We start from the raw sequence: 60,948 nt of genomic DNA on the forward strand, positions 1-60,948 counted from the left end.
AGGGAGATGTTTATCCCGCACACGTATATGATGTGCCTCTCGTTATAGTGTGAGAGCACTTTAATCTGGGCTCACAGCCCAGTGTTTATGATGGCTAAGTGTGTGGTTCATGTACCATGAAAGGCATTCCACCACACACAGCCCACTGCTCATGGACTGATGGCATCCAAATTTTGCTTCTTGTTTGTTTGTTGCCAGAAATTGAATCTAGGACCTCACACATGCTAAGCACATGCTCTACCACCTTGTTATACCCTTAGGCCCCTAAATTTGTTTTATTTCAAATGTTAGGTATGGGCTGCCAGTATCTTTTTCCCTTCTTTTCCCCATGTGTTTGCATGTGTGTGTGTTACTGGGGAGCTTGAACTCAGGGCCTCTTATGCTCTTGCTTAGCTTTTTCTGCTCAAGACCAGCATTCTTACCACTTGAGCCATACCTCCACTTCTGGCTTTTTGCTAGCTAACTAGAGATAAGAATTGCTTAGATTTGCCCACCCAGGTTGGTTTTAAACTGAAATCCTCAGATCTCAGACTCTTGAGTAGCTGGATTGCAGATGTGAACCACAATCACCCAACTCCAGTATCTTTTTCAAAAAGGCCAATGAAAATATTTCGTCTGTAAGTCTAAATCAGTTATATATATATTATATATCTAATATATATTAGATATTAGATATATCTAATAGGGGCTGAGGATGTAGCTTAGCAATAAAGTGTGTGCTTAGCATACACAAGGCCTTGAGTTCCATATAGTACCAAAATGAAAAACAAAGTGTATGGATAGATAAGGATATTTACACATATATATTTTTGTATTTTTTGTATTCATGTGCAATGAATGTAAAACGTTGCTCAGTTTGAAGTAAAAATAACGTTGGTGCTAGTGGGTGACTCACTATAATCCTAACTACTCAAGAGACTGAGGTCTGGAGGATCATAGCTCCCAACCAGCCCAGGAAGAAAAGTCTTCAAGACTCCAAACCCACAAAAAGCCAGGATGGAGGCCTACCTCAAATGTAGAGTACCAGCTTGAGCAAGAAAGTTAAGCAGAGCCGGGTGCTGGTGACTCACGCCTGTAATCATAACTATTCAGGAGGCTGAGATCTGAGGCTCATGGTTCAAAGCCAACCTAGGCAGGAAAGTCCGTGAGACTCTTATCTCCATTAAACCACTAGAAAACCGGAAGTGGTACGGTGGCTCAAGCAGGACAGTGCCCAGGCCCAGAGTTCAACCCCACGACCAAAAAAAGAAAAGAAAAGAAAGTTAAGCAGGTATAAAGCCCGGAGCTCAAACCAGAGAAAAAGATGATTTTCCCCCCTACATCCTTTACCTTGTTGCTAGATTGTGCAGAGACCTATACTGTGCCCTCAGCAAGCTCATTTTCACTGTAAAGAAGGTGGGAAGGTAGAATTGGCTTACTACCTAGTTTGCTAGCATGTCCCAGAATGCCAAGCACTAATGTTAAATATTCTCTTAGAATGTGTGGTTATACCACTAGAAAACTGGAAGTGGCGCTGTGGCTCAAGCGATAGAGCACTCACTTTGAGCTGAAGAGCACAGGGACAGCGCGCAAGCCCAGAGTTCAAGCCCCACTACCAACCAAAAAAAAAAAAAAAGAATGTGTGGTTATAGAATAAATACTTCCCAGATGTCTTTTCCTGGCTTGTGCCATCATTCTTCACACAGCTACAAGCTCATGGGCCTCTTTGCCTAGAGAACCATTCAAGGAAGGCAGACTCCACTAACTCTAGAATGTCCTCTCCAACTGCTTGCCTAAAGGAGTCTTTGGGCATGCCCTTCCTCTTGTGGTGGACTTTGTGACACACACACACACATACACACACACACACACACACACTTTTGTTTCATTCTTTCCTCCATATCATCCAGTTTTGTTCAATCCCAGATCCACAATAAGCCACAGGTACCCAATGCTTTCCTCAGGCTCTGCTTGCAGTGACCACTTGAACCATGGCTTCTAATGATAAAACCCCACAGTTGTTGGTTACCTGATTACAATTCTAGAACTGTACATCTTAAAAAGTGAATTTTACTGCTTTTCAATCATACTTCAAAAAAGTCGCCTTAAAAAAAAATAGCCAGGAACTGGTAGCTCACACCTGTAATCCTATCTATTCAGCACCCAGCAAGATGAGCTTTTATGGGAAAGTAGTCATTGCTATTACTAGGAGAAAAGGTCTCTGTTTATGACATGTAAATCAAGGAACAACTACGGAAAAAAAAAAAAGGGAAATGCCTTTACAGTGTGTGCACACACATGGTTCTTGAGGTTGATCCTGGGGCCTTATGAGTGCTAATCACATATTCTGCCATTGAGTTAAACTCCCCAGCCCAGGACATGCATTTAGTATATCCTCACAGCATCTTGTCTGACAGCATTCTCATAAGTGAGGAGACAGAGTTATGAGACAGAGTTTAGGAATGTGTCATTCTCAAGATATACCAAGTGCTGACTGAAGGGCAAGTCTGTATGTGAGCAAAAAGGAAAAACCAGAGACAAGGGAAAGCAGGTAGGAGAAGGCTGGGGATGTGGGGTGTGATCATTGCCTTGCCTTTCGAAAGCAAGTTAATCAGAGCTCTGTTACTCATCTGCCTGACTGTCCTGTGTTCATGGGGCCAATGTGTGATTATTTAGAATCTGGCTTAGGTTATCTCTTGTTTTATTTTCACTTAACCAGCTTCGTGTTAATAGAAAGTCCTCCTCCCTGCAGGATTTGCCTGGGATTTCTGTAATAAAATAGAAGGATTTGCCTTCAAATGCTGAAAAAACCTTCTGCAAAAAATGTTTTTTTTCAAGTGATTACGAGGCCCAGAACATATTGTCATTCCAGGGCTGCAAGCCTGTCCTCCTCACTGAGTGATGCTGACAGATGTCTCCTGTTAATGTCCAGTGATTAAATGTCACTGCAGAAGCCCTTCCTGTCCACAGAACCTGTTCCTCTCTGCAGCTATGGTGTTGCTGTTGGTCCCAAACCCACATTCCCTGCAAATTGTGGGCCTTCTAGGGGTGATTCCTCAGCCAACAGCAGCCCTTCCTTGCCACACCACTGGTCCATCCTAGAGGACACTTAGGATGTCAAGTGAGGATAAAATTCACCATGAAGCCAGGTGCTGGTGGCTCATGGCTGTAATCCTAGCTACTCAGGAGGCTGAGATCTGAGGATCACAGTTCAAAGCCAGCCCAGGCAGGAAAGTCTGTGAGACTCTTATCTCCAATAAACCACCAGAAAACCCGAAGTGGTGGTGTGGCTCAAGTGGTAGAGTGCTTGCCTTGAGCTGAAGAGCTGAGGGACAGCGCCCAGCCCAGAGTTCAAGCCCCATGACCGACAGAAAAAAAAAATCACCATGACTACAGCCTAGGGAGAGGGCAGTGACAGGCAAGGTAGATCCGTCCCCTCCTAGAAATTGATCTCCTAAAAAAGGATTTAACAGAAATGAGAAGATATTTAAATGTAAGTTCATTGACGCATTTACTATAATAGAAAAAAAAACACCACCAAAACACCAGAATACCTTAGAAAAATCCTTCCAATGATGAATTCACTTGATTGGTTATGATGGTCTGTTAAAGCAAGAATTATGGAATAAATTGGTTAAATGTGGCCAACCGAGACAGTTTTTGTTCCCATTTCTCCCCAAATCTTGCCAAATGAAAGGGAATTAAAAATATATAAATAAACAAAGAAAGAAAATGAGAGAAGAGAAAACAAAATCAGTGGACAAAGGTCGACAGAATTTCTGAGAAAGTAATGGGGATTGGGCACTGTGGGAGAAAAGCAGGAAAGGCCAAAGGCCTGTGAAAGGAACATGGTGAACAGCTGGGTGTGCCATATAGACCAAGAAGAGCCAAGAACCTCATTTTCCTGGGAAGACAAGATGGGCTCTGGGCTAAAAGGGAAATGTATTTGAGGGGAGTAGGTGGATGTCAGAGAGCATCATTCTCCCTGGGGCCACTTGAGCCCAGCTTTCTGGAATCTGAGCAGCTTCTCCAAACAAACTTAAGCCAGCTGCTGGTAGCTCACACCTGAAATCCTAGCTGCTCAGGAGGCTAAGATCTGAGGATTGACGTTCGAAACCAGATAAAGAAGACAAACTTGTGTGAATTTTACCTCAAGTGAACCAGTAAATAGTTGGAAGTGGAGGTGTGGCTCAAGTGGTTGAGCCTTGGGAGAAAAAGCCAAGCATGAGCTTTCCTCTATGTAGAAGACTATTTATTAAATTAGAATTCTGAAAGCTAATATCATTGTGGTACATATACTTTGGTTTGCACCAGCACATTCCATTTTCTACATAATTTAAGAGAATGATACATCTAAAAGAATTGTTAATTTGGGAGTTTACAATGAAAGATATAATTTTGGAACAACAATTGAAAAGGGAGGGACCAGATCTGTAAAGTAGAAATCATATATGTGAAGTTAAGCTGCTATAAACTTAAGATAGATTGTTAAATTTTTATGGTGTTGTTAGGCACTGGTGGCTCATTCCTATAGTCCTAGCTACTTAGGAGGCTAAGATATGAGAATTACAATTAGAAGCCAGCTCAAGCAGAAAAGGCCATGAGATTTTTTTTTATTTTATTTTTTGCCAGTCCTGGGGCTTGAACTCAGGGCCTGGGCACTGTCCCTGAATTTCTTTTGCTCAAAGCTAGTGCTCTACCACTTGAGCCACAGCACCACTTCTGGCCTTTTCTGTGTATGTGGTACTGAGGAATTGAACACAGGACTTCATTCATGCTAGGCAAGCACTCTACCACTAAGCCACATTCCTAGCCCTCCATGAGACTTTTATCTTCAATTACCAAAAATGGAGCTGTAGTTCAAGTGTTAGAGAAACAGCTTTGAGCAAAAAAGCTAAGGCATGGTACTTAGGCTCTGAGTTCAAGCCCCAGAACCTGCAAAAAAATGAGCATTAGTATGATTTCAATGATAACCACAAATAACACAGCTATATGAAAATAAATCCACCTCAAAAACTACCTCATGACCCAATAGTCCCATTTCTAAGTGTGTACGTAGTTTTCTGTGTTATTACAATAGCCATCTAGAAACAACTAACGTGTCCATTGATAGGTGAATGGAAAAAGAATATGGCATGCATACACACATGGACACACACACACAAAGTTATGCACATCATAATATTTCAGCCTACAACAGACAGCATATATGATGATGGTCCCCATTAAACATGGTAACCATCTTTGTATAAGTACACTTTATGATCTTTGCACAATTATAATGTGAAAAATCTCGGGGCATGTTTCTATGGTTAAGTGATATTTGAAAGTTGAATATGTAATAGGATATAATTTATCCTTCAAAAAAAGAAAATCTGGATCATCATGGTTAACATTCCTAAAACCTGCTGTATTTTTTGTAAGAAGTATGGTAAACACCAATCTCACAAAGTAACAGTACAAGAAGAGCAAGGATTCTCTGTATGCCCAGGGAAAGTGTTGTTATGACAGGAAGCAGAGTGGGTATGGTGGTCAGACTAAGCCAATTTTCTGGAAAAAAGCTAAGACTACAAAGAAGATTGTGCTGAGACTTGAATGTGTTGAGCCCAACTGCAGATCTTAGAGAATGCTATTAAGAAATGCAAACATTTTGAACTGGGTGGAGATAAAACGAGAAAGGGGCAAGTGATCCAGTTCTAAGCTCCAAATTTTGTTATGAAGGCAATAACATCTTGATGTCTAAGTTCCAACTTTTGTTATGAAGACAATAAAATCATGAGGTCAAATTCAAAAAAAGAAAAAGAAAAGAAAATCTGTCATTCATAACATGGATGAACCCGGTGGACTATGGGGGACACGATGAGTGAAATAAGCCAGATGAAAAAAACCAGATGCTGTATGATCTTACTCAAACATGTAATTTAAAACAGAATTCATAGAATAGGAGCGCAGAGTAGCATGGTGATTGTCCGAGAGAGGGGAAAACAGGGAGATAATGGGGAAAGGGACAAAGTCTCAGTTAAGCAAGAGTTATATTAGTTCAACTGAACTTTCACTCCGTATTGCAAGCTAGGAACAAGCTCTAAAGATCTGTATATAGTGCCGGCCAGTGTCACAAATATTGTAAAATGAATGTGTGTGTAAATACATTTTAATATTTTCTACATAATATGTGTATATACATATAATTATATATAATATACAGAAAATATATCTACATATATGGTAGAAATTGCTCAAATTGATGTTTCATAAGCTATTTTTTGTGTATACTGGTACTGGGGCTTGAACTCAAGGTCTTTCACTCTTGCTTAGCTTTTTCACTCAAGGCTGGCATTCTATCACTTGAGCTACACACCCACTTCTGGCTCTTTGGTGGTTAATTGGAGTTAAGAGCCTCTTGGATTTGTCTGCCTAGGCTGACTTCAAACAGTGATCCTCAGATCTCAGCCTCCTAAGTAACTAAAATTGCAGGTGTAATATGTATACAAATATTGTATTTATGTATATGTGTGAATTATACCCCAATAAAACTAAGCAAGGCAGAACAAGAATAAATTCACCACTTGCCACACCAGACATGTCTAAAGGGGCTTTCTCTTTCTACATAGGAAGCTCCATATCTGTGGACTTCCCATTTTCTAAATTCAAATGTCGTCATCCTTCAGCATCCACTGATGCTCACATAGGTCCCTTACACAAAGCCCAGGGTATTTTCATATAACCTGTACTCTTCCCCTTATTTACTTTAAATTATCTATAAATGATTTGCAGTGCTTAATACTATGTCAGTGCTATATAGATACCTGAAGCTGATTTCCTATTAATTACTGATTTTTTCCCCTGAGGATATGTGTTAAAAAAAAAATAATACCATTGTTTTAGAACAAATACTGCCCAAATACTGACTTTAGTAGGATTGTAATCAGCTTCACCCACTTTCCATATAATCTGATTGAAGCAGATTTTCTACAAAATCTTTTTTATTCTGTTGCTATTAAAAGATCACCTATTTGGATCTGCCTCAAACTCTAAGTTCCTGGGATCAGTTTATAAGTTCACAGATGACTTACCCAGAAACTAGATTGCTCTACTTTTAATCAAAATAGAAAAAAAGGCAGAGATAAGAAAGATGGAGGGAGAGGAGAACAGAAGAGGGAGGAGAGAGAGGGAGAGAGAGAGAGAAAGCAGGAGGGAGAGGAGGGAAGGGATGGAAGGAAGGAGAAAAAGAAGAGGGAGAAAAGGAGGAAGGGACAAAAAAGAGAGAGGGGAGAGAGAAAGGATAGGGACACAAAGAGAGAGAAATGGATTTCCTCATATAGTGGAATTTGTGGAGGAAATGTTGTGTCCTGCATGATTAAATACATTTTAGCCTATTTTCCCCAGCTCTGTGTTATAAGTCTATTCATCATAATGCCTTTGGGCCCTCTGCACTTACTCCATCGTAATTATCCTTTAATACTCTTATGAATGAACTTTTAGCTTATCATCCATTAATTCTCCAGAACAAGCAAAACCATCTATAGAAAGTGTTTAACCCTTTCATGAGTAAGACTGAAAGTTCCTAGATGGGAATTTCATTGCACTCTGGTGACATGTGAACTTGAACCATAGCCATCTGCCTCTTCTGCAAATCCCAAGCAACAATCCACAACTTGCATGCTGAGTGAGGTGAGGAAGGGTTCTTGGCTTCAAGCAAGGGGAGGGCTCCAGAGGAGTGGGATGCTTCTCTTAGAGCAGAGCCATTGCAGGGCTGTGTGTATAAGACAAGGGGAAGGGAGGAAGGGAAGAAGGGAGGGAGGGAGGGAGGGAGAGAGGGAGGGAGGAAAATGAAGGAAGGAAGTCCCTAGAAAGAATTAGAGAAATCAGAATGGCTCAGAATGAATATCTTGGTCTGAAGTTCACAGTCCAAGAGAGAAGTCAGGGATTCATATGTATGAGGCTTGTCTAGGAGAGTTCAGGAAGATGAGGACTTTGTATCCCACCTCATCCATACCCCAGCCACCCCTACCTGTCAGGCAGAAGACACACCTGCCAGTAAGGTGGAGGCAGCCATTCTGGGCAAAGCAGTATCAGCACCTAAAGAGGTCTAGTTACAGTGGTAGGAGTAAGGCCTGACCCCTCCACAACAAAGGAGGCACATCTGTAATGGGAATAATGGATTCTAGGGAATTGGGCTATCTGCTTGAAGGTTTAGGTCTTGTCTAAGTCCATTCTTGCTGCTATAACAAAATTCCTTAGACTGAGTAATTTATAAATCATAAAACTATTGTTTATAATTCTGGAGACTGATAGTCTAGGATCAAGTTGCTTGCACAGTCAACACCTTACATAGGTCTGTTCCTTATGATACCAGATAGTGAGCAGGGAAACAAAATGAGACCCAACCACATATTATGAACAGAACATGCAAGGGTTCTTGGTATTTCGGTTTGAGCAGGTTGCCTTGAGCCAAAGAGAATTAGTGCTGACCAGGGCTGCTTGAACAAAGGAAGCGGTAGACTTTTGTCAATTTTCTGGACTATGATAAATTGATCAGTTGGTCAGGGGCATTACTTCCAAAAGGTATTACTTCTGGATTCCAAAAATCCAGAATAGCCATGACTACTGTGCCCATGAACAGCTTTCCTTGAAACACTAGCAGATGATCATGGGAGTGGAAGCTTCGCTGGAGGGTTGAAACTCAGAAGATCTTTAATGCCAAGGCCGGTCCTTTCTTCCAGCTTCTCCTCCCATTCCTTCTTGGCAAAGGAGCTATGTCTCCTCAGGGCCAGTTTCTTCAGTCTTCATATCCCAAAAGAGCAAACAGAATTGTCTATATAGGACTTAGACCAACAACAGAACTCTTAGCCAGAGCTAGTCACCCTCCTCTGTGTGGGCCACATCCCTGGAAGACTGTGGCAGGGAAATGGACAGGATGCCAATCACAGATCACCATCTGAGCCTACGTCTTAAGTTAGGCCTTCTTAGATGTTGTGACTAGGGTGAGAGAGGTAGTCAAGGGCCAGTTTGATGCCTCCTCTTCCTACTCTCCTCCCTGTTCTCAGCATGTATAAAGAAGACAACCCCCCCAACACACACACACACACACACACACACACACACACACACACACACACACACACACACACACACAGGCCAACTCTAGTCCTTCCCCGGCCACATTTTCCTTCCTTAACAGATACCTGCTCTGCTTTGCTCTCCTCCTCCTCAGTCTTCACTGCTGCTCTGAGCTTTGTGCTGTGGAAGTGGGACCTGATCATGTCACAGACAAGTTGTCCCATTTCTCTTCTCACTTGGGAGACCCTCATTCAAACATCCATTTCCAAAAGGGTTCTTCCCAAAGGTTCAGCTGCACTCAACGCACCTGTCAGCACCACCTAGATCCACACTGAGAAGCCAGATTGCAGTCCTCATTCCCAACTCAAAGCCAGATGCCTGCTTGGCATAAGCTCACCTACCCTCCATAGCTGCTGGACTCCATCTCCCTCTTTATATCAGGAATGCAGAGTAACAATCTGAGCTTGGGCTCTTCCCCACAACCCTGATCCTACTGGTCACATCCTACTCTGCTCTCAAGACAACAGCCTCTTCATCCCGGTGCTCTGTTTGCATCCCAGATGACCCACAGCCCCTCCAGGTCTTTCTGTCCTTACTCGTTACCTAGGGCAATCTCAAGACCAGTTAAGTTTGCTGTTCTTCCCCTCTAACCCTGCCAGTGGCTCCTCATCATCTATGGAGGAAACTCAAACTTCTCAGCTTCGCTACTGGGCCATTTCCTCACACTCTTACCCTGGTCAAACCCCAAAGCAGCCAGGCCTCCTCTTCTGTCTTGAGCACTGTGTCATTGGAAGCACCCTCCTCTTTCCTACCTGGCCAACACCTAGGCATGGCTCCAGCCTTGGCCCTCTTTTGGAGGAAGCTCTTGGTAGCCCTTGGAACCCCCTTACAACTTGAGACACCTCTGGTCAAATGCTTAGGGCATAGAATGAATAGTGTGTAAGAGGCCAATTGGTATAATAATTGTGACCATGACAACTGAAGACTAATTTCTAAGTAGCTGTGTGCCCCTGAACAAATTATTCAGCTTCTCTGAACTTCAATTTTCATTTCTGCAACAAGGAGATGACAAATATGTTACCTGCTGCCCTTTTCTTTTCTTTTTCCTTTTCTTTTGTTTTCTTTTCTTTTCTTTTTTGGTCATGGGGTTGCACTCAGTGCCTAGGCACTGTCCCTGAGCTCTTTTGCTCAAAGCTAGTGCTACCACTTTGAGCCACAGCATCGCTTCCAGTTTTCTGGTGGTTCATTGGAGATAAGAGTCTCACAGACTTTTTTGCTCAGGCTGGCTTTGAACTGTGATCCTCAGAGCTCAGCCTCCTGAGTAGCTAGGATTACAAGCATGAGCCACCAGTATCGGGCCCACCACCCCTTTCTAAGGTAATATCTCACTACGTGGTTCAGGCTGTCCCTGTACACTAAATCCTCATGCCTCTGCCTCCATGCTGGGATTATAGGCATGTGTCACCTTGTCCATTTGAGAAATGTGCTTTATAAATAATGCTGTCATTAAAATGTTCAGTGTCCAAGCATAACAAATGACTGATGAACATTATGGAATGGAAGAGTAAAAGTTCCATTTTGCAAAAGTTAAATATATAGACCAGAGAAGAAACGTGGGTGAAAAGTTTTTGCAGACATATTTAGTGACAGCTCAGATAGTTAATGATATCATGACTTTTGGTTCTTCCTTTTCTTTCCTGCCTCCTGTAATTATTTCCTGGCTTTCAAACCATTTGGATAGGAAGTGGTGCTGTGGCTCAAGCGGTAGAGCTCTCACCTTGAGTTGATGAGCACAGGGATTGCGCCTAGCCCCAGAGTTCAAGCCCCACAACCGACCAAAAGACAAAACAAAATGAAAAACAAAACAAAAAAAACACAACACTGTGATCAAACCATATGGATAATAGTTTCCCGAAGGGAGAAACTTAGAGGGTGAGATTAGAGAACCAAGTTGATTCCCAGAAGGACAACCAAGAGATGATCAGTAAAGATGCCAGCATCAGAATCGAGTAAATAATGGCGACTTGATGCTATCTGGAAAGAAAATTAAAATGTACAGAAATCATAGCCAGATGGAAATGGTCTGGGCTCCAAAACTGTCTCACTACACATAACAACCATGGGCTTAAAAACACAATTAGAAGGGCACTGGTGGTTCATGCCTATAATCCTAGCTATTTCTTTCTGGAGGCTGAGATCTGAGGATGATGGTTCGAAGCCAGTCCAGGCAGAAAAGTCTGTGAGTCTCCATTTAACCAGTAAAAGCCAGAAGTAGAACTGTGGCTCAAGTGATAGAGTGGTTAGACTTAGCAAAAAAATCTCAGGGCCAGAGCCCAGGCCCTGAGTTCAAACCCTAGAATCAGTACCAACATCTACTCCCCCCTGGAAAAAAAAAAAAACACTCACACAATTAGATTTAACCTCCACAGATTAAAAATTTGCCCACCTTTGAGGGCTTAGTGCTTTTCAGGCCAGTCTTTCTAATGGACCGCTGCATGTAGTACATCTATGGAGACTTAGCAGTGCCATTGGTGGTGGCATGTCTCGAGAGCCCTCCTCCAGCCCAGCCTCTGAGTTCTGCTTCCTTATCCTACCAACTTGGATTATCTTTATAGGAAACAGGATATAAGGAGATAGTCTATGTTCCCTAGAAAGTTCAGATCAGTCATGCCAGTAGACCAAACTACTCAAGAGTCTGAGGCAGGATAATTCTTGAATTTGAAGACCTATACCTGGTAGACAAATACTCTGTCGCTTGAGCCACACCTCCAGTTCTTTTTGGTTTTCGTTTGTTCTTTCAGATAGACTCTTCTGTGTGTGTATTTTTGCTTTGTTTTTGCTTGAGCTGACTTTGAGCTATGATCTTCCTCACTCTGCCTCCCGAGTAATTAGGATTGCAGGCATGTAACCACCATGCCTGGTCTGATTATAATTTAAAACCTAAATTTCAAACACTATAAGGAACAGTTCTGGTGGCTACAGGGCAGGAGTTTTAATACCAGGAGGCATTTGCTTAGGATGTCAAACTTTCCCTAAAGGAATTGGGACCAAGGAACCTCAACAAAACATCATCAGTAACATTGACTGATCCCCTATCAGTACTTTCCTCTTTGGAGTTATTTCCCCTCCATGTATCTTACAACCTTCTTTCCTGTAGTTTTAAAAGCAAAAGAAACTGCCCTACAAGTCCTGGGCAGGCTTCACCTGGCAAAAGCAGACCACTCAGTGTTTACTGAAACCCGAAGATATTGTTTAAAAGGAAAGGAGTCTTCATAAAAGTATTCTCTGATCACCTAAATAGAAAATATAAATAAAAGAATAATAATAGTCCTATCACCCTGAAGTTAACACTTACAACTTAGTAGGTATTCTTCTAGATTTTGAAATGCTTTAATGGATGTTTAGATGGCATGTAAGTGGAAAAGAATATTGTACCCACATATATCTATTCTAGTGATACTGAGTTGTAAAATTAAGTATGCACTGAAAAGTATTAAAATGCAATACATCAAATGTACTAACAGAGCTCATTTGTGGATCAAAGACTTATGGATGACTGGTATTTTCTTATTTTCTGTATTTTCCACACAGTCACAGAGACTTTCATAATCAGAAAGCAAGAAAACATGTCAGGAAATAGCTAGTTATTTCCAAAAGTGTTGTGTAATTGTAAGTATGCGTGAAATCAGATGAATAGCTTATTTTGTGTCTGATGATTATATAGCCATATTAAGTTGTTTGGATACTTCCCAGCCACCCCTGAAAGGGAAAAAAAATCAAATCAGATTGTGATTTTATTCTCTAACATGAGCACGTGGCATAACAGGAGTACAAATGTCACATGGTCAATTCATTGGCATGAGGATTATATTATCAGGAGAATAAATGCAAAGTTCTCAAGGTACTTTACTCTAGTAATCAGGACTTTATTTATCTCTAAGCTAGGAGAGGGGATTTAATTCCTTAATGATGATCAGAAAATGCTTTTAGGAAGATTTCTTTCCTATTAAACAATTTCTTAAAGTCACAGTGAACACTTTGTGGCCTGCCCTCACCAGTGAAGCCTGCCCAGGCCTTGGTGGGCAGTTTCCTTGGTCTTCAAAACCACAGGGAAAAAAAGAATCTTGATTAATTTAAGAACATCAACTGCTGGCATCCTTGGCTGTAGGTACCAGAATGACACAAAACAAGCAACCTCATTTCCAAACAGCTTGTTGTGTTTTTAAATTTTGTTTGTTTTATGCCAGCATCAGGATTTGAACTCAGGGCCTTTCACTTTCACTTGGCTTTTTTTTTTTTTTTTGTGCAAGGCTGGCACTTCACTCTACCACTTAAACCACAGTTCTACTTTGTGATTTTTCTGGTTAGAGATAAGAGTCTCAGGGACTTTTCTTTCCTGGGCTGGCTTTAATCTGGGATCTTCAGATCTCAGCCTCATGAGTAGTAAGGATTACAGGTGTGAGTCACCAGCATTCAGCCCAGCTTAGGTTTTCTTGTTTGTTTGTTTGGTTTTTGTTTTATGGGGGGGGGGGTCTCTGGGGTTGTTTTTGTTTTTTGTTGTTTTTTTGGTGCCAGTCCAGGGGCTTGAACTCAGAGCCTGGGCTCCGTCCCCGAGCTTCTTTTGCTCAAGGCAAGCACTCTACCACTAAGTCATATTCCCAGCCCCAGGTGAGTTGGGTTTTTTTATTGGGGGGGGGGGCGGGGGATCGACAGGTCAGCCATGGGGCTTGCATTCTGGGCCTGGGCACTGTCCCTGAGCTCTTTTGCTCAAGGTTAGTGCCTTACCACTTTGAGCCATAGTTTCACTTCTGGTTTTCTAGTGGCTCATTGGAGAGAAGAGTCTCATACACTTCTCTACCTGGCTGGCTTCAAAATGCAATCCTCAGATCTCAGCCTCCTAAGTAACTAGGATTACAGGCATGAGCCACGAGCACCCGGCCCCAGCTTAGTTTTTTAAAAATCTAATATTATGGTTTGAATCATAATATGCCCTAAAGGCTCATGTATTAAAGGTTAGGTCCTCAGCTGTTGGCACTGTGGGGAGATGGGCCTGATGGAGAGAAGCTGAGTCACTGGACAATGGAGGCCTTCAAGAGAACATTGTTAGCCCTGCCCTTCTCTTCTCTCTTTACTTTCTTTCTCCCCATGTGCTTCTCCTCCATCATGTGCTTCTTATTGTGATGTCTCTTGCCGTAAGCCCCAAAAAGCAACAGAGCCAAGCCAAAATAAATCTTTTTCTCTCTTTAAGTTGATTCTCCTCAGGTATCTTGTCACAGCAGTGGACATTTGACTGATGTAATTAATAAACATACTGTTTTAAGGTTCAAATTCATTTTTTTTTTTGGGTCCGGTCATGGGGCCTGAACTCTGGGCCTGGGCCACAGCGCCACTTCCAGCTTTTTTCTTTTTGCTTATGTGGTGCTGAGGAATCGAACCCAGGGCCTCAGGCATGCAAGGCAAGCGCTCTACCACTGAGCCACCTTCCCAGCCCCACAAATTCATTTTTTAAAAAAGTAGCGAAACAGGAAACGACTGAGTGACAACTAGAGACTAAGGAGACAGGATGATGAGACCCAACAGGGAATCCAAAATGAGATTCCAAAAACAGGAAAGGGACAGCAGTGGGAAGCCTCGTGAAATCCAAATAAAATCCACAGCTCAGCAAGCAGCATTGTGCCAGTGTGCACTCTTAGCTGTGATAAATGTTCAACAGTGCTAACATTGGAGAAGCTGAGTGCAGGGTACTTGGGAAGTCCATGCTATCTTTGTAACTCATTAGTATAGCTAAAATTATCTCAAAATATAAAGTTAAACTAGCATACATTTTGCAATTGCACAGGAAAAGCAACCTGTTATTGGCAGCTACCGTCTTTTATCAAGCAGTTTAACAGTTCCTAGAGCCATTGCAAGGCCTTTCTGGTGAATTTCATCTCCTGTGTTGACATTAGAGGCCTCCCTGGAGCTGCCCCACAAGCCATCCCCCTCAAGGAACAACTTCCAACAACTTCAGGATGTTGAGACTAGATAAATGGTGGCACTTATCTGTACTTCCTACTTTGGGAAGCTGAGCTCTTTGACTTTGTCTTGCTCTCTGCCTACTTCTGCGTGTACTGACACAATTGAAATATGTGGACATCTCATTTGTCCTTGCTCATTCCACCACCCAGTGTTGACTTTTTTTTTTTTCTTTTTTTGGTTGGTCGTGGGGCTTGAACTCTGGGCCTGGGCGCTGTCCCTCAGCTCTTCAGCTCAAGGCGAGCGCTCTACCACTTGAGCTACAGCGCCACTTCCGGTTTTCTGGTGGTTTATTGGAGATAGGAGTCTCACAGTCTCTCCTGCCCAGGCTGGCTTTGAACCGTGATCCTTAGATCTCAGCCTCCTGAGTAGCTAGGATTATAGGCATGAGCCACCAGCGCCTGGCCCCAGTGTTGACTTTAAGTCTCTTAGTACCTCCATTGTCCACAAAGCAATGTCTTACACTGTCCTATAGCATCCTGTATGCTCCAGTCCAGCCTTAGGATAAACAGCTCAGTCCAACTACCATTATGGCAGCTGGTCCCCACAAAGTAGAGTCTAACCCAGGCCAGAGAAATGCTGCTGTCTGGGGAGGAACCCCAGGGAGCAAGAGTAAGGCAGGAGAGGCAGGGTGGCCTGTGCCCAATTCAACATTGAGTTGGTCACTCTGTCTGAGGCTTTTGGTGGGACCTATGGGAATGTGTCTGAGAACAGTCCCCAGGAAGGGTGAAGAGTATTTACACACTGGTCCCTGTGCATCATTGCCCCAAACCAGGCACCACATATTGCATGGCCAGGGAGTGCCGGGCAGGAAGGCAGAAGCTATGCCAGATCAGATTGCCCTTGGACAAAGTCTCAGATTGCTGCAGAGTAAGAATCAAGAGAGTGGATGGTGATGGAGATAGGTCTGCTATACAGGTCTTGCTTAACACCTGAGAAGATGCCATCCCAAATGGTGTGCATCCTAAAGAGAACCGCAGTGAGTCTCTGCTGGAAGCTATTCTCTGCCTGAGGACAAATGGAGCCCCCATGAGGGCAAGCAGAAAGCCCAAGGGGCTAACACCCTGGGGAAGCATTCAAACAATTGTTGCTCATGGGTGATGATCTTGGCTTCCCCACTTATGAGGTGGGATGAGATAGTACATGTCCCCAGACATATCCATGCAGGCTTGTGTTTCCCCCACCACTACCACACACTTGTAATCTGACCATCCATGCAGCCTGCCTCCTCCCTGTCTGATTCTCAGCCCCCCCCCCCATTGGTGCTTCCCAGTGTCATAGTCCAAATACACTCCAGCCATTTCTTAGTTACATGAATAACAAAATTCCACAGATACCCAAGCCTCTTATGTAAAATGGTGTTGAGATTGCATATAAAATTGTGCGCCCTTCCAATGACTTAGCTTTCCATTACTGTAACAAATACCCAAGGTACCTCAACTCATAAAAAAGAAAGTTTTAGCGGGACTCACAGTTTTGGAGATTTCAGTCCATGATCATTGCTCTATTGCTCTATGAAAATTGCAAGACAATACATCTGGAAATAGCACATGGAAAAATAAATCTGACTCAGAAATGTCAAGACCTGAAATACGAAATAGGAGACATGGGGAAGAAGTCAATGGTAAGGATCAGGGTTAGGGCCAAAGACAAGAGGTGAGGACAGAGGTGACAGCAGGTCCTCAGGAAGCTCTGCTGGGCTAGAGATGGATCAACTCTCATGGTAGCAGGTCCCTCTACTACCTCAGTTTGGGCTCTCACAATGGTGCCATCACATCATCCCTAACTGTGTCATACTGGTTTTCCAGGGGAACTCTCCTCAGCTCCTATTGACTACAGCCAGTATGCCCTGGATATGCACTAGATATGCCCAGGTGTGCTAGCCCCATATTAGGTACTGTGAATTGCTAAGGCACTAAAGCAAAGTCCCAAGTCTTCAGCAACTCTGCTTACCCACAGGGTAAGCACTATCTCTGATGTCTAGGGAGATGCAAGGGCCATGTCTGGGACAGGAGAGCAGTAGTGAGAAGCCAAGGTCTTCAGAGAAAGGCTGGCAGAAGGGAAAGGAGGAAAGCATGCAGCATAGGCCTGGGGATGGGGCCAGGCTGGGCTTCAATCCTCATGTCAATAGTATTACTGAACTTTACAATTTAGGTGGGAATGGGGGGGAGGAGAAAGGGGGGAATGTAGTTGTGGAGGTGGGAGAGAAGGGAGGGTAGGGGAAAAACAAAGGAGGAGGTAACAATGCTTGATAGGAAATGTACTCATTACCTTGCCCATGTAACTGTAACCCCTCTGTACAGTATTTTTATAATTAAAAAACGTATTAAAAATAGTATTATTACCTAACCTTCCGCTCATTTTCTTCATTTCTGTAACATAGACAATGATAACAATCACTGTATCTGTGGTGAAAAGAGTATAACAAGGTAGATCTGGATAGACAGCTCAAGATAAATGTTCTCTACCCAATGTGATGGTCTTTGTCATCATTAGCAACCATTTCTCAAAGCTTTGAAGCCCCATAGATGGAAAACTAGCCATTCCTTATCACTAGAGACAGCAGAAGTAGATTTAAAAATCGGATGCTTCCTTTTCTCCCAGTTGTTTAATACAGGAGACTTGAGAATTCTTTAAAAGAAAATTCCCTACCAGACTTGGAAGGTTCCTGAAAGAGAAAAGATCTAGACCATTCCTCAAGTGCCCCCCACTGGAGCCCCAATACCTTGATTCCACAATTCTTAAAATGCCCTTCATTCAATTGTCTGGTTTCAACTCTGCTCCCTTTTGCCCTCTTTTAGTCCCCTTGTCCTCCCCAGCAGAGTCCCCATTCCCCACACATGTTCTAGGAAAGGGACAACCTATAAACTGTCCGTTTGCAGACTCTCCACCCCTCAGCAATATGCTGCACAGTCAGCCCACCCTCCTTTGTGCAAAGTCCAACTGGTAATGGGCAGTTGGAATGTCTTGTAGGCAGACAAAAGACCTGCTCAAGTGTGCAGCTATTTGGGAGTAGTGGCCACTCCCTCTGCGGGTGGTTAAAGCCTGTGCTGCCAGGACCAGCTGCTAAGTCCTAAGAGAAGAATAGAGCAGGCATGTGGGCCTGACAAAGGCCGAGGGGCCTGGGCTATGTGGACCAGCCAAGCTAGCCCGAGCATCTTCAGCATATGGGTCCCCAGGGTCTTCCCCTCAGTTAACAATCATGACTTCCCTCTTCAGGACACAACAAGGTTTGAAGACCTTAAATGGGCCATGAGACCAAATTAAATTCCCCAGGCAGTCAGAACCAAGATGCTAATTGGCTTGGCTCATGACTTTTTCCCTCCAGGAGACAGATTGGCTCATTTTTCAAACGACTAATTATTAATTTGAAGCCATGAATAGAAAAAGATGGGGGAGGACCTGTCGCCTCCTGCTTAGTAAATGTTAAAGCTTTGTTATTTCCAAGCACAGCAAGGAGCTGGAGAGAGCAAAGAGGCCAGTTGGGTGTCCAATGTGTACAGACTGCTCTATGTTATTGCTTTTATTCTGTAAAACAAGATAGGGAGCCCATTTATAATGGATATTACTGTCAGACCTTGTGGGATACAAAGGTTCTATCTGTCTATCTTTCTATCTGGCCTCAACAAATCTAGACTTTGGGGATTTCTCCAAAGTTTGTATAAAATTCCCTGTTGGTACAAAGTGTAGTGTGAGTTATCAGAATTTAAAAAATAAAAACTGCTTTATAGCATGTTAACAAGATCTCCTGACTAGATCACACCTTTGGGTTTGAACTCAGGGTCTAGGTACTGTCCCTTAGCTTTTTGCTCAACGTTGGCACTCTACCACTTGAACCACACCTCCATTTCAGGAAAATGTCCACTTTTAAGAGTCTCATGGGCTTTTCTGCCTGGGATAGCTTTGATTTGCAATCCACAGATCTCAGTTTCCTGAGTAGCTAGGATTACAAGTGTAAGCCACTGATACACAGTTCTTTTCTTTCTTTCCTCCTTCCCTCCTTCCTTCCTTCCTTCCTCTTTCTTTCTCTTTCCTTCCTTCTTTCTTTCTTTCTCCTTCTTTCTTTCTCTTCCTTCCTTCCTTCCTTCCTTCCTTCCTTCCTTCCTTCCTTCCTTCCTTCCTTCCTTTCTTTCTTTCTTTCTCTCTTTCTTGTGAGATGGAGTCTCACTATGTTGTCCTAGATTTCCTTGAAGTCCTGGATTCAAGCAACCTTCCTGTCTCAGCCTCCCTAATAGCTGGGACAAGAGGTGTTTGCCAACTATACTTGGCTATATTTCTGACCTTGATGGCTACAGAATGCTGTCTAGGAGTGCATTGAGTAGAGCTTAACAAGACTAATTGCAGCTATTAGGGTTGCCAGGAGTTACAGTCTGCGCACAGATTTATTATTATATATAGTTTTGTCACCTGATAGTTTGCTTCCTGAGGGTATTACAAGTTTATAAAACTAATAAGGCTTGTACACTGGCATTCAAATTTGTTTATGCAACAGACTTTGAATTGTATCTATATTTGTCAGTGACTGTGCCATATGTGGGAATGAAAGAGATTTGAGAGACAGGCCAAACCATTCTGGAAAATATCCATCTAGAGGAAGAAGTTGAGAGACACCTTACAGGTAACAGTAAGATTGGGTCCTGTATATAATCAGTAAGACTGGAACAACAAAGACTTCAAAGTAGATAAAGGAACATGTTCAGAAAAAAAAGACAAAGATGACAGGAAACAAGAACAAAAAGACTGTTTAAGATGAGTTCTTTAACGAATTTTCTAGGAGGTGAATGTGGGCTTGTCTGCAAAGGTGAGTGGACAAAATTCAGTATATGTTCAAGTGTATTTATTGTAGGATCATTTCTTTCTTCTTCTTCCTTTTTCTTCTTCCTTTTTCTTCTTCTTCTTCTTCTTCTTCTTCTTCTTCTTCTTCTTCTTCTTCTTCTTCTTCTTCTTCTTCTTCTTCTTCTTCTTCTTCTTCTTCTTCTTTTTGTCTGTCTTAGGGCTTGAACTTAGGGCTTGAGCACTGTCACTGTGTTTCTTTTGCTCAATACTCTACCACTTGAGCCACAGTGCCACTTCTGGCCTTTTCTGAATGGTTTATTGGAGATAAGAGCCTCACAGACTCCTGACCCATCTGGCTTCAAACCCTTATCCTCAGATCTCAGACTCCTGAGTAGGTAGGATTACATGCATGAACCACCAGCACCTGGCTGTAGGATCATTTCTAGCAGCACAAGATTGGAAATGTATGTCTATCATGTCCACACAACAAAGCACCATGCAGCCATCAGACAGAAGCAAGGCATGGTGCCACATTAGCATGTGCCTGTGATCCCAGCACTCAGAAAACAGAAGTACGTGAATGGCAAGTTCAAGGTCAGCCTGGGTTACAAAGCAACTTCCATGTCAGACCTCACAGCTTGATTTTATAATAGATGTTAAACTAGGTCAAGTTCCCATTACTTTATTAAAATAGACATAGGCATATGTTTTTGAGAGACCGGTTGTAAACTCCTTTTCCATGCACCCTTGCCTGCTTTCTGTGGTTGTATCCTGCCACCTTGTGTCTATTCAACAAATGACACCCAACACCATCTCAGAGATGAATTCAAATAAGGGAATAGAAGCTGAGCCATTTTATTGTGGTTCAAAAACACATTTGAAACTGTGTGCACATATACTAGGGTATATATGAAACATATCTAGAAAACAGAAATGATTGTTAATAGTCGTGGCCTCCAGGAAAAGAATGATGCCTGGGGAAATGATCATGGTTTGTTATTAGGTATCGTGTGTGTGTGTGTGTGTGTGTGTGTGTGTGTGTGTGTGTGTGTGTCCCAGTCCTAGGGCTTGAATTCAGGGCCTGGGTACTATCCCTATCTTTTTTCACTCAGGGCTAGTGTTCTACCACTTGATCCACATCTCCACTTGCAGGGGTTTTTCTGTGATTAATAAGAGTCTCGTAGATGTTCTTGCCCAGAATGGTTTTGAGCAATCTTCAGATCTCAGCCTCCTGAGTAGCTAAGATCACAGGCATTAGCCGCCAGCATCAGGCAATCTTTACAATGTTGAGGCATTTAATGAACTACTAATTAGAAAAGAATAATAAAAGTTTGAAAGAAATTGATCATTGAATTTTGTGGACAGGCTGAGGAAGGGGGAGCATCTTTTCTTTACTCATTCATGTACTTAACAAATACTTGTTGAGTCTTTTATAACGCCTGGAAGAGTACAGATGAAGAACACATACTTTCCTGCCCTAATAGAGCTTAGCTATAGTTTCGTTCTTCAGAAGAGCCCTGTAGGCTCTGAACTAGTTTCTCACTGTAGTATTTGGCTCAATAGAGTATCTTTAATTAATTTTTTTCTTTTTCCCTATATTATTCCTTCTAGCCCTCCCATTCTGAAAATAAATTATCTTCAAAGGGAAAAAAAGGTAAAAGGTTTCCCCTAAAGACAATCTGAGACAAGAGCTTAGATGCAGGTTTTTTATTTGGGAAGTGATTCCTAGAAGTTGGTATTGGGCTGTGGGCAACTGAGGAATTGCACCTCTGGGAACAGAAGTCTGAGACATTTATCAAACTTGGTTAAGGGTTGCTGTGAAGCTGGTTCACTGGTTATCTGAGTCTAGTGTCACGGAACACACTCATGTTCAACAAGCAGAGTTATTACTTACAGATAGGCATCAAGAGACAACAGAAACCTAGGATTCATTGCCTATCAATCCCTAAGGCTCTGGAAATCTGGTCCAGTAGAAGATGTCTCATCTTACCTGCTTATGCCACAGACAAAGGACCTAGGTCAGCAGCCCACCTGGGGTTTTCTATAGATTTGAAATGCTAACACACTGACTAAGCAACTGTTTTCCAAAGGGATAGCAGAACCTTGGCTGTCCTGGCCAGCTAGCTCCTTATTATCTCAAGTTGGCACTTTCCTCAAATTTCTAGTTACTGCTGAGTACTACAAGTAGGACGGGGGACTGGATTGCTCCAAGCAAACCTGGAGCATTTCACTGCAGTTACCCCTGAGGAAATGAACTTCCCGGCTGTGGCAGCTTAGAGCTCCCAGATGAAGTCCTAAGGTACGCTGTATGAAGGCAGCAGCGAGATGCTTTGAGGTGGCAGCACTTAGGAAATCTCCAAAGCAAGCTGAAGTCAAAGGTGGGTTGGGGGACAAGGGCCCCGTGACACCATTAAACAAGCCAACAAGTAATGATAGGTGCGGTGGGTGCTATGAAAGAACTACATAAAAGAATGACACCCAGGCGCCGGTGGCTCACACCAGTAACCCTAGCTACGCAGGGGGCTGAGATCTGAGTATAGTGGTTCTAAGCCAACCCCAGCAGGAAGTCCATGAGACTCTAATCCCCAATGAACCATCAGAAAGCCGGACGTGGCGCTGTGGCTCAAGTGGTAGAGCGCCCCCCTTAAGCTGAAGAGCTCAGGGACGGCGCCCAGGCCTGAGTTCGAGCCCCACGACTGACAAAGAATGACAGAACTGAGAGGACCTAGGGGAGACTAGTCTAGGTTAAGTGGTCTGAAGGGGGTGACGGTGGGGAAATCCTAGCCAGAGAGGGGACTCAGGTAACGTCCGTTGCCAACCAAGATCCTCACTCAGGGGAAAGAAGAACACGCCGAAAATCCTCCAGCAGCTCGGGAGCAACTGCACAGCGCAGGCCCAGCAGCACTGGGGCGGGGCGGGGCCAGCGTTGCCTCGCCCACGTACGCATGCGTACCCGAGCCCGACGCCCCGCCCATTCGGTGACGCACCGTGGACGTGGGCGGGGCTAACGTGGTGGGATCCTCGGGGTCGTGGCTGGCGGGGTTGAGGCCGCGGTGACGCGGGACGGGACGGGAGAGTTGGGAGCGCCCCGAGCTGGCGGCCCGCTGTGGAGGAGACATCACCTGTTTCCCCGGCTGAGGCGGCGGGAACTGCGCTGGGTAAGCGGGACCAGAGGGGTCTGCCGGCCCGCGAGTGCGGTGCGCAGTGAGGGCTGGAGCCCGAGAGGAGGACAGTCGGGGTCCCCCGGGGTCCAGGCCCTGGCGCCCAGCCGGCACCTCGTGGTCCCTGCGTGGGGTGGGGTGGGGTGGGGCCCCGGGTCACCCGCATCCGCGGCCCCCTCTTCTGCTGCCCTTGGGTCCTGGTCTGTAGTAGGCCTCCCTGGACTTCTGGGATGCGCGGACGAAGGTACGGGTTCTGCGTTGGGAGAACCGGGCAGGCCACAGGGCGGGGGCCTGCCGCTTCCATTCATTGCGCTGGCCTTTGCTGACCCGCCCCCCAGCTCCGAGTCCGGCCAGGCCAGGCTCCTCCCCTCCCCTCCTGCATCTCAAAATCCAGCTGGGAAGCTCAGCCAACCCACCAGATCCTACTGTCTACCATGGGGAAGGCCGTAAACTTGGATGGGATGGGAGTGACCCGGAAAAGAGCTTATCTAAAGCGTCCAGAAGGTTCCGCCTCAGCTGACCGATGGCCACCGTGCTTCACACGTAGGAAGGAGTGACCCTAAGATGGATTGAGCTGGAGAAATCGCTCAACAACCAGAGAGTGTGGAGGGACTAGGGGACACAGAAAGGAAAGTGATTTTTAAGGGCACACAGAGACCATAGGATGGTTAAAAGGAGTCGGAGGAAGACCTAGATTGCTGGGTAGGGCATGCTGGGCACAGCCCCTTATTCTGGGTGTGAATCCACAGGAACCAATCACCTGGAAGTGCATAGGCCATTCTAGGATTATTCGTACCCAGACACACATCCTGCATCATATAGCAAGATACAGGAGAAATAAATACCGGTGTTGTCAGGTAGCTGAGAAGGTGGTTCCAAGGTGGCTTGGACCAGTGCACAGAGCCAGGAATTGAAATAGGAAAGAATAGTATTGTCTGGAGGAGGTTTCTCTGTTGGTGTTAACATCGTATTAATGGTGTACTTGTCCTGGAAATATCTGAAAAGCATAGCTGTACAGGTCCAAAAATTGAAATGTATTATTGACCCTGTACATCTGCCCTGGTGGATGAAGTTCCTAGAAAGAAAAAGACTCCTCAAAACTCAACCCTTTGGATTATTGTCCCCAAACACGGAATAAGAATTAGGCATGGGCCCACCAGGTAGGAGAGAAACAGGTATTTATTCATCAAGCAAAGTAAAAATAGCATGCGCCTTATACAAGTCATGGGCTGGTTTAGCAGAGATTGAAATACTAGGGAAAATCTATGGGAGGTAGGGAGAGTGGAGAGGATGATTCCTGCTACACCTCAGCCCCACCTGCAGTACTAGTGTTCTCATGTTATCAATTAGGTCTGAAGTCTTAATTAAGTCTGAGATAATAAACAATTATGGGTCCTTGCAATGTGAACATCTATGTTTTGTGGCTTCTTAAAAAGAAGAGAGTGGAATGGACCAGGCTGTTTTCTTGAGAGTATGCATATTTAATCCCTGAAGAATCCATGCTTTAGTCCATGTCTGAAGCAAAGAAGTGAGGAGGAGATGTCAATCACTTTCGTTGCTCAGAGAGGGAATGTGAAGGAAATTATGTTTCTATATACTTTTCATCTGTGTATTCATTAATGATTATTTCTGGGTTCCTGGTTTCTGCTTCTCATATCCCACTTCCTAGTCTGGCTTGCCTCAGAGTCTGTTGGCTAAAGGTCATTTGCCTCTGGAGCCTCATGTGCACAACCACACAACCTAAGAGGTGGACAGGTGTTTGTGTAAGGAGGGCTGGAAGTGCCTCCCCTCCCACCAAATCCTGTGAAAAGGAAACAACAGATGGAAGCCATAAAACCATATAATTCAATGGCTGGGAAGGTGGCTCAGTGGTAGAGCGCTTGCCTTGCATGCTCGAGGCCCTGGGTTCGATTCCTCAGCACCACATAAGCAAAAAGAAAAAGGCCGGAAGTGGCGCTGTGGCTCAAGTGGTAGAGTGCTAGCCTTGAGCTGAAGAGCTGAGGGACAGCGCCCAGGCCCAGAGTTCAGGCCCACAACCGGACCCAAAAAACAAAACAAAAAAACAAAAAAAAACCATATAATTCATGTATGATTGGGATTGAGTTTGGAGGGGAGGGGGTGCTGTTGGTGGTGGTAGTAGTAGGGTTTTGTTGTTTTGTTGTGACCATCCCCACCCCCTCCCCACAAGAAGCCTTTATACACCTACCAGGAAAATGAGTGATGGTTTGCTAATAATGTACATATGTTCATTCTTTCTTTTCTTCTTTCTTGTCAGTACTAAGGTTTGACCTCACAGTCTTTTTTTTTTGGCCAGTTGTGGAAACTGTCCCTCAGCTCTTCAGCTCAAGGCTAGCACTCTACCACTTCAGCCACAGTGCCACTTCCAGCTTTTTCTGCTTATGTGGTGCTGAGGAATTGAACCCAGGACCTTATGCATGCAAGGCAAGAATTCTACCACTGAGCCACCTTCCCAGCCCCATGACCTCACAGTCTTATGCTTCACATGAGCCATACCTCTAGCACTTTTTGTTTTAGTTTATTCTTCAAATAAGGTCTTATGCCCAAAGCAATCCTGGACTCCAATCTTCCTACCTCTGACTCCCGCCTAGCTAGGATTACAGGTGTAAAGCACCACAGCCAACTTGCTATTTTGAGATAGAATCTCACTAATTTTCAGACTGCCTTGCCCCCATGCTAGTCCTCCCATCTCTTCTCCCATGTTTTCAACATATGTGATAGTCACTGGAAATCATAGTTCTTTCTCATACTTTCATGAAAACCTGGAAAAAACTGGGTAACAGATTAGGCAGCTGCCAGCTCAAATCACATGGAGCGTGTATTTCATAGAACCATCAGCTCCTACAAAGCTAATCAGGGGACAGGGCAGACTCCTGCTGCCACACACACATTCTCCTCTGACTCCTGCCCTCCTGACAGAAGGTAGCTCCTGGCAGGAGCTAGACCTCTGTTTTCCTCAATATACTCTGCTTCCTGTCCTACCTTTCATTTATTCTCCATCTGGCTCACCTTCCTTTCAGCCTTCTTTACTAAGTAAAGGCGTGGGAATGTGGCTTAGTGGTAGAGTGCTTGCCTAGCATGCATGAAGCCCTGGGTTAGATTCCTCAGTACCACATACACAGAAAAAGCCAGAAGTGGCACTGTGGCTCAAGTGGTAGGGTGCTAGCCTTGAGCAAATGAAACTTAGGGACAGTGCCCAGGCTCTGAGTTCAAGCCCCAGGACTGGCCAAAAAAAAAAAAAAAAAAAAAAACACCAAAAACCCCACTAAGATTATGCTGCTTTCCTTCCTTAGTGAGCTTCTCAGGAGATTCTAAGCAAAATATCCTAGTGGGTATGTGATTTGCCCCTTCTGTAGGTATCTTAGATTTGGACAAATTCCTTAACCCAGTGGGTGAATATGCTGTTAAGATTTGGAGCCATGAAAGTGGCCTGTGGGCCTGACCCATCCTGGTTCTGTGCTTTCTCTATTTAGACTCTGTTAATTATCATCCCAAATTTTTTGTTGAGTAGTAGCATTAATGATTGTAGGGACTGCAAATTCATGTGTTATTTGACTGTTAAAGTAGAGTCTTGTGTTTATAGGGGGAGTGAAGTAATAAAGCACTTCATTTTCGAGACAAGTCCAGGACGCCCATCTGTGATCCATCACCTATCAGCTGTACAATCTCAGGCAAGTCCATCTACAGACACTTGGAGCTTCTGTGTGGTGCTTAGGGAATGAGGGAAGTGTTGCAGACTGTGTGGATCCCTGGACACAGGAGATGATACATAAAGGTTGGTTTTTTTTTTTAAGTGGGAAGGTAAATTGAATAAAAAGCCACTATTGCCCCAAACTTGATAGACCATTTGTTAATCTGATCATGTAGAACATGGTTTTTAGAATGAAACAGGACTTTGTAAAATTTGATTCTGAAGGAAGTTTAATAAAAACACCTACACAATTACATGACATTAATGTTGCTTTTGTGTCCTTTCCTATTCAACAAGTGATCATATTTAGTGATCATAGACAAACACGATGGTTTGGATCATAGTAACTTAACAAAGGGGAGGCTATAGGAGAAGCAGTTATAGGATGAGAACTGACTGCTCTGGATGGGATTCCTTCTAGATCCCACCTAACTCCCCCAGGAAGATAATCCCCCTGGTACCTGCCTCACACCTGTCATCTCCCACAAGGAACAACCCCATTTCTGAATAACCTGCTGGTTAATGTGCTTCCTGACAAACAGCTCATTCCCAGTAGCCCGCCCCTGTCCCTTGATGCCTCTATCTTCCTCTGATTGCCTGTTCTGCCTCAATAAATAGCTGACTCATCAAATGACCTTCCTCAGCAACAAGTGTTGCTAAAATTTGCTAACCTCTGAACTCATGCTGGGTGTTGGACATTGTGGGATGAGTGGACTCGTCTTTGCTCCCAAAGAGAGAAACTGATCAAGGAAGAGATAGCCTTACATGAACAACTCAACATAAAACTTATCAATGAAGTGGAAGTGTGTGGAGTACCATGAAGCCCAAAGATGGGGCCTCTAGAGGCATTGCTTCAGTAAATATCCTGGAAGAATTGCAAGGGTGTGGAGAAAGGACAAAAACAGGATGCTATAAAACAAAATGATTAAAAAAAAGAAGAAGAAAAACATAACATTTGAGGCAAGAAGAATCACAGTAAGAAATGACCTGCTACCTTTTTTTTTTTTTTTTTATTGTAAAGATACTATACAGAGGGTTACAGTTACATGAGTGAGGTAATGAGTACACTTCTCTTGAACATTGTTACCTCCTCCATTGTTTTCCCCCTACCATCCCCTCCCTCCCTCCCTTCCCCGAGGTTCTTTTTTTTTTTTTTTTTTTGATTGTGATTAAGTGATTACATAATTTCAAAGTCACAAGTTCATTCTAACTTTCCTGGAGCAAATTGTCTATCACAGTCTGTAATTTATAACAGTGTTCACATGTTATATACCATATTTGTGATCAGCAGCATGGGGATATTTAGTAGTGGTTCAACCAGATGAGCGGGAGTTCTTTGTTTCTTTAGTCCTGTTAGTTTTGTCATATCACCTAACATTTTGGATTTAGCATCCACTTATCAGGGAGACCATGTACCGTTTGTCTCTTCGTTCTTGGCTTACCTCGCTCAACATGATTCCTTCTAGCTCCATCCATTTCCCTGCAAATGCCATTATTTTGTCATTTCTAATGGCTGCATAATATTCCATTGTGTATAGATACCACAATTTTTGGATCCATTCATCTGTGGTGGGGCATCTAGGTTGTTTCCATATCCTAGCTATTGCGAACAGTGCTGCAATAAACATGGAGGTGCACGTGTCCTTGTATATTGGTTCCTGTTGTTCAGGGTAGATGCCTAGAAGGACCTGCTACCTTTTTAAGAATGAGGCAGTATGAAAGCTGGATGTGTGTTACATTCTGAAAAGAGAGAAAGGTACAAGAGGAGAAAGAAGACTAAGCATGATGAGATGTTTGAGAGTAAATTTGCTGCAGTGGACAGGCCCCATCCTCAGCATCTTCCCCAACCTGAAGAAGGGGAGGGGAGAGAAGAGGAAAGGAGGGGAGATAGCATCAGCAGCAAGAGAAGGAGGAATGGAGGTGGGGGGAGAGCCAGAGACATAGATATGCCATTCAGAGGCATGCCCCCAGAGACCTACTTCCTCCAACTAGGCCCTACATTCTAATATTCCATTCAGCTATGAATTTACCAATGGCTTAATACATTGGTGGGCTTAGCACCCTTTGACATAACCACCTCTTAGTAGCACCACCACTCTGAGGGCACACCTTCCACACATGAGCCTTTAGGGACATTTTATATCCAAACTATTAACTGTACACTACATAAAATGTATCATCTTACCTATCTTTACCATTCTGTGAAAGGGAATACTTACACATTGTGTCCAAACATCACCACCATCATCCATCCATCTCCCCCAACTGAAATTCAGTATCCAATAGCTCCCCATGCTCTTTTCCCTACAGCTCTTAGCCCACCATTCTACTATATGTCTCTATGAATTTGTAGATTACTGTGGAGTCCAAGGAAGGGACCTTTATGAGTGGAATTGGTTTTTGTGACTGTCCTATTTCACTTAGCAGAATGTTCTACAATAAACATCAAATTTCCCTATCTATCTAGTCTATTTAATATTTTAGAGTTTAGGATTGAATTCAGAACTTATGCTTACTAAGCATGACTATACTGCTCAATTATAGTCCCAGCCTCCTTCCTTTTTAAGACTGAATCATATTCCTTTAAATAGATCTATGTATCTGTCATCTATCAGCTGACATTTGGCTTCCTTTAATCTTTTGCCTTTTGTGAATGGATGTACAGAGGTGTCTTTTGATCCTGATTTCATTTCTTTTGGATATATACTCACAAGTGCTATTGCTGGATTGCATAGCAATTCTATTTTTTATTTTTAGAGGAAACTTCGTACTGTTTTCCGTGGCAGCTATTACATTTTACATTTCCACCAGCAGTTTCTCCACATCTTCACCAATACTTGTTATTTAATGGGGTTTTGTTGTTGATAGTGTCTGTCATGATAGATGAAAGGTGCTGTCTCATCGTAACTTTGTGTTTCTCTAATTATCAGCTGTATTCAACTTTTTTCATGTTTGTTAGCCATCTGTCATCTTTGTGAAATATGTTCACTTTTTTTTAAAAAAGAAATCAGATTACTGTTTGTGGTTAAGTTTTAGGAGTTCTTTGGTATATTCTGATGATTTGTTATCAAGTCTGATATGGTTTGCAAATATTTTTCTCCCATTCCATAGGTTACTCTTTTATTTTATTGTTTTTCTTTGCTACAAGAGGCTTCTTAATTCCACTGGTTCATTTTTGTTTTTGTTGCCTATGCTTTCTGTGTCATTTCTAAAAACTGATTGCCAAATTCAATGTCATGAAACTTTTGTCCTATGTTTTCTTCTAGAAGCTTTAGAATTTTAGGTCTCAGATTTAGGTCTTCAGTCCATTTCTCAATTTCACTGTTTCTCCATGTGGATTTCCAGTTTCCTAATACCATTTGCTGAAGAGGCTCCTTATTGTGTCGTTCTGGCAATAGATCATTTGGCCATATATATAGGGACTTATCTTTGGGTTTTCTATTCTGTTGAATTGTTCGCTGCCTTAAAGCCTGTCCACATTGTTTTGATAATATTGTTTTTATAACATGGTTTGAAATCAGAAAGTATAAGGTCTCTAACATTTTTTTTGTAGTAATGGGGCTTGAACTCAGGGCTTTGACTCTGTCCCTGAGCTCTTTTGCTTAAAACTAGCATTCCAGAACTTTGAGCCATAGCTCCACTTCCAGTTTTCTAGTGGTTAATTGGAGATAGGAGTCTCACAGACTTTCCTGCCTGGGCTGGCTTTGAACTGAGGTCCTCAGATCTCAGCCTCCTGAGTTACTAGGATTATAGGAATGAGCCACCAGTGCCTGGCCTCTAACATTTGCTTTTTTAATTAAAATGTTTTCATAGTTGAATAAGAGTGGCAAAGTCAGGCATACTTCATTGCTCCTGATCTTAAAATAAAAATTGCCTAATCTTGCTGGGTGTCAGTAGCTAACACCTATAATCCTAGCTATTCAAGATACTGAAATCTGAGGACCACTGTGTAAAGCCAGACCAGGCAGACAAATCTGAGAAAGTGGTAAAGTACCAACCATAAGCAGGGGGAGGGAAAGCCAAGCAAGAGCACAAGTCCTTGAGTTCAAGCCACAGTACCAACTCTCTCACACACACATGCACATACACACACACACACACACACACACACACACACACACACACACACACACACACACACACACACACACACACACAAAGCCACCAGTCTTTTACCATTGGGTATATTTTTGTGACTTTCATAGATAGCCATTATTATGTTGAAGTAGTTTCCTTTCATTCCTAGACTGCTGCTTGTTTTTATTCTGAAAAGGTACACACTTGGTCAAATGCTTTTTCTACAACAGTTGAGATGATCATGTTTTCTTCATTTGTTAATATAGTAACCAACATTGATTGGTTTTCATATGTTGAACCATCCTTGCATTCTAAGAGTAAACTCCCACTTGGTAATGGTATACAGTCCTTTTACTATTCAGTTTGCTATTTATTTGTTGAGGATTTTTGCATTGATGTTCATAAGCTATACCAATTTGTATGCTTCTTGTAGTGTCTATCTGGCTTTAGTATGAGGACCTTATGGAACAAGTTAAGATTAAATAAAGATTTAAGAAAGATTTGTGTTAATTCTTTATATGCTTAGCAGAATATAAATTCTAATACTCACTCAAAATTGATTCTCTACCACTAGAGCCACAGTTCCACTTCTGGCTCTTTGGGTGGTTAATTGGAGATAAGTCTCAGTCTTTCATACCTGGGATGGTTTTGAACCCTGATTTACGTATCTCAGCTTCCTGAGTAGCTAGGATCACAGGCATGAGCTAACAGTGCCTGGCTCATGCTCTTAGTTTTTGTTTTGTTTTGAGACATAGTCTCTTTGTATAGCCCAAGCTGGGCTTAAATTCACAATCCTCCTACCTCAGCCTCTGATTTTATTTGTGATTTCTTCTTTGACTCACTGGTTGTTTAAGAGTGTTTAATATCTGGGCTGGGAAGTTGGCTCAGTGGTAGAGCGCTTGCCTTGCATGCCTGAGGCCCTGGGTTCGATTCCTTAGCACCACATAAGCAAAAAAGGAAAAACCCGGAAGTGGTGCTGTGACTCAAGTGGTAGAGCGCTAGCCCAGAGCTGAGGGACAGTGCCCAGGCCCAGAGTTCAGGTCCCATGACCGGACCCCCCCCCCCCAAAAAAAAAAAGAGTGTTTAATATCCGTGTAACCAGTTTCACTTCTACTGTTGAATTCTAGCTTCATGCTATTGTGATTATAAAAGATACTTTGTATTATTTTAATTGTTTTTTAATTTATTAAGACATTTTATAATCTCTAGCTGGAGAATGTCTGACAAGTCATCTGTCCTAGGGAGTGTTCTGAATAATGTCTTCCCTCCTATTTTAATATTGTTCAAATACTGTTTCCTTATTGCTCTGATATTTGATTTTCCATCCATTATTCACAGTGGAATATTAAGCCAGGCATAGTGGCATACCTTTGTAATCTTAGCACTTAAGAGGCTGAAGCAGGCGTATGGTATAGACTACATAGTGAGACACTGTCTTAAGAAAGAAAAAAAAAGTATGTCAGGCAGGCATCAGTAGTTCATGTGTATAATCCTATCTACTGAGGAGGCAGATGAAGGTGAGAGACTCTTATCTACAATTAATAAGCAAGAAGTAGAGACATTGCCCAAGTGGCAGAACACCAGCTGTGGATGAAGAAGCTGAGCAAAAAACTTAAGATCATAAGACTCTGAGTTCAAGCCCAATTAACTGAAAACAAAAAGAGATATTGAAATCTTTCATTGACAGTTGTCTGTTTTTTCAGTTCTGTCAATGTTTATTCAGATATTTAGAAGTTCTGAATGTTACATATGTTTATAATTTTTTTACCCTCCTGCCTAATATATATGTATATATATACATATACACCTATGGAGGGTATTTTTTTTCATTGACTTTTCTCAATTATTTTTCTTTTTTTGGGGGGGGGGGGGGAGTCTGGTCATGGGGCCTGAACTCTGGGCCTGGGCACTGTCCCTCAGCTCTTCAGCTCTAGGCTAGCGCTCTACCACTTGAGCCACAGCGCCACTTCCGGCTTTTTTCTTTTTGCTTATGTGGTGCTGAGGAATCAAACCCAAGGCCTCTGGCATGCAAGGCATTCGCTCTACCACTGAGCCACCTTCCCAGCCCCTCTCAATTATTTTTCTGTTCTCTCTCATTTACCCTCCTTCTGGACCTTTTATATGATACTGTGTCCTTTGGCTCATATGACAGTTTTTGACCTAAACTCTGTTTTGTCTATACTACTTTGCTCCCTTTTGGTTACTGTTTGTATGGAATATTTTCCATTTTACCCTTTTAGCCTGTATGTATTCTTATATCTAAACTGAATGTCTTATAGATTAGCATATAGCTGGGTCCTGTGTTTTTAAACCCATTCTGCCTACTGTTGTCTTCTGATTGGGGTGTTTGACACATTTTCATTTATGGTAATTGCTGACAAGAAAATATTTATTCTTGGGGGCTGGGAAGGTGGCTTAGTGGTAGAGCGCTTGCCTTGCATGCCTGAGGCCCTGGGTTCGATTCCTCAGCACCACATAAGCAAAAAAGAAAAAAGCCAGAAGTGGAGCTGTGGCTCAAGAGTGGTAGAGCGCTAGCCTTGAGCTGAAGAGCTGAGGGACAGTGCCCAGGCCCAGAGTTCAGGCCCTACAACTGGACCCAAAAAAAAAAAAAAAAGAAAAAATAGAAAAGAAAATATTTATTCTGCCATTTGTTGTTATTTTCTATGTGTCTTACAGCTTTTCTCTCATTTCCTCTATCATTGCCTTCCTGTGGATTTAGTTGACTTTCTAGAGACAATTTTGAATTCTTTCTCATTTGTATATATTTGATACAACTTTGTGGTTTCCATAGGGATTGCATATTTAACATCTTAAAGGTATAGCACTCTGTCTTAAGTTCCAATTTAACTTTAGTCACATACAGTATCCCCTCCTTTATAGTCCTACCTATTCCTACTTACGCTACTGATATCACACACATTGCATCTTTATGAATTGTGTACTCATTATCCTAGATTTATAACTTAAAGTTGTTTATATATTTTTCTTTTTAAAGCATGAAGAATATTAAAGGTGGAGTTATAGGCTACAAATAGAGCATAGCATGAACTAAGCTCAAGGTCCACAATAAAAAAAATTTAAGGTGGCAAAATTGTATTATACAATTACTAAAGTGGTAAATTTTTTATTATGTGTATTTCACCACTATATAAAATACATAGAGTACAAATGCTCATGTTCAAAAAAAAAAGAATTCTGAACAGAAACTTTTTGGCATGTCTGGTAATGACATGGAAGATGAACAGTATGAAGGAGCATCCTTCTCCATTGCAGATAAGAGTCTGTGTGTCATGCTAGGTGGCATTGTTATACGACAAGCTGAATCTCTGGCTTTGAGGGACAGGAGCTGGGAGCTGGGGAGGAGGCGTGGCTTTTAGGATGCCTTTCTATAGCCTGCATGTGGCAGATGCTGAGAAGGGAAGATTTGTGCTGTCTCCTACCCCAGATCAGCCAGGGGCACATAGGCAGTGCTTATGTGTGACCACAAGGAGGGGACACTAAGAAGAGGCTACTCCACACTGTCTCCTAAGAGCCCATTCATTCTATTTCTGCTCCCCGCAGTCTCCAAGTTGGAGTGCATCTGGCTTCAGCTTGCTTCCCTCTACTGTCACTCTCCCCAAGCAGTGCAGCCACAGTCCTCTGTGCCTCCTCTGTGCCTCTGCATTCAGTTTGAGTGCACTGAGCACACTGAATCCCAACAGCATTAGGAGGCAGCTTGTCTGTGAGCTGTCCTACCTTGCAGATGAGAAGACCAGCTGCCACCCCCTCCCACCTACCCCAGGAGCTAGCTCACCCATGCATGTGCTGCTTCTAGGAGGCCCATGTCCTGCTCCCAGACTATACCTCTAAACCTCATACTCCTCAGATTGGAAGCCCCACTCCCCACAGTTGGCAGAGTACAGAATAGACAGACTGATAGACATTCATCAAGGGTAGAGGAGTTCTGAGAATCCAGCCTCCACCTCACCTTTCATGGAAGACCAGGAGATAGTGATGATCTTTTATTTCAGAGTATACTAATTCAAAATTAATGATGTCAGATTAACCTTTTTTTTTTTTTTTTTTTTTTGAGACAGAGTGTCACTGTAGTCCAGGCTATCCTTGAACTAGTGGTTTTCCTGCCCTTATACACATACCCAGATCTGGGATTACAGAAGTGTACCACAATGTTCACTTACCAAATAAAATTTATTTTGCTACCTGGGTTGAATTTTTAGACTCTGTATACACAGGACTCTTTGATACCAGCAGCAGTGTATCCCAAAGCCATGGAGAGGCTCCTAGAGAGGCCGTGCCAGTCTTGTGCTGTAGGGCATAGAATCTTGGATAGCTTATACAGTGTCTATACCCCTCAGTTCTGGTGAGCTAGACCTCCCAGTATCATCCTGAGGATCAAAGGAAACCTCTGACTTGAGCAGGGAAATGCAGACCAGTTTCTGGTTGAAGATTTTGCCTCTGGACCTGGAAATTTCTAATACACACTGAAGCCCTGCAGACTAATAATGTACTTTCCTTATTTCTCCTCTCTTCTAGCCAGCGGCTACTGCACAATCCCTGACAGACTAAGAAATGAGAAAAATATCGAACCATGGGACCCTGCGGGTGACGAAGGTGGCATATCCACTAGGACTGTGTGTGGGCCTGTTCATTTATGTCGCCTACATCAGGTGGCACAGGGCCTCCGCTGCCCAGGCCTTCTTCACCATTGCTGCGGCAGCCTCGGGGGCACGGTGGGGCCAGCAGGCCCACAGCTCCTCTGTTTCAGCTGCGCAGAGTCATGAGGTCTTCTACGGGATCATGTTTGATGCCGGAAGCACTGGCACCCGCATACATGTCTTCCAGTTTGCCCGGCCACCTGGAGGTACTCTGGCCTGACCATGAGCTTCTTTGATCTGAGATATTGGGTCTGCCTTTTCCCTCTCTCATGCAGGGGTCTTAGAATCTCTTCACTTCAAAAACCTGTGTGGGTTGGAATCCCTGGCTTGGGCTCACCTTGTTATTAGAGTTTTTTCCTAACATGTGAAAGCCCCACGACCAAAAAATAATAATAATAGTTTAAAACTTGCATGTTTGGAGGGCACGGCTCAAGAAAAACTCCAAATCTGCAGAGTCTTATAATATAATCACCCCAGAAACAAGAAAGTCATTTTTATTTATTTATTTATTTTATCAGCCCTGGAGCTTGAACTCAGGGTCTAGGCACAGTCCCTGCATTTTTTTATTTTTTTATTTTTTTGCTCAAGGCTAGTACTCTACCACCTGACCCACAGCTCTACTTCTGGCTTCTTGATGGCTAGTTAGAGATAAGAGTCTCATGGACTTTCCTGCCTGGGCAGCTTCAAACTGTGATCCTTAGATCATAGTCTCCTGATAGCTAGGATTACAGGTGTGAACCACCAGAACCTGGCAATTTATTTGCAATTTGGAATTATTCATCCTGTATGAATCAGCTAGAATTACCTTTTAAAATTTAGAACTTTAAATGGATGCAAGTCTTTGGAAATTACCTTTAATAACGTTGGGCTTTTTTTTCTTTTGTATTTAGGATAATGATGATGATTGTGTGTGTGTGTGAGAGAGGGGGGGGGAAGAAGGGAGAGGGAGGGAGGGAGAGGGAGGGAGGGAGAGGGAGGGAAGGAAGGAGAAGAGAGAGAGAGGAGAGAGAGAGAGACTGGGGATCAAAGCCAGGGGAGTACTATGCCACTGAGCCATACCCAGCCTTAAGTTGATTTTTTAGATAAATCAAAATTCTGGCCCAAACATAGATATCATACTCAGCTTAGTTAGCTGAACTAAGAGAGTCGAAATTTCAACAGAAACATGCTAAGGGTGCCTGTCACTCTGGGATTAGTCTGTGAAGTCAGACATCTGACCTTAAAACATCTAACTAGTCTCAGTTATGTATATTCAAACCTCATGTATATATTATAATTGTGCCTTAAAAAAATATTTTCCCCTTAGAAACTCCCACCTTGACCCATGAGACCTTCAAAGCACTGAAGCCTGGTCTTTCTGCTTATGCTGATGACGTTGAAAAGGTAAACACTTGTGTCTACAAACAAGCTTTTATGTCCTCTGATGGTGTAATTTGTAAAAGTTAACTCTTTTTCTTTGACTTTGGTGGGCCATCTCAGGAGAAGGAATCTTTTCTGGTGTTCCCTGGGCCCTTCCATGCCACTAAGGACAAGTGGAGAGGAGGGTGCAGGTGTGCTTCAGACATCCCAGATCCACCCACAAGCGTGCCAGCCCAGCACAGGGTCCTAAAGTCTTAGTGCAGTTCAGAAGCCCAGATGCTGTAATTATAGAAAAATGCATTCTTTAGGGCTGGGAAGGTGGCTCAGTGGTAGAGTGCTTGCCTCGCATGCATAAGGCCCTGGGTTCGATTCCTCAGCACCACATAAGCAGAAAAAAGCCAGAAGTGGTGTTGTGGCTCAAGTGATAGAGCGCTAGCTTTGAGCTGAAGCCTTGAGGGACAGCATTCAGGTGTCCAGCCCCCATGACCAACCAAAAAAAAAAAAAAAAAAAGCATTCTTTGGAGTTGAGTATTTGCCTTGCTTCTGGAGGCCCAGCATTGGTTTTACTGTATGTGTGTATGTCCACAAAACCAAATAAATTCCAAAGAGATTTCATTAAACTGTCAATGATTTGATACATTTATGTTATATTCACTTCTTCTAAAGTCTCTAATGCTTACCACTACACTAATACAGGACACCTGGTTTTCTCTGAAGGCTGCTTATAGAGCTGTGAATTCTCTAATGGTTCTAGAGGCCTTTCTCCATCTTCTCTCCTTGTTCCAGTGTCCTTATACATGCCAGTACCATTTGAATCACTGTCTCCTGTTGACTTTTAGAATTATGCTTATTATAAACCCCAAAGGGCCAATCACATTCTAAGCAAGTGAGTGAGCTATACCTCTAAACTACATCCTTAGCCCAGGTCCAACATTAAGTCATGAGTCAATCCATACTTACTGCCCACAGATGTGTCATGGCTTTAGGCAATGTTCTGCAAGTTCTGCCATTCTCTAACTTGGATATAAATTAAAAAAAAAAAAAAACAAAAAAAAAAACAGTGGTACAAAAGTGGCCCATAGCTCACTCCTGTAATCCTAGCTACTCAAGAAACTAAGATCTGAGGATCTCATTTGAAGCTAGTCCAGGCAGAAAAGTCCCCTAGACTACCACCAATTAACTAGCAAAAATGCCAGATTAGAGGCATGGCTCAAGTATTAGAGTACCAGCCATGAGCAACAAGCTTAGCAAGAGCAGAAGACCCCAAGTTCAAGCACTAGAATGGGCACAAGTGGCCAATAGGGCTAGAGCAATGGCTCAAGTAATAGTGTGCCTGCCTGGCAAGTGTAGGGTCTAAAGTCATACCCTACTACCAAGAAAAAAAATAGCTATAGATTAAACCTAATTAAGCGAGATAGCTTTAGAGTAAACTGAATACTTTTGAAATCTTTCTTGTAGGTAGGTAGGTAAGGTACATTTAGTGAATCAAATGTCCAAGCTACCCAGGTCAACAGTGAGAGTATCACTCTGCCTCCAGTTTGCTTCCTGAGTCACACTCCTGCTTTTTTATGTAGGCTTCGTGAGCCAGTATGTATGTCCATGAGCAGTTGGTATGTCTTCTCCTTTTTCAACACAATAAAGTAGCACAGTCTGCCACCTAGTACTACCTCATCACCCCCATATGAAAAGATATCTTCAGATGAATTCATGGAATGATATTTTGGTAGAAAGCATTGTGAGTTTTCTCCTTGGAAAAACATTGCCAAGTACAATATAATTATTCATAAGGCTTTCTTTCTATAAGATGCCCTAGAATTTCCTATTTCCTATACTCTCATGATATCTAATAGAATTACAGCTTATATGTGGTTGCCCAGTAAGGGATAATGACAAAGATAATCATTGCTACTCCTCAGAAGGCTCAGAAGTTACTGTACAGGGCAGGCTCAGCTTCATAACTTCTGATCTGCCCTTACTCTGCCACATTCTACACTAAGGTCCTTTTCCCATGTTCTCTAGGTCCCCGTGTCTCCACATGTTGGCAGTATCATTTGAGTCACTGTTTTCTGTTGACTGAAAATTTAAAAAATATTATGCTTACAATAAATCCAAAAGAGCTAAGGTAACTGTGACTCTGTATGCTAGGCATGACAGACTTGCTTTGTTTTTACTATATATACAGAGCACGCAGGGGATCCAGGAGCTGCTGGATGTTGCCAAGCAAGACATCCCATTTGACTTCTGGAAGGCCACCCCTCTGGTCCTCAAGGCCACAGCTGGTTTGCGCCTGTTACCAGGAGAAAAGGCTCAGAAGTTACTACAAAAGGTGAGCTTGGCTGTATTCCCCCAAGAATTGCTAGTGATAGCTACAAACACTAATTCTGCCAGGAGGAGGGCCATGAGCATGTGGAGGAGGGAGGCGGACAGAGGGAAAGGAACAGTAGGTGAATACAACCATAATAGTCAATGCATATATGTGAAAATGGAACTAGGAATTTTGAAGAGCTAGGTAGGAATGGAATAAATGAGGAGGAAAATGATAGGAGTGACTGTTATCAAGATGCATTGTACACATATGTAGACATGTTAAAATCCTTTGTACACCTATTTGAAGTGAAAAAGAGGATATATATATATATATATGTATATACACACAAAAATGTCTAGGTGGGATTTCCTTCAAAAGCATAGTGCATTTAAAACAAAGTTGTTTTTCTTATTATTTATACATAGATTTACTCTAAAAAAACAGCCTTACATGTTCAGTAATGACTAGGGGACTAGTTATGCTTTGCTTTGTTTTGTTGTTTTGAGACAAGATCAAAGTACTCCAGGGTAGTCCTTCTTCTTCAAGACATAATTCAGCTTTCTAGTATTTATATTAAACTGTCTATTGACTGTTGAAAGAGGTTACACCATGGAATCTCCTGTGTATACCATATTTTAGCCACTGTTTTAGATATAGAAGCTAATGTTTGCTGAACCTGCCTCTGGTGAGTTCAATGAGCTCTTTCATAAAAAACAAACCAGCAAGCTTCTGCTGCTATCAGATTACTCAACACAATGAACTAAGTATATATGCAAGGGTTCAGCCAGCTAACGTTCACTGTCTAGGATTTAGAAGCTGATATTTGCTGGTTTCTATATCAGCAGAATGGCTGAGATTAAAATGCTTCAGATATGTTCTTACGAAAAGAGTAACCCAGTGATATTCTAGTGCTTTCAGCTTTCTCAGCTCCTCCAACTAAGTGTGCATGTAAGAGTTCATTAAAGCTACCTTATCCATTGTAAGATTTAGACACTGATATTTGCCGAACCTACTCTCAGTGAAAACTCCATTGGGTTCAATGAATATGTTCTCATATATATTTATATTTTGGGTCTAATAGGCACATATGAGAGAAATCTAAGTATGGAAATAATCTATATATGTGTCCTTTGTCTCTCTGAGCCTAGCTTACTTTATTCAATATGATTTTTTCCCAGGTTTATCCATTTCCCCACATATGACAGAATATTATTCTTCCTGATGGGTGAACAAAATTCCATTGTGTGTGTGTGTGTGTGTGTGTGTGTGTGTGTGTGTGTGTGTGTGCGTGTGCAAGCGCGTGCGCGCGCATGCGCGCACTATTCATGGGGCTTGAACTCAGGGCCTGAGCACTATCCCTGAGAGCTTTTGTGCACAAGGCTAGTTCTCTACCACTTGAGCTACAGCTCCACTTCTGGCTTTTTGGTAGTTAATTGAAGATAAGAGTCTCACAGACTTTCCTGCCCAGGCCAGCTCCCTACTGTGATTCTCACATCTCAGCCTCCTGAGTAGCAAGAATTACAGGCATGATCACCAGTGCCTGGTTATATCACATTTTCATAATCCATTCATTGAATGTAGGGCATCTGGACTATTTCTGTAACTTGGTTATAGTGAATAATGATTCAATGAACATGAATGTATAGGTAGCTTTATTAAATCCTGACTTGCCACCTAGGAAAAAATTTTTGGTGCTAGTCTTGAGGCTTGAACTCAGGGCCTGGGTGCTGTCTCTGAGCTTTTTGGCTCAAGGCTAGCATTCTACCACTTGAGCCACAGCTCCACCTCTGGCTTTTTGGTGATTAATTGGAGATAAAAGTCTCATGGACTTTCTTGCATAGCCTTTTGTTAAACTGCAATCCTCAGATCTCAGCTTCTTATAGGCGTGAACCACCGACGCCATTCACTACCTCGGAATTTGATGTAGTCAGAATGCCATGGGAGCTCAGTGCCTTAATACCTCAGCCCAAGCTTTTTGCTAAATCTCCTTGGTACCTGAGTCCTACTCTTGGTCTGATACTCAGATGTGACTGCTCAAGAGATCCTTTAGCCTCCTCCCTCCTCTAAAGCTTCTCAGGGCTTATATTTCTGCAGCTACTCAGTGTTCTGCAGTAGGGCTAGGAATAAGTCTTCCAACCCACTGAGGTTAGGAAAGAGCTCTAAACACAGGATCTCCCCACCTCTCTCTGTTCTTACAATATTTAGCTGTGAGGTTGTGGTCCTTCAGATTAGGACTTTAGGACATGAGAAAGGTTTATGTGGACAGATACACTGAAGCTGCTGTCCTAAAACTTACTGGAAGCTTACAGAGGGACATGCCCAATTGTTCATGGCTTCCACCTCTCTGCCCAGATGTGTCACTGAACAGTGCCCTAGGGAACACAAATGGTCCTCAAGTTTGAGTTCCCCTTGTAGGGCTTTTTACTTCAGGTCATTTCCCATGGCCAGGTAGGCTAAGCCAGCCTAACCCCAGGCCATCCATTCCCCCAGAGATTTTCAAGTACAAAACAACCTAAGACAAGCCACCCCAGAGGAGATTATCTGAGGAAGCCCTCACAGAAAGTTGAAGCTTAAAGCAAAACGTAAGCTTTGCCTCAGAACACAGCAGAGCCTTCAGTGTTCTGCTACTGCCTACTGGACACATGGTGCACCTAGAAACCACAGACTTTACTCTCTTCTTGATTTGAGTTTATTGTTGTTGCTGTTGTTGTTGTTGGGGAGTTGCTTGTTTTGAGATTGATGCATAGTGTAAGCTAGCTTCAAACTTAAGATCTGCCTCTGCCTCCTGAGTGCTGGGGTGACAAGGGTGCACGGTATTACTCCACTTTAAAAAGTCTCTTTTTATATTCAGGTGAAAGAGGTGTTTAAAGCATCACCTTTCCTGGTAGGTGATGACTGTGTCTCCATCATGAACGGAACGGACGAAGGTGAGTGACAGACATTGCAACTGGACACTGCTACATGGCAGTGATACAGGGCTGTTGGGAATTCCAGGCCTGGGAGCTCTTTCATTAGTCAACTACGGGGGTGAAGGATAATTGACATTATTGTCCCATTTACAAATTAAGTATCCCAGAGGAGTATTAGGGGGCTAGTGTGGAGAGGTAGATTCTTACCTTGACAAACTCTAAACCTGGAACAAATGAAGTCTCTAAAAAACATGTCTTTTGGCTTTAAAAAAAATTGGACAGAATTCCAGTTGCTGCCACGTTTAGAACATTAAAGTTGCATTACTCATTCTACAATAGACACTAAAGGTTCCTCATGGGCCCTTGCTTTTAAACATGACCTTAAGAGTGAATTTGTGTGGAGTAGAGGGAACACTGGTCTCACTTACTAAAGATGAAGCTGCGGATGAAGCACCAGAGGAAGACATGTATATGGCAAAGTGTTCTAGGTTTTAGTGTGGAATCTTCTAGAATAATCTCTCAGAAGTCCCTGTATTCGTTTACACACAGTGCTTTTCTCTGAGTGGTCTAAAGGGCATGAGTTTGGGTTCCTCTTGTCGGGCTCCTGGAATCTGGAACTAGTAGGTAGTGGTCCTGGGTGTTGAACTGACAGTCTCAAGTGACTGAAACGCTGCCTGTGCCTCTCTGTTGCAGGTGTCTCAGCGTGGATCACCGTCAATTTCCTAACAGGTGTGTGTCCACTTGATGGGAAAGGCTAGTTGTTCTCAGTCCTGAAAGGGCTTTCTGGAGCACAGGGGCCTCGTTTCCATAACCCCCGGCTTTCAGTGCTGCTGGTCCAGAGGTAGGCTGTGGGTGTTGGGTAGCTGGATATCCATCTGGCTTGGCAGATAGCCATGAGCTCACAGGTATATATGTACTTGGAGTGCCTGCCCACTCAGCCCTTTCTCCTAGCCTAGCCAGCATCTGTCTGACACCTGCCGAGCATCTACCAGAGGCCCTGCACTCTCATTTGTTTGTGAGAGAGGTAGTAAATGAGACCAGTATGCCTTCAAATATTCAGTGTGATGTGAATGCTAATTATCTTATACTAGATATGTCTGTTGTTAAAAGATATACAGCAAGAAGTTACTGTCATAAATCATTCCCAGGTGTATGTGTGAAGGTTTCTTCATAGGCTTCACCTTTTAAGAGGTCAGGATTCTCCACCTCAGATGCCTCTAGAGAGCAGAGCAGAGACAGGACTAAAGTAGGGGGCCCTACGGCCAGTGTCAGCATATTGAAGAATACCCTGTCTCCTGGGAGGTGAGACAGGCCTCCAAGCAACTCCAGGCCCTCTCTGGCAGTCAGTGTCATCCTGTCCTGTCATTATTCACATCAGACAGCCAGTAGAGCCACTGATCTTGCCCTTTAAACGTATAGCATACCTTTAAACAAATTTTTTTTAAATAGTTGCAGCTACTTCCCTATCTTGTTTTTCATTCCACTAAAGGGCCCGGCTTTTGACCTCTCTTGATCTCCCTACTATTCTTGGCAGCTTCCTAATACGACAGTGCTGTGTCTTTACTCGCTGTGATCTAGGCAGTTTGAAAACTCCAGGAAGGAGCAGTGTGGGCATGCTGGATTTGGGCGGAGGATCCACTCAGATCACCTTCCTTCCACGGGTTGAGGTAATCAGCTGGTCCTGCCCTGGGAGCAGGACAGGGGCTGCCAGGGGTGCACTGCATCCATCTCTACTGGGAGCCCGCAGCTGCTCGGGGCAGGCCCTTTGGCTGATGTAAGGCTCCCCATCTGAGCTCTCTCACAGATAAAGCTTCTGACTGGGAAACGAAAACAAAACAGAAATTCATTTTGTAATGGTGCAACAAAAACCTTTGGATCAGAAAATATGAAATGGATGCTTCCTATCCCCTGTGGGGTTCCAGGGAAGGTACAAAGATCTTTGTAGTCTTATGAAGTCTGTAGGCAACCCTTTTTGATATAGTAGTTCTAAAGGACACAAAAAAAGACTTGTAGCTAAGACCATCTACTATCTTAAATAGCTTTCTTTACCCACCCATTTTCTTATTAACTTGCTTAAATTTATGATATGCTACTTGTCTGTATGGTCTGTAGTTGTCACATTGATAAAATGCAGCTAAATATGGTAGTTCACACCTGTAATACCAGTACTTCAGAACCTGAGGCAGGAGGATCTCAAGTTCAAGGTCAGCCTGAGCAACTAGAGCACCTGTCATGAAATAAAAAGTTCTAAGAATGTAGAACAGTGATAGAACATTCGCCTAATAAGCATGAGGCCCAGTACTGCTAAAAAGCAAATCAAAATGCTATTCAAAAGGGGAAACATTCTGGATGTTTTTTCATTGCTTGTTCCCTACTGTCACAGCAGTAGATTGCATGTCAAGCTCAATGAACTCCATATGAATGTTCCTGTTTGACTAAATGAATTGAGGGAGGAGGGGACAATCTATTGGAAAAAACCACAGGAAACACAGTAACCTTCATGTTCCTCCCCAGGGCACCCTTCAGACCTCCCCACCAGGCCACCTGACAGCGCTGCAGATGTTTAACAGGACCTACAAGCTCTATTCCTACAGGTAGGTTTTCTAGGGGTAAGGGAGGCTGACTGTCCATGCTGGCAGCTCCAGTGCCCCTGGTATGCCTCCCACGCCTGCCTCTCTGCAGGACTAGATCCCAGAATAATCACCAGTCTCAGCAGCTTTGCGCTGTGAGTCCCTGGAAACCTTCTTCTTCTGGCTCCTCTCCTCTCTCCTTTAAAAAATGTATTTGTAGTAAAATCGCATTCATCTTTTGTGTTCACTCTGTTCTGCATTTAAGGAGGCTCACAAAATCTTAGAGGAGCCCAGGGACTGTGCAGGAACTTGGTGAACCACGCGGTACCTTCAGTCAATTCTTGTACCTTATTTACTGCCACATTCACTGCAGTTTCCACAGCTCCCCAGTGAGCTCAATAAGCCCTCTTGTGTTGAATTACTAAGCTAAATACTCTAAATGTTGTGAGAAGCTTCTAAAAGAAGCAAGATAGCCCATAACTGCTTTGCTCCAAGATCCTGCCTTTCCCATTCATGATGGGACCAGGCAGGATACCAAGCTTTCCCGTCTTACCTTCACAGCTACCTGGGGCTAGGACTGATGTCAGCGCGGCTGGCAATCTTGGGTGGCGTGGAAGGGAAACCTGGTGAGTGAAATGAACTGCTCGAGGTTGTATCCTCACCCTCCGTGGGAATGGGAAATACCTCTCCTACCCCTCTGCTTGTCCACTCAGCCAAAGGGGCTATTGCTGGTCTGGGAGGGACGAGCTGTAGATTTTGTCAGGGATGTTCTATTGGGGAAGATGTGTTTTACCACTGCACTTTCTTTTTTAAGAGACAGTAGTGAAGTTATTTCTGAAACACAATCTAAGGGAGCCAAATAACTGGGTATAGTTGTCACCTACATTGGAGTAAACTTGTGTGTTAGCTATCACTATGCCAGAATACCTGAGATAAACAACTTATAAGAAGGACAAGTTTGTTTTGGTTCATGGTTTCAGAGTTTCAGTCTTTGTCTGTTGGCTTTGTCCCTTTTTAGCCAGTAAGAAAAGCAGAATGTCATGTTGAGTCCATGTGGCAGAGGAAATTGCTCATTATCATGGCATCTGGAATGGAAAGAAAGACAGAAATGGGCCAGAGTCCTACTGTCCCCTTCAAGGGCACGCCCCAGTGACCTCCCTCTTCCCAGTTACCTCATTCCTTCCCAAGTGACCTCATTCCCTGGAGGTCAAATCTGTACTTAAAGGAGATCACTGCTGCTCATTGCAGAGGCTCTGAAATGAGGCTGGTGTTGACATGTCTTTCCTGATAGCGTCCAGACATGTGCCTTGTTCTCCACACAGATCCCTGTGTGTTCCTTAGCACAAGGCTTCCTTTGCCTGCTCCACTGGCCCAGCAGCCTTCAAGGGCCTGGTCATTCAAGCAGAATTTTCACGTTCTGTCAGGTTCTATGTGTATCCTCATAGCGCTCTCCTTTATTGTAAACCAAGAATGTGTTTCTGTCTCAGAAACACCTGCAGCCCTCCACACAGAGCCAGGAATAGGTATTATGTGGCTAATGGGAAGTCAGGCAACCTTTGCCCCTGGATCATTAATGTTGAGTCTCAGTCTAGCTTCCTCCATCTTCTCCACTCAGTGCAGTATCAGAAAGGACTTGCCTCTGCAGTACCTAACGCTGGCACCCCAGGGCGGAGCGGCAAATGCCTAGGGTGGGACCTAGTGACAGACTACTTCCCTAGCATGCAAGAAGCCCTGTATTCTATCCCCAGCAACAAAGAGCTACAAAATGAACAGCAAATGAATTCAGCAGTGTTGGGCTGGGCAGTGTCTTTACTAGGGTCCCAGATCTCATGTGGCTATGGGAGAAGTGACTAATGCTGGAGTTGTGCACAGTACTCTCTTCCACATGGTCTCACTCACAGAAATGTAGCCTAGGCTGCTTACATGGCAACCCCAGGGAAGGATTGTGAGAATTGCCCTCTGAAAAGTCAATTCCCATGACTTCCCACTATCCAGCCAGAGTCCAGAGAAGGCAACAAGGCCCTCTCTGGGGACAACCAGGCTTTGCAGGGTGACAGTGTAGATATCACCTTGGACATCAGCCACCAACTTCCTTTGCTAGTTGTGGGCCTATCATTTGTGCTACAGGGTAAACAGATGAAATCAGGCATGGTGGCACCTAGTTATATTTGTACCTGACCCTGCCACCAGTCTACCAGTTATCTGTAAAAATGGGTTATGACAGCCTTCCCATAAAGTTGTTGTGGCCCCTAAGTGTGGAGATACGATCTGTGGGGGTTCTGTAGTCCTGTTTTCAGAAGTCATTGCTGCCACTGCATAATGGAACTGTGCTGTCCCCAGGAGGCAGGTCCCTGCTGCTCCCATGCCCTTATTGTAGCATACTCTGCCTCAACTTCCCTCCCAGCTCTTCAAAGTTCATCTGACAGCAGTAGATGCAACTTTTTTCCTCTTTCTCTCATCTTTATCTCTATTTCAGCAAAAGATGGGAAGGAGTTGGTCAGCCCTTGTTTGTCTCCTGGGTTCAAAGGCGAGTGGGAGCATGCTGAAGTCACATACAGGATTGCAGGACAGAAGGCAGGTACGGTGAATTTGTTGTCTCTCAGAGGCCTATAAGGGCCTGCTGCCCCCTGTGCCTTTTCCAAATACCACTTGCCCAGACAAGCTCACACTGGCCCTGCAATTGCAGGCAGCATAAACCCTGCTGGGGCTTGGAAGTACAGGTCATTGTCAGAGTCAAGACTCCCTGCCTCTCTCTCTCCCTCCTACAGTCTCTCTGCACGTTTTCTTTGTCTGTCACCAAACGCTTTTCTCCAGATGGCCCCAATTCCCTATCAAGCCCCCAGTGAAAAGGACCTTAGGACCCCATGACAAATGCTTTTATCTGGGCTGTTGGCCCAGAAGTCTGGCCACTTTTGTGTATAGCAATATAGAGGCTACTGCTTCAGCCTGCTCAGGCCATGTAGCCCCTGCCACCCTATGACTGGGACCTAGTGTTCTGATGGTCTTGTTCACTCTGGGTTCTTGGGTTTCTTCTGAGACAAATACTGAAATACTGCTCCCAGGCTGGTTACCACCTGCATGGGTGTGTCTGCCTTCAGTAACTGGGCAGGTCAGTCTGGTTTAGTTGTCCCCTATGCACGTACCAAGGGCCAGAGCTTGCCATAGGGACAGGGCACACACCAGATAGTGCAGCTGGGTCCAGTGGGAAGAGTCAGGCAGTGGAAATACAGGAACTAGTGCTTTGAAGAACAATAAATAGGCAGAGATGAGTGCCAAGAGGAGACTGCAGTGTTAATCAGGATGGACAGGCTTTGAGCCAAGATGTGGAAATGCCAACAAGTTGCCCCCATCTAAGGCAGCAGATCACCAAGCCAAAGAAGCAGCACATAAAAGGCCTTAGGGCAGTGTCTGTGTTCACTGAATGAGGTAGCAGGACTTTTCTAATGAAAGGCAGTGGGAGGAAATGAGCCCTGAAGGGCAAGGCATGCCTGTGTAGCCCGTGGGGAACATTACGAAGACAGGAAGGTGAGTTGAATCCAGGTTTGAGGTATGAGTGGTTGAGGTTGTCCAGTGGACATCCACAGAAGTTGGTTGATCTCCAGAGAGTGTTGACTTTGGGTTTTGTTTGGCCATTGTCCTTCATCTAGCTTTGTGCTTGTGTGAGTAGCCCACAAGGCCCACTGTGTAGGCCCACTGTTGACCTGGCTGTGAGGTGAAGCTCAATGTGGGCTGGGAAGGTTGAGTATGGTACGCAGCAGCAAAGGACTGGGTGAAGACGGCAACACAGGGCCCAGTGGGAGACTTCCTGGTGTCAGTAAGCCGTGGCCTCCCCCTCAGAACTAGGGGCTTGAGGCTTCCTCTGGCCCCATGGTGCTCTGGGCCTTTGGACCTTGACTGGGAGCGCCTTGGCTCCTGAAGGGTGTAATTGCCTTGTGCAACAAGCAAGTCACTGACTCGGGATGGGTCTGAGGGTGCGGGTCCTACCTCACTCTCCCACCCAGGTCAGGGTCTTAGGTCATGGGGGGGATGGCATGGACCAAGTAACTTACTCACTGACCACTGCTGACTATGTGCTTTTCCTGCAGCAAGCCTCCACGAGCTGTGTGCCCGCAGAGTGTCAGAGATCCTTCGAAATAAAGTACACAGGACCCAAGAGGTGGAGCATGTGGACTTTTATGCTTTTTCTTACTACTATGACCTTGCAGCCAGCGTGGGCCTCATAGGTAAGGGCTAGGCCTGGCACGGCTCTAGGCAGAGGGACTGTGGCAGCAAATTGTCATCGTGAGGTAATAGAAACCACCTTAGAAGCCATAAAGAAGTCCATCATCTGAACAGGAACTGCTCAGCACAGTTTTGTAGATGTTATCTTTTTGAGACATTTAGCAAAGAGAACAGTTGCCCTGACCTAACTTATATTGTTCCACTCCTCAGGCCCACAACAGGTTCTGGCCTGGATCCTGCAGCTCTGGCTCACAGCCATGGTTTCTCTCTGACTCATCCTCTCCACTCAAGGAGAAGGGAAGACAGAGCAAGGTGTTGGAGTTTGCTGAGCCTGGCTATGGCCAGATGGTGTGGACACTCATGAAAGTTACAAAGTTGCATCAGTGGCTGGAGACCCAAATTTTCTAAATGAAATAGAGGAAGTCAGAAAATGGTTGGGGTGAGAATAGCAATGCTAGTTAGTGCTAAATAAAAGCCTCTCAGAAAAAGCAGATGATGTCACTGTTCTAGCTCCCTGTGACTTCAAAGGTACTCAGTGTTTGTACTAGCTGTGCTGTCCCTGGGAAGGGATGAGTGTGGATAACAGCCAGGCAGGTGTGAATGGTCAACATAGAAGGTGGCCTCTTCTGAGACAGCTTGGCGTAGGCCCCTGAGCTACAGTGAGGAACACCTATCAGTGCTTTCCTGACCATACTAGGACTGTGGACATTGCCATGCCAAGATCCACCACACCAGCATGATCTAGAAGTCTGCCTGGGATTCACCTTTGGGCTGGCTCTGCGGGACCCCTCACTTTGATCGTCTGTGCCATGGTTGTCCTTGAGAGCAGCTTGGGGGTAATTAGCTTACATGGCAGTTCCCGTGTAGGATAGCCTGGCATTCACATCACTCACCACCACTGTTATCAGGAGGCTTCGGTCTTACCTGTTTTGGGTTTTTTTTTGTCGGTCATGGAGCCTGAACTCTGGGCCTGGGCGCTGTCCCTCAGCTCTTCAGCTCAAGGCTAGCGCTCTACCACTTGAGCCACAGCACCACCTCCAGCCTTTTTCTGCTCGTGGTGCTGAGGAATCGAACCCAGGGCCTCATGCATGCAAGACAAGCACTGTACCACTGAGCCAACATCCCAGCCCTTACCTGGGGTTATCTCTGGAGGTGCGAGGCTATTCAGAGGGCAGTTGAGACTGCTCACTGTAGTTAATTCTTGGCTCTGAAAGAACAATCTGTTTTCAGAACTCAAGAGAATCTTTAATGGTGACATTTGCTGACATAGCAAACACCCAGAGTCAGGGACTGCTCCCTCTGTAGAGCCCCAAGAAGGCTCTGACCAACGCTTCTAAAACAGTAGATCACTACTCATTTTCTCTTTTATAGGACTTTATTTTTTTTCCCTAGAGGGTCCAGGACTTCCCAGAGACATTTATTTTCTCTCTGCTCTTCAACTTTTCCTAGCTTCAAGTGTTTGCTCAATTTTGGGATCTAGAGGTCCTGGTGAGACTCCTTTAGTGGGATATTGTAAGGTTGGGGTGAGATGATCCTCTAAGGCTTCCTGTCCTGTGTGTCCCATGGAAACACTTGATACCACAATCAAGGGCTTGAATATGACTGTGATAGAGTTCTTGCTCAGCATACATGAGGCTTGGCTTTAATCCCAGCACTGTAAAAAGAAAAAAAAAAATCTACAGTGTGTGTGTGTGTGTGTGTGTGTGTGTGTGTGTGTGTGTGTGTGTGTGTGTATGGCTACTGGGAGCCAGAGGAGAGGGTCCTATGAGAAGAGTCCATGACTACATCCCCATGTTGTGGAGCTCCTGGTCTGGGCCCCCGGTGCCATCCTCAGGTCTCAGCAGCATCGTGTACTTGGGAATGCACCTGCAGACCATGTCTTATTTCCTCCCACAGATGCAGAGAAGGGAGGCAGCCTTGTAGTTGGAGACTTTGACATAGCAGCCAAATATGGTGAGTGGTACCTTGATTGCTGAGGTGACAAGCTGAGAGGGCAGAGGGGAAGAAACCATCCCATGTAGGGGACAGACATCCCACAGTTCCTATGACAGGCACTGGCCCTGAACTCCTGCATTTGGTTCCTAATTCTGTTAACTAGATAGACGTGTAAGTGTACAGAGTCCAAAGAGCACTGGGATTCTGACCTAGTGGAGGTGGGAACGGGCTTGCAGCCTGCCCCTGGGTACACTAGGCCTGTCACCTCCCAATGTTGGGTTTCCGTCTTGACAATAAATCAGAAGTGAGGAGCGTGGGTGGGTGATGGAAGTAGGCAGAGCCAGTGTCTGCAGCCCACCCTCCCTGCAAGGAGGGACTTAATCTAGAACTAGCCATCTCTCCCTCAGTGTGTCGGACCCTGGAGACCCAGCCGCAAAGCAGCCCCTTTGCATGCATGGACCTCACCTATATAAGCTCACTGCTCCAGGAGTTAGGTTTCCCCAGGGACAAAGTGCTGAAGGTAAGGACTTACCTCTTGAGTGCCCCGCTTCTCAGTTCTGTGGAGTTGGGTATAGGGAACTACAGACCCCATTTGGGAGTTTCACTCCCTACCCCATCCCTGGCTTCCGAAAAAAGTCCAGAGCACCTTCTAGCTTTCTGATAAGGCTGCCTTTATCCACCGAAGCCACCTGGCCTTTCACATCTCAGGTGGGTGTGTGATAATCTTCTGTGCCTCTTCCTTTGTCTTTTCAAGCTCACTCGGAAAATTGACAATGTGGAGACCAGCTGGGCTCTCGGGGCCATTTTTCATTACATCGACTCCCTAAACAGACAGAAGAGTCTATCTTCATAGCAGCTGAGCCCCAGTTCCCACCCAGTCAGCTTTTTTGAGCTTGCATCTCCATGGACCCCTCCATCCTGGAAGTGATTCCATCCTTGAGGAGCTACCATACTGGCTAAGACTCTCCTTCCTCAGCCTGCAGTGGCACCTCGTACAGACTTGCCTGAGACCTGGTGGGATCCCTTGCTGCCTGGCCCATGTACTAGCCCTGTTGTGCCTCATCTGGCCCAGGGGCAGGGGCTGGGAGGCCCCAGGCATTCCCCCTGCCTTGCCTACAAGAAGGCAATGAGCTAGACAGGGCCAAGGGCACACCCTGAGGTGGGCCTTCAGCCCCTATCCCCATCCCCTCTGTCTGCAGGGTTGTGGCTGCTTTTCCGTGCATCCCTGTGATGTAGATCTTGTCTCCCAGCCCCTGCTGTTCCCTCTCCAGGGCCAGACCTCCACCTCCCCTGTGCTGGCCTGGCTGCTCTGGGGGAGCCAAGAAGAAAAAGTGCAATCTCCAGGACAAAAGACTTGAGCATATTCATCTCATCCTCATTGTGAACAGTGAACTCACAGGGAGGTCTGCTCCCCACTAGTGGGTAATACTAGTAGGAAGAGAACAAAGAAGACTCCCTCTTCCAGAGCTCTCTAGGAAGGTATTTCTGATTGCAGAGTCCCCAGGTGTGAGCAGGGCTGAGTGTAATCACTGTAAAAACACCCATGGCCATGCTGCCTGCCCTGGGAGTGTCAAGCACTTCTGTATAAAACTATGTCTGAGCCCCTTTTCTGGACACAACTCTGTGTCCCAGTGAATGTATTGCTGCTGTGAGCCATTTGCAGACTAGCAGGGCCGGTCAAAGATATAGCCCCAGAACCACACTTTTTTGTGGCTCTTGTGCTCTCTACAGGCCATAGCCTGTTCTCCTCATCTGACCCAGGGGCAGGTTCTGGGATGCCCCCTAGCACCCACTCTCTGGGTTGGAGCTGAGTGTGAAGCTTGGATATGGTTTAGGACCTGGTGCCTGAGTCCCTCATTGTCCTTCAGTGAATGTACAATACATGGAATAAGCTGAACCTGTTGTGTTCCATTCCAAATAATAAAGGTTTACAAGGGTTTCACTCCTCTACTTCCTCTGGATAAGTGGCTGGTGTTCATCCCCCAGCCAAGATCCCTGTTTATTAGCATTTAAAAACCTGCCAAAAAGATGGCAATCGGTGGCAATAGCTCTCAGCAGTGGCAAAGGCTGTCTTGGGTTCTAACTAGAGCCTCCTCCTGCTGCAGTGGTTTGTTGAGAGAAGAGCTTCATACCTCCTGAGATAGTGACCCACAGTCTGGCCAGGGAAGGTTCTGAATATATCACCCTCTCTGGTGAGTGGTAAGTCCCCACATCACCCTGTGTGGCAAGGACCTGGCTTTACTATAGTGTAGACCTAAGATGGCGGCATTCCAGAGTGAGAACTGTTGGGTGAACCCCTACTCCAAGTGCTCACAGCCCCCACACCTACTTGAGGACCTGACTAAAGAGATGATGAGATCAGGCCCCTGGACATCTCTGAAAAGGAAGTCTGCTGCCATGTGCAAGGCAGTCAGTGTGATCCCAACTTGAGCAGGGAGGAATAAATAAATAATGTTCAGGGCATGAATAAAATGAGCCAGTGACTTCTCCAAAGTTGAACCTTGGAGAAAAGGTTTAGAGACCAACACATGATACAAGCTGGGAAGGAAAAATGAGAAAAGATGTTCCACCAAATGAAAAGTAATAGGTGGGACAATGTCCAGGAAGTGAGGGCTGAGGAGGGTGTCAAAAACAAAACAAAAAGCAACAACAACAGAAGAAGAAAAAAGAATTCACTGTCTATACTGCACCAGACCTGTTTTGGCAAAGCCCATGCCTGCCCCTTGGCTTCCATCGTCTCTGGTGGCCTAAATATTTAAAGAACTCCATAAGCAAAGTGAAAATTGATTCAATCCATTTAGTGATCTCACTTCTGAAAAAGCATAAACAATTGGAAGATTCCCAAAAAAGCACCAAATAAGTCATGGAATATTTCTGAGCCCAACAAAATATGCAAGTCATTCCGAGTGTCTTTTATGATAACAAAGTAAGCTCTTGTTCTTTAAAAATAGCTGCTGACACAGGGTCTGGGCTCTCCTAGAGGATATGTGCTTAGAGGGACCTCTCTGATGCACTCCTCTCCTCCTCTGTCCATGTGCAAAACATACAGGCCACAGGCCTGAGCTGCAGATGCTAGTGGCGTTTCTATGTGTAGATGATAGGACCTCAGCATCTAGTTATTTGCAGCCCCATATCTTTGTACGTGGGTCTTCCGAAGATCATCAGACTCCTGCAGTCCACTAGCACATGTTGGTGCGGTCTTTCCTATACCCTCATAGCTGTAACCCTACATTTGATTTTTGTCAGTCAGGCATATAAAAAATTGGTGACCAGTAGTTTTAATATGCATGGATCTAATTCCTGTCTGTAAGTATGGTGCAGTAGCCACATGCATCCTCTTTTATGTCTAAAGAGATATTTATGTGCCTTTCCTGTGAAGCATTGCTCATGTCTTTTCCCTGTCTTTTTGTAAGATTGTGATCATTTTCTTGTTGATATTAGGAGACCTTTATTAAGGAAATTAGCCCATGTGATAGGAAATATTCAGTTTTTTTCTCTATTTTTAACTTTATGATGTTTTATTCCATGTATAATATTACTATTTTGAAATCTATTTGAATTTTGTAATTTCTAGGTTTTCTCTTGTAATTACAAAGGCTTCCTCTCTGAGATTTCAAAGTTAACCAGAGGTGGGTTAGTATAGCTTAGTAATTCAATGCTTACCTAGCATAACAAGGTCCTGTGTTCCGATTTCTAGTACTGCAAAACAACTTAACCAAATGGTTGAGGATTTTGTTTTGTTTTGTTTTTGAGACATGTTCTTGCCATGTAGCCTAGACTAGCCTAAAACTCACTGTCTATGTCACCTAGTCTGGCTTCAAACCCCCAGTCCTCCTGACTTGGCCTCTAGAGTGCTGGCATGAACTGGCATGTACTGCTACACCCAGCCCCAAATGTATTTTTTTCAAGATCTCCAAGTTTGTGTGTTTGAACACTCTCAGGAAAAGATATTGCTGTTTCAGGATGGATTTGAGTTTTAGACCTATTTCCAGAGGGATGTTTATACACTGGAATTCCATTTGAGGGATGAAGTCAGGGATTACTAGAATGAGGTAATTCCAAAAAGGAACTTTTAGAAAATATCAGCTTATTGCTGTGTTAGGCAGGAACTTTGAGAGAACCAATTAATTGCATCGGCTATATCGCTATGCAGTTTTCTGATAGAATTTGTGTTCGTATGACTAATTTGGAGGCCATATAAAGAATGTTTGAAATGATCAAAGCTAATTGTCTTGGAAAGAGAAGCTCAGACTATGGTAAGTTTTTTGACTACCTGCTACACCCAGGGCTTTGCGTCTCCAGAGGCAAAGTGCTCTGACATATTGATGGAACTTACAGGGATGCTCTTTTCAGGTTTCAAACTAACAGTGAAACATGACCTAGAACAAAGTGGATCCTTCTTCATTGAGAGGAGGCTCTTCTTCTGTCAGTATTCAGAGATGCTGGAGAAGAGAATCTGCAGAGGATAATAGGTGTTTCCAGTTTCCTTACTGGAAAATGGTAAGATTCTTAGATTCACCTTAGATCACCTTGAAGCTCATGGACAGGTACAATCTGCTTTCTGCTAAGAGTATCTGCAGCTGGGTATTTATGTTAAATAGAAATCAATTTGGCTCACTGTTCTGGAGGCTGGGAAGTCCAAGAGCATGGCGCAACATCTGGTGAGGGTTTTTGTGCAGCAGCATCTTATGGTGAAGGCAGAAGGGGGATGCAAAAAAGCAACAGGAGGCCCAGCTCACATTTGTAGCAGCCCACTCCAAAACAAAACAAAAACACTGCCCTAGTAATGACAGTTCATTCAGGAGGAGACCTAATTACCTCATAATAGCCCATCTCCAAACAATGGTGCACTGATAATTAAGTTTTAATACATGGACATTTAAGCCTTTGTGTAGATAAGCATACTTATCCATACACTGCTGTGTGTGTGTGTGTGTGTGTGTGTGTGTGTGTGTGTATACCAGTACTGGGGCTTGAACTCAGGACTTGGGCACTATGCTTTAACTTTTTTTTTAGCACTCTACCACTTGAGCCACAGCTTCACTTCTAGATTTTTGCTGGTTAATTGGAGGTAAGTCTCATGGATTTTCCTGCCTGAGCTAGCTTTAGACTGTGATTCTCAGATCTTACTTCCTGAGTAACTAGGATTACAAGTGCAAGCCACTTGTGTCCAACACCTTCCAATTTGAATAACATTAAAGTATCAGAAAATGTGAAAAACAAAGTATCAGCAGCTTATATTTACTGAGTGCTCACTGTGTGCCAAGTATGGTATTGACTGCACTTCGTGTTCTCCTTCAGCCATGAATCAAGACAGGCACTGTTTTCTATCCTGCAGTCAGCTAACTGTCACACTCCACCACAACTGGGGGCAGTACAGTTATGGGGCACCAGGGGATCTGAAGGGTTCTGCCGGCTACAGATGCCCAAGATCCCATTAATAAGTGTATTTATTGAGTTTAGTACAGGGGAGTACGTGCAGAAAGGAAGGTGCCAATATCTTTGAAGTGACTGACCACCAACGTGACATAATTTTGTATACAAGTGATAAATGACTTCCTTAGGTAAGCAGTGAACAACTTACATTTTGCATAAGTCTTTGTCTCCCAGACAGCTTGGGGCCTGATGAACTCACACTTGAGGTAGAAATGTGAATCTTTGTACAGCCAAGACTGTTTGATCTTTCCAGGGCAACCCCAGCATTCTGAGAGTCTTGTTAGAGGATGGTGTTCCAATTCTCTTTCCCTGTCAGACCTCACAGTTTGGTTTCCAGAGATTCCCATAATTCTCCCTGTTTTATTATTTGAGAAAGCATGATTTTTATGTTTGCTTGAGTCATCACACACTGGATTCTAGAAGATAAACATAGAAATAGGCAGGGAGCTAGCAGAACAATCCCTAAGATAGAAGCTATTGGGTCCAGAAGGGGAAAAGCCAGGAAAACTGTTCTGATTTTTACTGATTTTTAACTTGCTCAGTCCTTTTTGAGCTGCTGTAGCTGGTTTTTTATCCTTTTTTTTTTCTTTTTTGCCAGTCCTGGGGCTTGAACTCAGGTCCTGGCCACTGTCCCTGAGCTTCTTTTGCTTAAGGCTAGCACTCTACCACTTGAGCCACAGCTCCGCTTCCAGCTTTTTTTCTTTTTCTGTTTATGTGGTACTGAGAAATTTAATGCATGCTAGGCAAGCACTCTACCACTAAGCCACATTCCCAGCCCGTTATTTTATTGTTTGGGTTTTTTTTTTTTTACTGTATTTTTTTGTCTTTTTCTTTTTTGGTACTGGGGATCGAACCCAGGACATTGCACTTACTAGGCAAGCGCTTTGCCACTGAGCTACATCCCAGCCCTAGCCCGTTATTTTAAAGCAACACAGTCGTTCAAAGTGTTTATACCCCAAGTGATTTTTTTAACAGCAAATAATCTATGGCTGCTCAATTTGATATAATTCCTGTTATCAGCTCCTTCATATCCTGATTTATTTCTTCCAAAATGACAGCCGTGACATTTGTCTCTTTGTTGAAAATACAAGCCAGCTTGCTAAGTTCTTTCTGGACACCTGCTACAAGTCTAGGGACAGAATAAAAGCCGCAGCCACAGCCATATCAGCAGCATTTAACAGCACTAGGTTGTCATCACAATTTTGGGTTGAGATCATATTTCATCCCTTATTTTGATGGGTCAAATTACTAAGAAAAAGAGACACCATTCTCCCAATATGAGTCCTGTCTAACTTTTCCTTTTCTTTTTTCTTTCATTGCTTCATGGTTTATTCTCCTCTTAAGACTTCATCAGTAAGTAGAATGGAAGATGCCTCCCACCCTGACCCCTTTGGCAGCCAAGGCATTATACTCTTTCACCGCCTGCTCTGTCCGGAGGACCCGTACATCAATGCTTGTTTCTGGAGGTACTCCACAGTAGATGGAGGCACCTTTAAGGCCTCACTCATCCCTCAGCCAATTACTAGGGTCTGTATACTCTTCTCAGCCACTTCCTTTACATCTACAGGCTACACACCAGGAGAGTGCTCAATTCCTGTTTCTCTCCAATCCCAATCTCGGCCACCACTTGGCCATACTTTGCAATCCTTATAGGTTTTGGTAGAGCCTTGTACTTTCATTTGTCCCCATGAGAGGGAAGCTTTTCAGGGGAGGACATAAGGAACTGAACTGAAATGCAGAGCTTGTGTTCTCAGAAATGCTCTTCCTAGCCTCTGAAGTTTTCCTCTCTCCTTCGCCATCCAGCTTCAGGATGTGCCTAATTTTTCTTTAGAGCATGATACACCTTTCCTCCACAAAAGAAAAACCGGCCAATGCCAATGTCTTTTTCCTTTAGACAAATTGAGTCTCATTGCAGTGCAACAGTTACTAAGGTCATCTACACAGTTGAAGCATAAGCACTCATGATAGACCATAAATTTCAGGTCTAACATTAATTCATTCTCTGAGATCTCATCTTCCTGCTGACTAGTTTTATCCTGAGTTATACTTCTGTACCTTCTAAGCTGGCAGCAAGTCTGACCAAATTCTATTATAGGGTATTTTGTACAGAAGGGCCTTCCTTGATACAAAAGGAAGTTTTATTCATGGCATTAATGGTCAATTGAAGCCATAAATTTGAAGAACTGGTACATTTTGACTTGGGCTAAATATAAAGTGACATTTCGTTTCTGTAAGAACACTGTCTTGTGGGTGGCCTTTTTGTATTTTGGAACAATTATTTCCTTTATCCTCAGGAGAGGTCATAAGTTTAACTATACCAAACTAGATATTATCTCTCTTAAACTTATCAAATACGTTTATCCAGGGCCCCTCAAGCTTTCTCTGACCAAATACTCCAATTTCATCTTTACACCAATGGACAAGTCCCATTTTTTAATTGTTACATATCACACAGTACAATTTAAGTACAACAGTTCACCAGCATCGGAATCCCCCAAGCAGAGGCTTGCACTGTGTTAGAGGCACTAGCAGTATGAATAAGCATCATCATTACCATCAAAGACATTGTATTAATGTCCTGTCTACTGTCCTTCAAGTATCTCTCAGCTTTCTGAGAAGGCTTCTTCATCTGTCCCCTGGTGGGAATGATCACTGTTCTGGTTCACACTGTTCTCTCAAAGCTTTTAGTTACCCTCATCCTCTTGAAGATTCCTCCAGAGGTTTCTCAGTGTTAGGTGATCTTCTTATATACCTGTGTCTACTACCCTCCAATTTGAATAACATTAAAGTATCATTGAATTTGAATAACAAATTTCATCAGTTTATATTTGCTGAGTGCTTACTGTGATCCAGGCATGGTGTTAACTATACTTTGTGTTCTCCTTCAGCCATAATCAAACAGGTACTGTTTTCTATCCTGCAGTCAGCTAACTGCACCTGAATGAGCTCAAAAGGACTGTCTAGGTTAGTGAGGGAGGAAATGAAGAGCAGCCACTCAGACCCAGATGGGGATTTCTGGCCCTGACCATTGTGCTACTTTGCCTCCTTCATGGTGGCATCACATCAGGCCTTAGGCCTCCTCACAGGCTTGTCCCTGAAGAATCAATTGTAGGAATAAGTGTTCTACAAAGCTCAGAACAATAGTTACACCATCAAGAGAAATAGTAGCCATTTCCAAGCTAATTGCTTCTTTAGCATTTCAACAGCCTGATGTTTTTCTCATATTATTGATTGAGTTGATAAATGTTTCCATTTAAGAGCTTCTTAAGTATAGCCTTGTAAATCCTAGTGTTAGCCACAAGATTTACATAGTTGAGAAGCAGACCTTCCCCTCTAAGGTGTCCTGTCTCCAGAAACCTCTTTAAAGGTCAGTAGAGTGGCCCAGCAGTGCATGCTAGGCAAGCACTTTACCAACGTATACCCCCAGCCCCAGAGCAAAGAGTTTCTATGGCACAGAGCCAAGGTGGTAGGAAAACTAATAAAAATTCTACAGGACTGAAAGCACTCCACAAATACAGCTGTGTGGTTCTTCTAGCCCTCAGGAAGAACATCCAAGGAGCAAATGATTTTGCAAGTCAAAATGCCTGAATTAAAGGCCTGCATGGACTTGTTTTAAAGCAAAAGAAGAGGTGAGAATATAAACCAGGGATTTTAGCTTTCTGTGGATTAGGAGATTTAAAGGGCTTTTTTTTTCAGGATTTATGGTTGTATTTGTGGTGCTGGCATGGGACCCAGAGCTTCACACATCCTAAGCGAGCACTCCACCACTGAATTATACCCCAGATCTTTAAAGCATATTTTTAATGACTTCATACTTTGAAACAGAAAAATGCAATTCTGGGTCTGGGAAGAAAGCTCAGTGTAGGTTGCTTTTCTAGCTCACATGTAAGGCCTTAGGTTTGATCCCAGCATTGCCAAAAATAAACAAACTAGATCCAAAATACTATATGATTCCACATGTATCAAGTGCCTAGAACAAACAAATACATACAAACAGGAAGAAAGTTGCTTATGGTTTGGGTTGGGGGAAGAGTTGAAAACAACTGCTGATTGGGGCAGGTTCAGGATTTGAGGAGTTGTTGGATATTCTACACATGAGATACAGTGACATAGCTTTGTAAATATACTAAAAACCTGTGAATTGTGTACCTTACACTGGTATCTTTTTTTTAATCTGTCATGGGTCTTGAACTCAGGGCCTAGGTGCTGAGCTTTTTCACTCAAGGTTAGAATTGTGTACCTTACACTGGTATCTTTTTTTTAATCTGTCATGGGTCTTGAACTCAGGGCCTAGGTGCTGAGCTTTTTCACTCAAGGTTAGTACTATACCATTTTGAACCACAGCTCTACTTCCCATTTTCTGGTGATCCATTGGATTTTCCTGCCTAATCTGTCTTTGAACCACGATCCTCAGATCTTAGCCTCCTGAGTAGCTAGGCTTATAGGCATCTGCCACTGGTACCCGGCTTAAACTGATAACTTCATGGCATAAATTTTACCTCAGTAAAGCAGTTTGAAAGATGGGTCTGGGAGTGGTAGAGTGGCTTTCCTAGCTTTCAAAAGTCCTACAAGGCCTGGGAATGTGGATTAGTGATAGAGTGCTTGCCTAGCATGCATGAAGCCTTGGGTTCGATTCCTCCATACTACATATACAGAAAAGTCCAGAAGTGAGTTGGTGGCTCAAGTGATAGAGTGCTAGCCTTGAGCAAAAAAACAGCTCAGGCGCAGGCCCTGAGTTCAAGCCCCAGGACTGGCAGGAAAAATAAAAGAGAAAATGT

The 60,948-nt window shown here is 43.8% G+C and overlaps 1 protein-coding gene and 2 pseudogenes across 2 annotated transcripts; 2 read left to right on the forward strand and 1 right to left on the reverse strand.

Annotated features, from left to right (window-relative positions):
• Window positions 1-5,364: 5,364 nt before the first annotated feature.
• On the forward strand, window positions 5,365-5,769 carry LOC122096119 (annotated as a pseudogene).
• Window positions 5,770-27,605: 21,836 nt separating this feature from the next.
• Entpd6 (ectonucleoside triphosphate diphosphohydrolase 6) lies at window positions 27,606-52,692 on the forward strand. 2 transcript variants are annotated; one of them, XM_042666552.1, is made up of 14 exons: window positions 27,657-27,675; window positions 35,311-35,638; window positions 36,739-36,815; window positions 38,974-39,117; window positions 41,951-42,026; window positions 42,702-42,737; window positions 43,587-43,675; window positions 44,523-44,602; window positions 45,140-45,204; window positions 47,055-47,156; window positions 48,664-48,801; window positions 50,696-50,752; window positions 51,142-51,254; window positions 51,489-52,692. In XM_042666552.1, the coding sequence occupies exons 2-14, from the start codon at window positions 35,347-35,349 to the stop codon at window positions 51,585-51,587; spliced, it is 1,368 nt and encodes a 455-aa protein (XP_042522486.1). In that variant the 5' UTR covers window positions 27,657-27,675; window positions 35,311-35,346; the 3' UTR covers window positions 51,588-52,692. The 2 variants fall into 2 exon arrangements, with proteins under 2 accessions (XP_042522487.1, XP_042522486.1); XM_042666553.1 differs by lacking the exons at window positions 43,587-43,675; window positions 47,055-47,156; window positions 48,664-48,801; ... (1 more) ...; window positions 51,142-51,254; window positions 51,489-52,692 and having other exon boundaries at window positions 27,606-27,675.
• Window positions 52,693-57,520: 4,828 nt separating this feature from the next.
• Window positions 57,521-57,873, reverse strand: LOC122096036 (annotated as a pseudogene).
• Window positions 57,874-60,948: the final 3,075 nt, after the last annotated feature.

This window comes from Dipodomys spectabilis, unplaced genomic scaffold, assembly GCF_019054845.1.
Source record: "Dipodomys spectabilis isolate Male_0828 unplaced genomic scaffold, ASM1905484v1 ptg000365l, whole genome shotgun sequence".
In the NCBI taxonomy this organism is placed as follows: domain Eukaryota; kingdom Metazoa; phylum Chordata; class Mammalia; order Rodentia; family Heteromyidae; genus Dipodomys; species Dipodomys spectabilis.

Bases quoted from the DNA above. Each gene is read 5' to 3' on its own strand.
- Entpd6 (XM_042666552.1), top strand. From the start codon at position 35,347: ATGAGAAAAATATCGAACCATGGGACCCTGCGGGTGACGAAGGTGGCA. The intron at 35,639-36,738 runs GTACTCTGGCCT...TTTTCCCCTTAG, and splicing joins GTTTGCCCGGCCACCTGGAG to AAACTCCCACCTTGACCCAT. The intron at 42,027-42,701 runs GTGAGTGACAGA...TCTCTGTTGCAG, and splicing joins CATGAACGGAACGGACGAAG to GTGTCTCAGCGTGGATCACC.